The 61,606-nt window shown below is 38.3% G+C and overlaps 2 pseudogenes; one reads left to right on the top strand and one right to left on the bottom strand.

Annotated features, from left to right (window-relative positions):
• Positions 1–22,244: 22,244 nt before the first annotated feature.
• On the bottom strand, positions 22,245–22,727 carry LOC109263254 (ATP synthase subunit f, mitochondrial-like; annotated as a pseudogene).
• A 15,599-nt stretch (positions 22,728–38,326) lies between these two features.
• On the top strand, positions 38,327–38,617 carry LOC109263286 (60S ribosomal protein L37-like; annotated as a pseudogene).
• The last annotated feature ends 22,989 nt before the right edge of the window (positions 38,618–61,606 follow it).

Below are 61,606 nucleotides of genomic sequence, written 5' to 3'. Positions count from 1 at the left end.
TTGTATTTTTAAAAATTTTATTCAAAAAATTTTTATTTATTTTGAGAGAGAGAGAGAGACAGAGACAGACAGAGTGTGCATGTGCGAGTGGGGGAGTGGCTGAGGGAGAGAGAATTCCAAGCAGGCCCCATGCTCAGCATGGAGCTGGATGCAGGGCTTGATCTCATGACTATGAGATCATGACCTGAGCTGAAATCAAGAGTTGGACATCTAACAGTGAGCCAAGCAGGAGCCTCATAACACATTTTAAATCTTTGTTTATGAATCCATGAACTTTGCTAAAATATGAGCTCTACAAAGACTCTAATTACATATTGTTTTCTTTTTAATCTGCAGTGCCACTCATAGCAATAGGAAGACTGTAGGCAATTAATACATATTTTTTAATGAAATTAATGAATCAGTGTGTTGTTATTCTGGCAGAGTTTTTTCTATTGAGTGGTAACCCTTTTTGTTTTTGTTATTTCATTCATTTAACAATTATAGCAAATAGTGTGCCAGACACTGTTCTAAGCCCTTTATACATATTAACCACTTTGATCCTCATAATTATCCTATACATTAGGTAAGATTATTCTTTACTATAAGAAAACATAGCAAGCCATAAATTTGTATTTGTTTCCAATCTATATTTCTTTTCAACAAACACTTTTGAGTCCCTGCCTTTTTGCCAGGCAACATTTTAGGTGCTAGGGAGTATAGTGGTGAGCAAAGTCCCTCCTCTCACAGAGCTTACATTCTGGAGGCAGCAGACAAACAGGAACAAATTCATGAGTGACCATGATACCAGGGCCAAGTGCTGTGCAGGTAAAATTGAGTGCTGTGACAGGGAGGGACTGGGGAGCTCCTGTGGATCAGATTGTCAGAGGGGCCTTTCTAAGGAAGTGACATTTAAGATGAGGTCTGAATGACCAGAGGAACCAGGCACTGGCTATCAAAGGGAAGTCCTCCAGGGCACAGGACAAAGCTAATGCAAATGCCTTATGCCAGCAATGAGTCTGGTTTTCTCAAGAAAGGGGCCAGCGTGATGAGGGGAAGAGTGGAATGAGCCAAGGCACCTGAAGCAGGGAGAGGTGAGGTTAGTCATAGCTCTGCAAGTGAAGGTAGGGACAGTGATTTTAGTTCTAACTGCAGTAGGAAGCCAGTAGGTTTTAGGCTGGGCAGTGAGGTTTATACAAAGATTGTGTTGGCTATTGGGTGGGGAAGTTGTTGTGGAGTGGGGCAAAAGTGAAATCAGAAAAGCTATGTGGGAGGTGATGGGAGCATTTCAAGGGAGAGATGGTGGTGACTTGGACTCTAGTGTTACCAGTGAATGTGATGATGACAAGAGGTTGGATGCTGACATATGTTTTAGAGACAGGGCCTAAAGCACTTGCAGATGGATTTCATGCTGGAGGTTAAGGAAAGAGATGAATCGATGTTAACTTTTAGATTTTAGGTGTGCAAACTGGGGTGGCTGGTAGTACTTTGGCTGAATTGTGGAAGGTTTGGGGGAGGAGCATTTGGGGAAATAGGGAAGCAGGAGCTTTTCATGATTTTGATTTTCCCTGACGGGCTTAGCAACTGTACAAGTAAGAGAATGTGAGTGAGGGGTTATTCTAGTTCAAGAAGGAGTTTGAATAGGTTGTATACTTGGAGAGGAAGAAAGATTTGAGTGCCTCAGCATGATGCAGTCAAAGATTGCATGTACAGTCAGGTGGGACAGAGCTTGAAGGATGAGGGGATATTGGAGTTTGAGATTTTAGATGTGAAACTTTTCTGGGTGATGATAAGATCTAAAATGTGGTCATGGGTGTGGACAGCTGCATAATGGAAGTAAACTCTTTAGGGTTTAAAGAAGTGTGGTTTGAAAACTTTAAACATAAAGGATATTGAGGTTCCAAAGAAGGATGAAAGGATCTGAGACAGAGGGGGAAAAAAAGTAACCAGCTGCCATGATCATGGGAGGAGAGATCTGGAGATTGACAGATGACACTCATGAGGAGATTTAGAAGGTGGTACAGAAATATAGCATGGCTTTCAGAGACTTGTGTGGCCGTGGAGTTGTCTGGATGCAAGAGAAGGTGGGAGAATGCTGTTGTTGGATCCCTCAGAAAAGGGAAGGGATAGAGTTCTTCACTAGAACGAGCCCACAGGAGGGCTAGGTCTTGGGGTGGTGGGAAGTCTAGGTGCCAGTTAACTCTGGAGGTACAGGGGGGGACTCTTTGAAAGGCTTTTGAAAGGCTCAGGACTTGCTGATAAAGGAATGTGGGCTCAAAAGGAAAACTAGGAAAGACTGAGAGGTAGGAAGGCAGCAGAATAAGCTATGGGCCAAGGGTTGGAGAGGGGGAAGAGGACTGCAGGGAGGGGCTCAGAACAAGGCAGGAGAGGATACACTACCTGAGAGTCTGGCACTTGGGGCAGTAGAAGAGCCACACAGTATCTGCATAAAACTATAAAACTTTGGGGCAGATTTGTTTGTTACAACTTGGTAGTGTTAAAATCGTAATTCCACACCACAGATTACGTATTAGGTGTCTTTTCAATCTATCAGAGACATTGTAACCAATATAACCAATTTAGCATACCAGTAATGGGACAAACTGACTTGTGTCCCCTGATTAAATAAACTTAGAATGACTTAACAGCAACCACATGGTACTCCTGCCCAAAATGTTCAGTCTAAATCTGATCACGAGAAACAGGTCAATTTAAACTGAGGGGGTATTCTTCAAAATAATTGCCTTAGGTTCTTCCCAATGTCAATATTATGAAAGACTAAAAAGGACTAAAAAGCTGAAGACCTGTTTTAGATTAAAGGGCATTAAACAGGTAACAGTTAAAAGCAATGTGTGATCCTTGACTGGATCCTGGGTTGGAAACAAACACACATACCACAAAAATCCCCAAACCTACTTTGAAAGGACTAGGAGAATCTGAATATGGATTATTCATATAAAAAACCCCAATAGTGTTGGGTTATTGTTTAAGTGTGTTAATTGTATTAAGGTAATGAAGGAAGATGTCCTCTTCTTTAGGAGTTGCATGTTAAAGTGTTTAGGGGTGAAGTGTTGTAATGTATGCACTCGACTGTCACATGATTCAGCAACATCTATATACCTATAAAACCTATATCTTTTTATCACTCTATATTAATATTTCTCTATCTCTTTATATTTAGTGAGAGAGAAAGCAAATCTCTAAATTGACAGATAAAACAAATGCTTTAAATTTGCAGATTGGATTTTACGATGTGATCAAAGTGAAAAATATTCAACATTACATTAAACAAAAAGAATTATTAAATAGCATTTAAATAAAAGTTATTTTAAGAAATATATTAAAATCAGTCATACAGCAATATCAATTTATGATATTGGTAGTCTATTGCCAATCAATAACCAATCATCATGACCAACTTAATGCCTTATTTTACACACATGCCTTATTTTACATCCTGGAAGTCATCCAGATAGGCTCTGTTGGGCAGATAGAGAAGCATATATTTTATTATTTATTAAAATCAGTGCCAACTGTATATGGCAAAATACTGCCTTCACTGAAGAGGAAAAAGAGAAGTTCTTTACATGGATCTTTTTCATTTCTTTCATACATTTTTACCATTCATGGTATTTCTGGGGTGGGAGTCCACAGGCAATGTGGTGGGATTAAGGCCATAGAATGCATCATCCTGGCTCCTGACTTTCTGCCAGCCTTGCAAAGTGGGACAGCAACTAATTCACAAAATGTATGCTTGGTTTCTGCTCTTAACAAGAGGAGAGAGGGTTCTAGAGGCAGCTAGTGTAAATTGTGGCTAAGGGGAAAGAGGAGGTAGGGGTGGTATAAACAGATGTCTCAAAACCTTTCTCTTCCCTTTCACCATTTCTTGAAGGTGTGAGATGGTGCCATCTATGAACAAGGAAGTGGGTCCTTTCAAACACCAGATATGCTGGTGCCATAATCTAGGACTTGCCAGCCTCCAGAACTATCTGTGAAATAGGAGGATCTGAAATGTGGATGCATTTTATAAATTAATGAAACGATGAAGTTTTTTATTTTTTATTTTATTTTTTGGCTAGTAGAATCTTTTTTATTCAGAAAGAGAACGAACAGCAGCTCCCAAACAAAAAATTTTTCCAAGCACACACAGGTTGGGTATGGGTAAGGGGAGGTGTCTGTCCATCCAGCCCCAGCCCCCAGCCCATGTAGTTTTGGCAGCAATAAGAGGTATGAGGTAATGGCCCCTCAAGTGAAAATGTGGTATGTTGTGTCTGGGAAGAAGAGGGGTGCAAAAGCAGTGGGGAGTAGTGGGGGAAAGGGGCAGACAAGGTTAGTGCTGGGAACACTGCAGGTGGGTGGGTGGCCATTTCATAATATTTCTTGTTGATCACACCACCATGCCACCATGGACACCTTTGCCCATCATTGGGGCTAGCGTTTTGGCAGTCATGGTGACCGTGATGTTCAAAGTGGGAGCTCTGCCCGTGCTCTTGGTATGAAGATCCTTGGTAAATTCCTTGTCCTGCAACAGTGAGTCTGGGATAGCAGAACATTTCTGGCCCCCAAGTGTCAGCCCGTTCATAAAAACAAAAAGACTGGTCTTTGCCAACAAGGACACCAATGTTAGCTGGCATGATGTTGACAAAGGTTTCCCCAGAGGTAGTGGCCCAGATAGAGGGGGAGTCCTTATAGCCCAATGTCCTGAAAAGTCAGGTCTGCCCTCAGGTTGTGGATATAGTGGTTCCACCTGCCATGGCGCTGCTTGAGGTGCCTTCTAGGGCTGGTGGTTGTGGGGGAGGCTGAGAGCTCGGAGCATACCCTGCCCTCAAGACCAACAATGAAGCTTTTTAAAGAAACAAAAATTTAGGTTGAGTGAATAATCTGTAAAGGATTAGGAAAATAATTTCATTTACGATATCATCAAACCTTCTCCCCTCAATACTAAGAATTAAACCTAACCGAAGAAGTGAAAGACTTGTGCACTGAAGACTAGATAACATTGATGAAAAACATTAAAGAAGGCACAGATATTTGGAAAGACAGCTGAATTAATGGATTAGAGGACTTAATATTGTTAAGATGTCAATACTACCCAAAGCCATTTCAGTGCAATCCCTGTCAAAATCCCAATGACAGTTTTTGCAGAAATAGAAAAATGCATCCTAAAATTCATAAGGAACTTCAAGGGAACCCTGAATACTCAAAAAATCTTGAAAAAGAACAAAGTTGGAGGTATCAGACTTCCTGGTTTCAAAACATACTATAAAAAGTTACTATAGTTTTCAAAACAGTGTGGTACTGCCACACAGAGAGACAGACATATATACCAATGGAGAAGAATAGAGAGCCCAGAAATAAACCATTGCATATGTGATCAAATGATTTTCAACAAGGGTGCCAACCCTCTCAATGGTGAAAGGACTGTCTCTTTAACAGTGTTGAATGGTGTTGTCTTTCAACAGACAGTGTTTGGCCAATTGGGTATCCACATACAAAAGGAAGAAGTTGGATGCTTATGTTACATCATATACAAAAATTAACTCAAAATGTATTAAAAACCTAAATTTAAGGATACAAAACTATAAAGCTAGAGAAGAACATAGGTGAAAATTTCTTGACTTTGGATTTGGGAATGATTTCTTAGAGATGACACAGAAAGTATAGGCAATAAAAACAAATATAGATAAATCAGATTACATCAAACCTAAAAACTGCTGTGCATCAAAGGACACTATCAACACTGTTAAAAGATAACCTACAGAATGGGAGAAAATGTTTGCAAATCACATATCTGATGATATCACATTTCCTTTGATATCTAGAATATATGACGAACTCTTACAACATCAAAAACCAAATAAACTTATTAAGAAATGAGCGAAGGACTTGAATAGATATTTCTCTAAAGATGATGTACAAATAGCCAATAAACATCTGAAAGGATGTTCAACATTACTAATCTTTAGAGAAATGCAAATAAAAACCAACATGATCATCTTCTACACATTAAGATAGCTACCATCAAAAAGCTCAGAAAATAACAACCATTGGCGAGGATGTTCAGAAATTCAAACCCTGTTGCGATGTTGCTGGGATTATAAAATGGAACAACCCCTTATGGAACCATTTCTTCAAAAAATTGAAAAAGGAACTACCATATGACCTGGTAACTTAAATTCTATCTACAGAGCCAAAGTGACAGAAAGTAAAATCTCTAAGAGATATTTACAAACCCATGTTTATAGCAGCATTATTCACAACAGTAAAAAGGTGGAAGGAAGACAAGTGTTAATCTTCAGATGATTGCATAAATAAAATATGGTATATTTACACAATGGAATATTATTCAGCCTTTAAAGGAAAGGAAGTATTGTAGCATGTGATAACATGGCTGAATGTTCAGGATAATATGTTAAGTAAGATAATAAGCGAGGCACAAACGGGAAAACCCTTTATGATTCCACATATATGTGCTATGTAAAGTAGTCAAATTCATAGAAAAACAAAGTAAAGTGGTGGTTTCCAGTGACTGGGGTAGGGAAAATGGGGAGTCATTGTTTAAAGGGTATGGAGTTCTGCTTTACAAGATGGAAAGGTTCTGGAGGATCTATTGCATAACAATGAGAACATACATCACCCTCCTGAACAGTCCAGTAAAAACTGGTTATATAGTAAATTTCATTTAATGGGTTTTTTTTTTAAACAACAACAAAAAAAACCCCATGTTAAAACAACACTGAACAAACCCCTATCTCTTTCTGGGTAGTATGTTCTTGGGATCTGGACCCACCTTGTACTAGAGTACCTCCTTGAATACTATATTATCAATTGTAGTTCAGGGGACCACATGTAATTTTTCTTTTCTTTATTTTAAGAAAATCTTCTCTCCCTTTATTGATAAAAAAATATTCATCTGCTTTTGAGATAGAATATTTAAAAAGAAGGCCCAATTTTCTGTGGATTGTATGGAGGTGGAGGAAATTAAGAAATAATAGGAAGTCCAGTCTGGCTACAGATTTCTGGGTTAGCAGGTTAAAAAAAAAGCCAGTTTATAAAATATCAGTTGCCTATGACATCACGAAAAAAAAAGACAATATATGTGGACATAGATATTTTCATACTCTTAAAAACTTTGTAACACAATTTCTTATGCTTGTCCCTTAAAGCTGCTAAATAATATGCATATCTTCCAAAAATGAATTTTCTTGATTTACTTTATTGATTCAGTTGATGATTAAAGAGCTGTTTTTGTGCTATTCACTCCTCATATTTGATATAACCCGATCCAACATATCTTCAAAAAATGTTTTTAAAAAGCTTACTCTTTTAAATCAGAAAAGAAGTACTTATTGCAGAAATATCAGAAAGTTCAAATTGGTAAAAAGAAGACACATTAACAAATTTACTTACCTGATGAAAACAATGTCAGTGCTTTGGTCTATTATATCCCAGACTCTGCTCTGTCATGTATATGGACATATGTGGTTTTTATACAAGTGAAACTTTACCTTACATGATTTTGTAATCTACCTCTTTTTTTTTCACTTAACAAAATATCACTGATATTTTTGAGTCCTAGCAATTCTTTCAGCAAGAACTATAAGCTTTCTTTCCTAAGCAAGGGTAGATGGATCCTGTAGTTGTGACATTTGGACATCTTAAATTGATCTGTGACCATAATTCATTTATTACCAAAGACTTGTTTTTAGTGGTGTTTAATCTTACCAATTTCAAATGTTTCTGGCAGGAGTGAATAAGGTCCTTTTGGTCTCATAAGATTCAGTGTATTCCTTTCTTTTCTATGCCTAGAAAGCATTTTACAAATTTGGGCTCTGCTATGGATGTTTCTGAGAAGTTGTAGCAGTTTTACTGTTCCTTACAATCCCTATATCTCATCAGATCACACTACACAATCTTGTTAGGAGAAAGGATGGTGGGGAAGGACCAAAAGGGCCAGGCTGAAAGATAAAACCACCAAATAGCTTTACAGAGATGTCAGTTGAGCATACACATGGGAACGTCAGGCAATGGAAGTGACATTCCAAATGACATGTCTTTTTTCCCTCTCCACACACTAAAAATGCACGTATTAATTGACAGCAGATAAAAGGTGAAAGAATACAATGCATAGTAACTCATGTTAAAGCTTACAGGTAAAAGACTGAATTCTTGTGTGAAATAATGGCTTTCTACTTAATAAACTGGAGTTGTTCCAAGGACATCTTTTCATTTATGGAGCAGGTGCAGATGAAGTTTTGAGAAACTTATGCAGTATTTTTAAAAAATAAAACATTTAATTAACAAGCTTGAAAACAGTGGAGCACTTGAAGTGGGAATAAAACAATTGTTTTATATCAAACAGTACAAATCCAATTTGTGAATACAACTATATTGAAAAGCTTTAAAATATTAATAAATTGCTGTGGGCTTTAAAAAAGAAGTTTTAATTTTCTTTCAAGGTTTCCCCTTGAGACAAGTTCTAAACCAGAAAAGATGTTCAAATGAATGCAAAAAAGAGTATATTCTTTTCGAAGGTCCAAAAGCTTATTTAAAAGATGCAAGATAAAAAGGAGTTAGAATATTTATATGCATTAAAAAATAAATCGTATGCAAACACATCTCTATATGTGGATTTTGTTTGTTGAGGTTGTTTGGAATTGCATTTGCTTTCATGACTCTTTAATAACTTGTTAGGATTTAAACACAATGGATTGGAAAAAATAATGTAATATTAAAGATATATGCTGTTTTCTAAGGGACAAAAGCATAAGGAGATCTGTGAAAGTTATGTAAGAAAAAGAATCTGGAGAAAGGTACCATTTCTTTTTAAATTAAAAAAAAATTTTTTTAATGTTTATTTATTTCTGAGACAGAGAGGGACAGAGCATGAGTGGGGGAGGGTCAGAGAGAGAGGGAGACACAGAATCCGAAGCAGGCTCCAGGCTCTGAGCTGTCAGCACAGAGCCCGACGCGGGGCTCGAACTCACAGACTGTGAGATCATGACCTGAGCCGAAGTCGGTCACTCAACTGACTGAGCCACCCAGGTGCCCTGAAAGGTACCATTTCAAGAGAAGACTCTACATTAAATTATCCATAAAGTAATCCTTTCTGACTCCAGCCTTTGTGTCAATGTCTCTGGTAACAGGACAGACTGCTGGTCATATTTGATCTTGCTCCCTGGTGTTTGGTAGGCTCTCAGGTATTGGTTCTTTAGTGACTCTGGGTCAGATTAGGTGCCCTGGAAAGGAAGCTGGGTAAATCCTTGTGATGACAGCCAGACCTTTTGGTGAAGTGTCCAGAATTGACAGGCTACCAGTGCTCTTTCCCTTTGTGTTTCTTGTTTGGAAAAATACAGCAAATAAAAATCACTGAACAGGTTCTGGGAAAGTCTGTCTGCACAGTCCTGAAGCTACCAGAAGAAAATTAAAGGTATATAGGTTAATGTTTTCCAAGGCACTCACAGAGAAAGGGAGAACAGTGGTCAGCATTTATAGAATCCTGGATATTCTGTAGTCCACAAACCTTTTGAATAGTTGTTATCACTCCTCGTATTAACAAAATCGGTTAAAAGCAGATAATGGCTTAATAAGAGATGATCCTCTGATTTTCCTTTTAAGAAAACTAAGAATCAGATTCTATTTGCTTAATTTTCCATGAATTGAAATTATAATACTTGGACTTAGAGTGTATTAATTTGTTTTTATTTAGAAAAATAAAAAATCATCAAAGAGGAAAAAACAAGGCAATGGATGAAAAATGGAGAAACTAAGCTGTTGCACATAGTGTATTAAACATCGTGTGCTATTATGTTAGTTAACTCTTATGCTTAAAAAGTGCTCCATTTTCTCAAATGTATGTTCCTATTCTTCCTCTAAATGAGTGCCTTATTAAGCTGCTCAGTTTCTCTTCCCTTGTATTTCACACAAGGTTTAAATCTTTTGATCTTTCTGTAGCCTTTGCTTTTTGATCCCTTGATTTTCTTCATTCAACCTGTTTGCTTAATTATTTAACCTTCTTAATTCTCATCCTCTTTATTCTCAATCAACCTTTCATCTTTTTAGGTGTCCTAGCTCATCTTACTCTTCTCACTAAACTTTTATCTTGTGAAACATTTTTTTTCTTTTTTAGAGAGAGAAAGAGAGAGCGAGTGAGGGTGCAAGCTGGGAGTGGGGGAAGAGCAGAGGAAGCGAGTGAGAGAGAGACAGAGAGAGAGAGAGAGAGAGACAGAGACAGAGACAGAGAGAGAGAGAGAGAATCTTAAGCTCAGTGCGGAACCAGACATGGGACTCCATCCCACAATCTTAGGATCATGACCTGAGCCGAAATCAAGAGTCAGATGATGCTCAACTGACTGAGCCACCCAGGTGCCCCTTGTGAAACGTTTCACACATTGAAGAGGCCACAGAATTGAGGATAATTTCTACTTATCTAAAAAAAAAAGTTACAATATTTATATTTCCTTTTCATATATTATCATGGGAATGAAATAAAAATATTGTCATGTTTATGGTTTCATGTATTATTGTTAAGTCCTTGCTAGGATATTATTCACTGTATAGAAGAACCATAGAGAATTTTAGAAATTACAGTAACTCTTAACCAGAAATGAAGAAGATGACTTTATCAGCAAATCTCCTCATAAATCCTCCATCAGCAGGATTTTATTTGATAATGTTTGAAAAACTGATAGAGGTATACATGTGACATCTGGCAGAACTTTCATCCCCAGGGTTGATTTGGCTGAATTTTTCCAGGCCAAGGGCTCCATTGAAGAGGACAGTATTCAAAGATAGAGGAGAACAGCACTATATATGTGAAGCACACATATATGTGAATATTAGAAAATGATTTTGAGACAGAAAATAGAATACCCTAGTAAATATACATAACCTTGAGGAATTACTTAACCTCTCTCAACCCCAGTTTCCTTACCTACAAAATGGGAAAGGTGGTAATAGTATCTATTTCCTAAAGGTGTTGTGGGAAATTAATGAATTATTAAATATTGGTCAAATATGTAGACAAATGGAAGCTATTGTTAAATATAAAAATATTTATAAGATTATCATATCTTTTTAAATACAGTAGGCAGAAAGGATTTTTTTTCCTTTTTTATGGTTAAGAGTTATAATGTATAAATAATTGATACTCTTAGTCACTTCTTAAATAGGTAAGAATACATACTCATACTTTAAAAAAATTTAAATCTGTTAACATAGTGTAATAATAATTTCAGAAATAGAATTTAGTGATTCATCACTTACATATAACACCCAGTGCCCATCCCAACAAGTGTCCTCCTTAATGCCCCTCACTCCTTTAGCCCTCCCCCCACCCAACACCCCACCAGCAACCCTCAGTTTGTTCTCTGTATTTAAGAGTCTCTTATGGTTTGTCTCCCTCTCTGTTTTTATGTTAGTTTTGATTCCCTTTCCTTATGTTCATCTGTTTTGTACCTTAAATTCCACATATCAGTGAAATCATATATTTGTCTTTCTCTGACTTATTTTGCTTAGCATAATACACTCTAGTTCCATCCACATTGTTGCAAATGGCAAGATTTCATTCCTTTTGATTGCTGAGTAATACTCTATTGTTTGTATATACCACATCTTTAAAAAAAATTTTTTTTAACATTTATTTATTTTGGAGAGACAGAGAGAGACAGAGCATGAGCGGGGGAGGGGCAGAGAGAGAGAAGGAGACACAGAATCTGAAGCAGGCTGCAGGCTCTGAGCAAGCTGTCAGCACAGAGCCCGATGCAGGGCTCGAACCCACAAACTCTGAGATCATGACCTGAGCCGAAGTCGGATGCTCAACCGACTGAGCCACCCAGGCGCCCCTATACCACATCTTTTTAATCCATTCATCAGTTGATGGATATTTGGGCTCTTTCCATACTTTGGCTATTGTCGATACTGCTACTATAAACATTGGGGGTACATGCGCCCCTTTGAATCAGCACTCCTGTATCCTTTGGATAAATTCCTAGTAGTGCAATTGCTGAGTCATAGTGTAGTTCTATTTTTAATTTTTTGAGGAACCTCCATACTGTTTTCCAAAGTGGCTGGACCAGTTTGCATTCCAGCAGTGCAAAAGGGTTCCTCTTTGTCCACATTCTTGTCAACATCTGTTGTTGCCCGAGTTGTTAATGTTAGCCACTCTGACAAGTATGAAGTGGTATCTCATTGATTTTGATTTGTATTTCCCTGATGATGAGTGATGTTGAGCATTTTTTCATGTGTTAGTTGGCCATCTAGATGTCTTCTTTGGAGAAGTGTCTATTCATGTCTTTTGCCCATTTCTTCACTGGATTAATTGTTTTTTGGGTGTTGAGTTTGATAAGTTCTTAATAGATTTTGGATACTAACCCTTTATCTGATATGTCATTTACAAATATCTTCTGTCATTCTGCCGGTTTCCTTTTAGTTTTGCTGATTGTTTTCTTCACTATGCAGAAGGCTTTTACCTTGATGAGGTCCCAATAGTCATTTTTGCTTTTGTTTCCCTTGCCTTTGGAGACATAGCAGGTAAGAAGTTTCTGCAGCCGAGGTCAAAGAGGTTGTTGCCTGTTTTCTCCTCTAGATTTTGATGGCTTCCTGTTTTAAATTTAGGTCTTTCATCCATTTGGAGTTTATTTTTGTGTATGGTGAAAGAAAGTGGTCCAATTTTGTTCTTCTACATGTTGCTGTCCAGTTTTCCCAACACTATTTGCTGAAGAGACTGTCTTTATTTCATTGAATATTCTTTCCTGCTTTGTCAAAGATTAGTTGGCCAAGATCAAAGAGGTTTTTGGTTGCGTTCTCCTCAAGGATTTTGATGGCTTCCTGTTTTAAATTTAGGTCTTTCACCCATTTTGAGTTTATTTTTGTGTATGGTGTAAGAAAGTGGTCCAGCTTCATTCTTCTGCAGGTCGCTGTCCAGTTTTCCCAGCACCACTTGCTGAAGAGACTGTCTTTATTCCATTGGATATTCTTTCCTGCTTTGTAAAAGATTAGTTGGCCATACGTTTGTGGGTCCATTTCTGGGTTCTCTATTCTGTTCCATTGATCTATGTGTCTGTTCCTGTGCAAGCACCATACTGTCTTGATGATTATAGCTTTGCAATACAGCTTAAATTCTGGCATTGTGGTGCCTCCAGCTTTTTTGTTTTTTGTTTGTTTTTGTTTTTTTTCAGGATTGCTTTGGCTATTCAGGGTCTTTTGTGGTTCCATACAAATTTTAGGATAGTTTGTTCTAGCTCTGTGAAGAATGCTGTTGTTATTTTGATAAGGATTACATTGAATATGTAGATTGGTTTGGGTAGTATTGACATTTTAACAATATTTGTTCTTCCAATCCATGAGCATGGAATGTTTTTCCATTTTTTTGTGTATGTCTTCTTCAATTTCTTTCATAATTTTTTTATAGTTTTCAGGGTATAGATTTTTCACCTCTTTGGTTAGGTTTATTCCTAGGCATTTTATGGTTTTTGGTGCAATTGTAAATGACATAGATTCCTTGATTTCTCCTTCTGCTGCTTCATTATTGGTGTATAGAAATGCAACTGATTTTTTACATTGATTTTATATCCTGTGACTTTGCTGAATTCATGTATCAGTTCTAGCATTTTTTTGGTGGGGTCTTTGGGTTTTCCATGTAGAGTATCATGTTATCTGTGAAGAGTGAGAGTTTGATTTTTTACTTGCTAATTTGGATGCCTGTGTGTGTGTGTGTGTGTGTGTGTGTGTGTGTGTGTGTGTTGGCTGATTGCTGAGGTTAGGACTTCCAACACTATGTTGAATAACAGTGGTAAGAGTGGACATTCTTGTCATGTTCCTGACCTTAGGGAGAAAGCTCTCAGTTTTCCCCCATTGAGGATATTAGTGGTGGGTCTTTTGTACATGGCCTTTATGACCTTGAGGTATGATCCTTCTATCCCTACTTTCTTGAGGATTTTTATCAAGAAAGGATGCTGTATTTTGTCAGATGCTTTTTCAGCATATGTTGAGAGGATCATGTGATTCTTATCCTTTCTTTTATTAATGTGATGTATCACGTACATTTGATTGCCAATCAGTCAATGTTGATTGCTGATATTGAATCAGCCCTGCATCCCAGGAATAAACCCTAGTTGATGGTGGTGAATAATTCTTTTAATGTATTGTTGGATCCAGTTAGCTAGTATCTTGTTGAGGATATTTGCATCCATGTTCGTTAGGGAAATTGGTCTATGGTTCTTTTTACAAAGTCTTTGTCTGCTCTTGGAATTAAGGTAATGCTGACTTCATAGAATGAGTTTGGAAGTTTTCCTTCCATTTCTATTTTTTTGGAACAGCTTCAAAAGAATAGGTGTTAAGGCTTCTTTAAATGTTTGGTAGAATTCCCTTGGAAAGCCATCTGGCCCTGGACTCTTGTTTGTTGGGAGATTTTTGGTTACTGATTGAATTTCTTTACTGGTTATGGTCTACTCAAATTTTCTATTTCTTCCTGTTTCAGTTTTGATAGTTTATATGTTTCTAGGAATTCGTCCATTTCTTCCAGATTGCCCCATTTGTTGGCATATAATTGCTCATAATATTCTCTTATTGTTTGTATTTCTGCAGTTGGTTGTGATCTCTTCTCTTTCATTTGTGATTTTATTTATTTGGGTCCTTTCCTTTTGCTTTTTGATCAATCTGGCTAGGGGTTTATCGATTTTGTTAATTCTTTCGAAGAACCAGCTCTTGGTTTCATTGATATGTTCTACTGTTTTTTTTAATTATTATTTTGATATCATTGGTTTCTGCTCTAATCTTTACTATTTTCCTTCTTCTGCTGTTTTGGGGCTTTAGTTACTGTTCTTTTTCCAGCTCTTTTAGGTGTAAGGTTGGGTTGTATTATTTGAGACGTTTCTTCCTTCTTTGTGAAGACCTGGATTGCTATATTTCCCTCTTGTGACCACCTTTGCTACATCCCAGAGTATATACTTATACTTTAAATGGCTTTTTTGATTTTTTTTGTGTCCCTCTAGTTGTAGATTTTCTCTTGCTGCTTCCAATATGCTGCTATATGTTGCATATCATTCATTCACTCTAAATACCAGTCCTATTTGATAGTCAAATACGTAATTTAAAATTTTTTTCATAGTTGCATCAAGCAAAATGAAGAGTCTGGGGTAATGATCTTTAATTGTTTTTTATTTAACCCAATACAGTATATAAAAATATCACTTCAACATGTAATCAGCATACAAATATTATGATGTATTTTACACTCATTTTTTCCTTTTAATCTTTGAAATCTGTTGTATATTTTACTCTTACTGCACATCTCAATTCCAATGCTAAATTTTAGTAGATACTGGTTTTATTAGATACTTGTTCTTTACTTAAATTTCATAAAGTTTACAGTTGAAAATGTAGATTCACATATCCAAGTTGTTCCAAATATATTTAAAAGTTTCCCAGTAAACAGAGTATGCATTTTAAATGAAAATAAATTAAAATTAAATAAAATTAAAAACTCAATTTCTCAGTTGCACTAGCCACATTGCAAGTGCTCAGTAGCCACATGTGGTTGTGACCACCACTTTGGTCAACATTGCTAAAGATGCTTACTGAGTATCTATGATGTATATGAAGGCATTAGTCTAGAGACAGATTACAAGGCAATGTAATATCTCAAATGTAGGGGACTTGAAAGGAGTACAAAATATAGTGATGGTCTGAGAGTAGTTCTTTTCTTCTTCCTATAGAGTAATGTGACTTTGCTGCTGAAAAGACTTTTTATTTTTATTTATTTTTATTTTGTAAAGTTTATTGATTTATTTTGAGAGAGAGAGAGCCCAAGCAGGGGGAGACAGAGAGAGAGAGGGAGAGAGAGAATCCCTGCACAGACAGTGTGGAGCCCGACACAGGGCTCAAACCTATGAACCATGAGGTCATGACCTGAGTTGTGAAATCAATAGTCGGGTTCTTAACCGATTGAGCCACCCAGGCACCCCTGAAAGGACTTTTAAAAAATTCCTTTTGAGTTAGTATCCATGATCAAGATGGCTGAAATTCCTGACAGTCTGATTTCTCAATAGTGAGGCATTATTTTATATTTGTAAGTGTCACATATAAAAAGACTATGCATGAGTGTTATAATTGTATATGCTTTTATGATCCAGTAGAGTCCTTTCCATTTAAACTGTGGCTTTAAACAAATAGTCCAATATTTGCCAATGCACCATCAGATTTTCTAATGTCAAAATGTATGCATTTATCAATTATTTAAGCTGCCTATTCATATTGTTGTTAACTTCAGATTTCTATCTTATTTCATCCCTAGTTATTTCATTGAATAACTAGCTTATTCTCCTTATTTTCTGCTACTGAACCCAGTGTTGCACAGAAAAGTTGATTTGTTAATTAGTTTAATCGCCTCTTCTCATAATAGCGGGGTAAGATTGGCGGAGGAAGCTTGTTATCAATCTGTGCTACTGGTAAGCAGTAATTATAGATAATTATGCTTTTGTCTTGCTGCATTCTGAAGATTGTCTTGAAATCCTTCCCCCTGAATTAGCAAATGGTCTGTCATGTTGAATTCTCCTCTGGTTTCTTCCCATAACTCAGCCCCTACTCTCCCCCCAATGAAACAAAATTGCAGCTTGTTAGGTGGAAGCTTATTTGAAGTCTCAATTTTCTTGAGTATTCAGCCTCTTTGGGAAGTGCCAGGTGCTCCGTCATGGCCACAGCATTTGCCTTTGGCTTAAGGTTCCAACTCAACTGGCATCCTACAAGTCTTTGATTTTTTCTTTTTGCTTGAAGAGGCAGTGGTTGTCTTGACAGCAGAGCTAAAGCTCTGTCCTTGTACTTTGATACACATTGTGGTACAATCTAATAATCAAAGTCATTTGTCAAGAAACAGGGTGTTCACACTTTTCTCTGAAGAGATTGGAATAAACAGCAGATTTTAAGTGGATGTAAGCCAGAAATGGCAGCCACTACCACTTTAAAAATGTGCCTGGAATGCAGAGCCCAGAGTAGATTTTAACCAAGACTGTATCTTTATATTCGTGGGTATAAGGGACAAGGGACAGTTTTGACTCCCAGGGGATATTTGGCAACATCTGGGGATATTTGTCATTTTCATGATTGGAGATGGAGGGTGCTACTGGCATCTAGGAGGCAGAGGTCAGGGGTGCTGCTAACTACCCTACAATGCATAGGACAGTCCTCCACAATAAAGAATGGGCTGGCTCAAAATATCAATAGTACCAAGGTTGAGAAACCCTGCTTTGTATGATTATGAAGGGACCACTGTGGCATATTTGATCCTCTCCTTCCTTGATGATTTATATGGTTTGGGGAATAGTTCATTCAGTAGAAAAATTGAAATTGCAAAAAGAGTGAATTTCCCATGCCCTGTTATGGGGACTCCTTATGGACAAGAGATAAGGAATAAAAATGGAAAAAAAAAAACCCACTCTCATATAATTGAAGTAGAACACTGTTTATTTTCTATTTTTGCAGAAATGTAATGGAAGCAATATACTAAACTGACATGCTTCAGAGTCACCAACACATTCCCTAATAGAACCATATTCTTCCACCAGCAGGGAGAAATGTGATCCACAAATGCAATCAGATATATTTTGGTCAAAGGCTGCTTGTATTTTTCACTTCTTTTTTTAAACATTTTTTAATTTTTTTTTTTAATTTTTCACTTCTTGAGATTAGATTCCATTTTGGGAAAACCCTAATGTTGTAGTCTTGTATGACCCCATGTGCAGTCTAAGTCAGAGCAACTCAGAGAGAGGTTCAGGTATGAATTTATCTTATGAAAGTAAAGAGTTTGTTTGAAAAGACACAATTTCTAAGGGTATCTTGGACTGAGGTGGATGTCTGGAGTTGTGGATGGGGATCTCCTTGAGGCTGATAGTCACCAACCTTTCTCATATATTCTGCTGAGCAGTGCTACTTATTCACAGCCTGGCATGTGAAAATGGGATGACATATTTAAAAATATTTATATATCTCCATAGATCAATTTCAGCAAACAATGGTAACTTCATAAAGAGACATTTCTAACAATCTAAACTCTTTCCCTTGAGAGATGGGGAATTTTCTTTCCCTTACTGCATAGTTTCTGGCTATATGATCACATGTGGATACTATTATTGTACTGAGTTGAAAATTGTGTTAGATGATTTCTGAGATCCTTTGTAAGCCTGTGGTTCTCTGACTCAGTGATTCTGTGAATTTATCTTTAAGAATTTACAATTACACAGCCTCTCAATTGCCAACTCCCCACTCCTCTGTGTATACTTCTCCTTAATTTGGTCTCATTTATTGTTGTCTCCATAATCCTCCAAATGGAACCTCTGTGAATATCTTTCTGTCCCTTGCACATGCTGTGCTCTGTCAGTCTCCCACACCTGGAATGTCTTCTGTTCTTCCTTTAAGGCTTAGCTCACATATTACCTTTCATGAAGCTCTTTCCTATTGTTGTAGTCTAAATTAAAGGAAACTGTAGTTTCCTTTTCTTATTTCTCCTATAACTGTAATCTAGGTTACAGAATATGGGGAAACACATCCATGTTTTCATAGAACTAGATATACCAGTAGAAGATAGAGGAACTTCTACAGTAACTTCTGTGGTTCTGTGTTTACTTCTTATGTACGAGCTCTTCACTTCTTTGTAAGTTGTAATGAGGAGATTATTCAGTACTTGATTATAAATTGTCTCTCATAAATTTTTTGCATCTTTAAACTCTAAGTTTTCTGGAGCTTTGCATTTGCTTTGGTTCCCTTTTAGTGCCTCTTACAGTGCTAGGGTCATACTGGGTGGGCAATAAATGACTGCTAAATTAAATGAGAGACTGTGGAACCAGGTGACCTGGTAAGCATGGTGTGCCAGTGATTCTACAGAAGAAGGTTTTCTGCTAGAATAGTATACATCAGACTGCTTTTGAGATGTTCCATTCCCTTGTGTGAATGATTTGGGAGAAGGTTATGCTTTAGTTCTCTTCTTCATTGTCTTTTAAGAGCAGAATGAGCAGAATGGGAGCAATAGAGATGGAATAATAGAAATGGCTTAGAAAGAAAAGGAGGGAAAAAAGAGGGCTGCCAATCTTTTCTGAATCATGGCAACTTTTTTTCCCCATTTCTTTCTAAGAAATGGATGATAATCTCAAAATGTCAGCCTCTACCTAATTTTTCTTTTCTCTGCTTGGTATTTTCTTGAGCCAGAACCACTGATGCCACAAGCTGTATCTTAACCACTTAAACCTGTTTTTCTGGAGACAAGGAATGTATATCAACAAAGTTGGCTCTGCCATCTTGTGCAGCTTAAATCGAGCTATACCACCCTAGATTTTGGATTCGGTGTCCACTTTGTGAATCATCTTTACTACTTCCAAAGTTAGCTGATCTTGCCAAGAGCTTGGTATCCAGTGCTCAGTCTTTGAGTGCCAATTTTGCCTTTTGGATGAATTTCTGTCCTACTCAGTTTTGGTCATACTTTCCCATGAGTATCATGATTTCTTTTCTAGAATTGTAACTCAGCTCTAAAGGTTAGCCTGGTGGCAGGGACACTGTTGTTCTTTGTTTTGTCTTGTAGATACCAGTTGTCCTTCAGGCCTGGAGGCCCCCTTTTTATCCCGACCTAGTTATTGTTTTTTCTGTGTGCAAGGAGAATCAACTGAGGTATTAGATGCCCATTTCTCTTTTCATAAGTGTTACCTGAGGTCTAGATCTCTCGCCTCTAAGAATCAGACATGGTGTTTCACTGGCCTGTTCAGTGGCTATGTCGATTTCCATGAATATGAGTTTTGAGTTAGGTCTATAGTCTTTTTCTTGACTCTGGTGACTCAATCATCTGTACATGGAACCTGACTTGAATTGTGCTTTACACACTTAATTTGGTGGAGGTGAGGTGGTCTGAATGACTTTTGTCATTTACTAGAGAAGTGGGACTTGTTGAGCCTATATTGTCCAAGATTACATGGGATGTTAATAGATGTTATTTGAAAAGATGTTTCCATGGTCAAATGCTTTTGGGAAACACTGAATTAAACATAGTTAAATAGAGTGTTTAACTGAAATATGACTTTCTATGTGGAATGCTTGAATGAATGGCAGCATTTTCCAGTTTTTTTGACCACGGAACCATTTCTTTTGGGGACATCTCTTAATAGCTCAGGGAATACTAATGATCCTTGTAAAACCCATTTTAGTTTGGTCTGTTTTTTTAAAGAATAATTATAAATTTTGTGTAATAGCACTATGTGGTCATTAGGCTTTATAGGCAGAGAGTAAAGCTAGTTCTGTGTAAATGCAATGGCAATTAAGAATAAATCACAGTTAAGCTTGTTTTATGAAAATAATTTCCATGTTAAGCAAAATACATATTTATACTTTAATAATCTATACATAAGCTAGAGAGAATAAGAATTTATTTTATAGCAGAAATGTGACCAAAAAAATCTCTAAGCTAGCTTAATGCCTTGAAAAAGATCAGAGGTTCTTTCTTTTTTGATCTTTTTTGTTCTCTGATATAGAAATGAAAGTCTCAGATACTAAATATTTCTCTCTTAGAAGGTCCTAAAATGGGGCACCTGGCTGGTTTGGTTGGTAGAGCATGTGACTTTTGATCTTGGGGTGGTGAGTTCCAGCCCAATGCTGGGAGCAGAATTTACTTAAATTAAAAAAAAAAAAAAATGAAGGTCCTAGTCTACAAATCCAGAGATGTTATTCCTCTTAAAATACATACATGTGGGAAATGTGAATATCTTTCAAGGTACACAAAAATTAGAACTGCCAAACTTGGCAAATAAGAATACAGACACCTAGTTAAGCTTGAGATAAACAACAAATAATCTTTAGTATAAGTATGTTCCCTGCAATGTTCTATCTGGAAACACCAATATAAATCTACTTAAGAGGCCATTTATCCAGTGAGTTTTGTGGCAGAGAAGGAAAAACAAAACCCTCACATCTGGGTTTCCTCAAATCTATCACTCGTCCCCCAAAACAGGGATGGAGCTAAAACAGGAGTAAATCTATTCAGAAGCTTGTACTTAAAAAAAAATTTTTTTTTAATTTAATGTTTATTTATTTTTGAGAAAGAGAGTGTGAGTGGGGAGGGGCAGAGAGAGGGAGATGCAGAATCTGAAGTGTCAGCACAGAGCCCTGCATGGGCCCAGGCCTATGAACCATGAGATCATGAGCCAAAGTCTGGCACTTAACCAACTGAGCCACCCAGACACCCACAGAAGTTTGTACTTTTTTTTTTTATTAAAAAAAATTTTTTTTTTAACGTTTATTTATTTTTGAGACAGAGAGAGAGCATGAACAGGGGAGGGGCAGAGAGAGAGAGAGAGACAGAATCTGAAGCAGGCTTCAGGCTCTGAGCCATCAGCCCAGAACCTGACGTGGGGCTCGAACTCACGGACCGCGAGATTGTGACCTGAGTTGAAGTCGGACACTTAACCGACTGAGCCACCCAGGTGCCCCTAGAAGTTTGTACTTTTAAGGTCTAGAGAGGTTCAACCAGTTAATAATGTGTTTCCTTTCCCCAGTCACAGCATTATAAGCCTAAATGTCGCTCCTAAACAGCTATTGTACAGTCATTTGATACCCTGAAGTCCTCCAAAGACTGAATCTCCCAAATTCAGCCCCGCGATCCCCTCATGTAAACATGTTGGGCTGCTTGTCACCTCTTCCAAGCATCGGGGTTCCCTGGATAAAGGTCATAAATGAATTAAGAAGCATGTGAATTAACTTGTGTATAATAAATTGACACTCCAGGAGCACCTGGGTGGTTCAGTTGGTTAAACATCTGACTTTGACTCAGGTCATGATCTTGCGGTATGAGCCCTGAGTTAGGCTCTGTGCTGCCGGCTCTGAGCCTGGAGCCTGCTTTGGATTCTGTGTGTCCCCCTCTTTCTCTGCTTCTCCTCCACTCACATGTGCGCGTGCACGCGCGCTCTCTCTCTCTCTCTCTCAAAAATAAATAAACATTGAAAAAAAATGAAGGTCCTAAAGCTAATCAGGAATGCTTCCTATGGAAGTGGTTTTAGTGCCCTAAATATCCATCTTTAATCTTTCCATTTACATTTATTCAACACTTCTTTTTTAGAGATCTGCTCTATACCAGCTTTTCTAGCTTCTATTAGAGTTCTTGTAGGTTTTTCTTTCCCAAGTACCAGTCTTCTTTTATTGGATGTTAATTCTGAATTAGGATATGAAAGAAATCAAAGGTACTGGGCAAAGGTCATGCTCAAGAATGCCATATGTGCCTCCACACTGGGCACCCTTCAGGGGTACTTGCATAGCTGCTCACGTTTGAGTTCCTTATAAGAACAGTAGTTGAATAGCCCATAAGCTGCCAGCACCATAGAAATCCCAGCAATGCCCCCCTTTCTTCACATTGACATACTTTAAAAAATGTTTATTTACTTATTTTGAGAGAGAGAGAGCTCATACACACATGAGGGGGAGAGGCAGAGAGCGTGAGAGAGAATCCCAAGCAGATTCCGCACTGTAGGTGCAGAGGCCACTCTGGTTGGATCTCTTGATGGTGAGATCATGACCTGAGGTGAAATCGAGAGTCAGATGCTTAACCAACTGAGCCACCCAAGCGCTCTGGCATACAGGTACTTGTAATACCGATAGTAACCTCTTTGAATTTCTCCAGTGATGGCTTTAGGGGTGAAATCCCTCATCAGCATCCAGCTTGGCAGCTCTCCTAACTTCACATCCATGAGCTTCATCTCCTTCACTGGTAGAGATGACGCCATCTTGGAGTACTGGGTGTCCTCTATGCTGTGGCACCCAAGGATTATATTATAGGTTTGCTATTAATCTAGATTTTTTTCTTCTTTAGAAAGGGACCGTATATATAATTTTCTTTGTAAATCTTTACTACGTAGGTGAAAATTATAAAACATAACTAATATTTACTGTTAGTTTAAGCCAGTACTTTTCCATGGATAATGATTACTAGGGACAAGCATGTGTCAGAAAAGAATATTGGGAAAATTAAATTCAGTTAAATAAAATACTTATCATCTGTTCCAAACACTGTGCTTGATGGGTGGGACACAGAGATTAATAGAGACAAGAAAAGTAATTCCTTCTCCCCATCTTTTGAGGAAATCTGTAACCAAGTGAGAAGAACCCCCCTTCCCACTGAAGTAAAAGAGGGGAAATAAATCCCAAAGGCTGAAAAACAGTTCAAAATATATCATTTGATTGTAATATAAAATAGCTGTCTTTTGTGTCTTTATTTAACTTTTATGGCAAAAATACTGCACATAGAAGAGCTTGATGACAATGTGAGTATATTAAATGTTATATTTCAAAGATGGAAATCAGTGCCTGTGTATAATATATTCTGTGTGTTTATTTGAGGTCAGATTGTTAACAAATATGCAAAAGATTTTGCTTGGGTAAGGTAAATAGAATTTAAAAAGTAATAGCATGTTAAACTATTTTCACATTTATTGTAAAGTTTGAGACCTGGGGAAATACAAGAGAGCCCAGCATTAAGCCTTTCAAATCATGTGTCTCCCACCTCTAACAAGACATGGGAGAATGAAGAGTTTGAACTACCCTCTTTTTTTCTTAATTTTATTTTTTATTTTTTAAAAATTACATCCAAATTAGTTAGCATATAGTGAAACAATGATTTCAGGAGTAGATTCCTTAATGCCCCTTACCCATTTAGCCCATCCCCCCTTTCCAAGCCCCTCCAGTAACCCTCAGTTTGTTCTCCGTATTTATGAGTCTCTTCTGTTTTGTCCCCCTCCCTGTTTTTATATTATTTTTGTTTCCCTTCCCTTATGTTCATCTGTTTTGTCTCGTAAAGTCCTCAAATGATTTTTGTGAAGTCATATGATTTTTGTCTTTCTCTGACTAATTTCACTTAGCATAATACCCTCCAGTTCCATCCATGTAGTTGCAAATGGCAAGATTTCATTCTTTTTGATTGCCGAGTAATACTCCATTGTATATATATACCATATCTTCTTTATCCATTCATCCATCGATGGACATTTGGGCTCTTTCCATACTTTGGCTATTGTTGATAGTGCTGCTATAAACATTGGGGTGCATGTGTCCGTTTGAAACAGCACACCTGTATCTCATGGATAAATGCCTAGTAGTGCAATTGCTGGGTCGTAGGGTAGTTCTATTTTTAGTTTTTTGAGGAATCTCCATAGTGTTTTGCAGAGTGGCTGCACCAGCTTGCATTCCCACCAATAATGCAAAAGAGATCCTCTTTCTCTGCATCCTTGCCAACATCTGTTGCCTGCGTTGTTAATGTTAGCGATTCTGACAGGTGTGAGGTGGTATCTCATTGTGGTTTTGATTTGTATTTTCCTGATGATGAGTGATGTGGAGCATTTTTTTGAACTACACTCTTGAAGAAGTTTCCTGAAGCTCAGGAAGTTGCTCAGTTAGTGAAAGTTTGGACTGGAATTTCAGTGAGATCTTTATATTCTACTCTGTGAGAAAATACACACTTTTTATAACATAATTTTTCATAAATTTTTTGATGAGAATTTTTTTTAAGTATTAAACATTTTTTAAAGTGTTTATTTAGTTTTGAGAGCAGGAGCATGAGCCGGGGAGAGCAGAGACAGAGAGGGAGACACAGAATCTGAAGCAGGCTCCAGGCTCTGAGCTGACAGCACAGCCCCGACATGGGGCTTGAACTCATGAACCATGAGATCATGACCTGATCCGAAGTTGGACGCCTACCTGAGCCACCCATGTGCCCCTTGGTGAGCAATTCTAATGCCATGCATTTTGTTTGTTTGTTTCTCTTTGTTTAGAGAGTTTCTCATTGAGCCTTTGAGTTTTGTGTATAAGAGACTTTAGAACCAGCCAACATAAATTTTATTCCCAGATCCACTGCTTGCTGGCCATGGGAACTTGAGCAAGCCACTGAAGCTTCTCTGAGCCTCAGTTTCCTCATCTGTGGAACTGAGATAATAATACTTTCCCTACTTATTTCACAGGATTGTTGTAAGGATCAGTGATACAATATATATAAAAGTGTTTTATGAGCATGTTTGAAGTATTATTATTAATACAGAGTTTCTCTAATTTCTGTCCTAAATATCTCTTTCCTCTGTCCAGCCACTACTTTAGTCAAACTGTCTTTATTTCTACTCTGGATTGACTATTAAACTAACCTCTCAGCTTATGTTGTTTTAAACCTGGTTTCAGTCAAATCTATCCTTTAAGCTACCATCAGAATGATCTTTCTAAAATGCAAACCTCATCATCTATCGTAGTCCCTCAGTGGCTCACCAGTGCCTGAAGCATAAAGCTGAAATGTCTTAACCTGGTAGACCGAAGTCTTTGGGAATTTTTTAAAATTTTATTTCTAGTCACTGCCCCTATGGCTCTCCTCTGCTGCAGTCATATGTAACTTCTTGTAGCTGTGAGTAATTACCCAAACCTCTCTGTCTTTGCACATGCTGTCCCTCTGACAGGATGCAGTTCACACACCCTAGTCTAACTGTTGAGTTCTGACTTATCCTCCATGTCTCAGCTCAAGGTAAATCTTCTGGACATTCCCCTATCCTCTGTGCCCTCCAGGAAGAGCTGGGTGATGCCACACTCTACCTGTCACATCATGTAATAACATTGTGTTCATTGGAATAATAATAGTATCTTCCTCATATGGCGATTCTGCATTAATATTTATAAACCTGTCAGTAAATAGCCATTATCATTAAGAATCAGAGCTATCATTCTTTGGGAGAAGAATGATATGGATGTACCAGAATCCTGTTCAGAAAGCTCTTTCTTAGATTTGTTGCAACTGGAGCAGCGTTCTGGAATTTGGGTTTCATCAGATGTCCATGGTCAATATAGTGGAGCACACACACCACACCAAAGGAAATTAATGTTCAACTTAAATACTAATGTGTACTTAGTTATATCTATTTTTATATTTCCTATAACAATAATGGAAACACTTCCCCTCAGATTACTTTGTTTTTCTTTTCTTTTTCTTTTTCAAATGTCAGCATATAACTCTGTTTCAATTCTCCTTGGTCTCACTGAGGCTTATTTATTTCACCATCCACACCACTTGGGGGAATGTCAGGAGAGGAAAACAGAAAAGAGAGGGAAGCAGCAGGTTTTGTAGGTAATTACTACTTTTGTGATGCTGTGTGGCTGAGTGGCACATCTATTACTGTTTCCTCTAAACTCCCCCTGGATCCAAGGGGAGTTATTGTTGCAGGGAGCTACTAGGCTGACCACTTCTTAGTCCTTTCTTCTTTGGAAGATGTGAGAGGGCTGAGAATGATACTCAGATATAGATGTTTTCAGTATAATATGAATAAGGGACATCAATTATAATGAAAACAGATGTGCATACTTTTCAGTTTCTCTTTATGAGAAAATATAGGCAATACATCAAAAAACCAAATAGATTATATATTTTGAGTTGTTATTAATAGATAAGAAATGTTATTCCTTATTAAAATTCTGTTAACTCTTAGAATTTAAATATTAATCATAGAACTCTGACATATGAAATTTAAGATATTAAGTTTCGTACTAATGAATGAGGAACTTGTCAGGGAAAATACATTCCAATTTCCTCCCAAATTTTTACTTTTAATGAAGAGAGCACCAATGGTCACTTTACAGATGTTTCATTGTCAAATGCATTTGTTTGGAGAACATGGCTTTTATCTCTGTGATGTCTGTCTACTGAGCACCTACTGCCCTGTTGGACACAATGTGTTTATTGTGTCGATGATTGTAAACATTTTTTCCTAATGTTGATAAGTTTTCAAATGGTAATTTTTATTTTTTACCTCCTGTTCTTAACAGAGTAGAAGATGTCTCTCTTCGTTATAAGTTGGTGTATTAAAACTTGCCACAGCCTGTTCATGAAACAATTTTATTTATTCCATTGCTTTCAGTTACATAGACAAAAACAATCCAGCCATTTTCCTGAACTATGATGTACTTCTCTCCAAATATCACTTTTAGGCTTAACCAGAAATCTTGTCTTATTAGTTTTATTTAAAGCCATGTTATTTTGGTTCTTGGCCCAAAGATGTACTATATATTGGTAACATTAAATCATAAGCGTTTTCTTCAGTTGAATGACATAAGGGGAACCTGCTTGAAAAAATATTCAAAGGGTTTACAATAAATCTTTTGTGCTTGAATATTACTGCTGAATAACCTTCAAAATTGGTTTTGATTGTGGTGATTATTTTAAAATGTACACATATACCAAAACATCAAGTTGTATCCCTTAAATACCTGCAATTTTTATTAGTCAATTATACCTCAATAAGGATGGAAGAAACTCTAATTAAAAAAAAAAAAAGGATTACATATGCCACACTCACAGTATGTATATACATATAGAGGTAGGCTGGCAAAAAAAAAAAAGAGAAAACTCTTCTTTTTGAATTTAAACATATGCTGAGAACGGGCTGAAATTATGCTGAAATGTGGTTGGTATGTGCCAGTCTATATTAGTGGACACTAGAGAGCAGGTTGACTTTTTCAGAGACATGTGATTTTAAGCAGAGCTTCTTAGTGGATAGAATATGGTGATTTTTAGTTCCTTTCCATGTCACAGATTTGGACTTAAGATCATATTGCTTAGAAAAACTTAGAAAGTTTTTGGGAAAACTCCCCAAATCATTTTAAAACCTTTTAACAGGATAATATAGTTACATTATTCCCTCTTAGGTATCGGCTGGCAACTTATTTTATGGGAATAAGTGTATTTGGGAGCAGATTCTTGTTTTCATCAGACTATTGTCTTAACTTGAGGTTTAAAAAATCTTAAACTTTTTTTAACGTTTGTTTATTTTTGGGAGAGAGAGAGACAGAGACAGAGTATGAGTGGAGGAAGGACAGAGAGGGAGACACAAAATCTGAAGCAGCTCCAGGCTCTGAGCTATCAGCACAGAGCCCGATGCTGGGCTTGAAACCACGAACTGTCAGATCATGACTTGAACTGAAGTTGGATGCAACTGAGCCACCCAGGCGCCCCCAGATTTAAAAAAAAATCTTTAAAATGAGCATAACACTATAACAATGCTACATTTTGTTTGAAAAACTGAAAAATTATACAAATATAATTAAAAACTTTATCATAGAAAATCTCAAACATGTACAAAAAATAGACAAAATTATGTAATGAAGCCCCATGTATCCATCTCTTAGCTTCGACAATGATAATTTCATGGCCAATCTTATTCCATTTGTCTAAGTCATTTGGAAAAAAGTGTCTCTTTTCTGCTATCCTTTCTTTCTTCAGTTGTTCAACAGTCATGATTTAACTGATTAAAAAAAGTCATTGGTGAGACAATGTTAGAAAATATTTAGGAATTTTTCTGCCCTTCTTGTTCCCGTTTATTTTGAGTGACAGTTCAATTTAATGCTTTGTAAAAATATGGTTCAGCTGGATGGGTGTGGCTGAACCCATTCCTGAGGCTCTTCTGGTTGTCCTTTGCTTTGGTGATATCCAGTGGCTGATATCCAGCTGGTTTTCCAAGGGGCAGATTTAGGACTTAAGGTGGTGCTAAGACACAGCCTTATGAAAATCTTGGCTGTCCTTTCCCAAGCTGCCTGCTGCACGGAGAGTGAAGACTGGTAACCATGCAGCACATTTGACCCTCAGAAACAAATGTACTGACCTTCGAGGAGGAAGCATCAGAGCATTTTGCATCAAACCTCTTTTCATACTTTTTGATGAAAATAATGAACGATAGACGGCTTTGCTCTGAAGGAGACACTTCCTTCCTAAGTACAGTCCCTTTGTGTCTTTACTGTCTCTGTTGTGTGTGTACAATTGAAAGAATAGCTCAGGAGACCCTTTGCCCACATCTATTATGCTGTTATTCCATCTGTCTGTGGAAAACCAGAAAAAAACCGTGTTAGGTCTTGCCTTATGGCAAATTCTGAACCACAGTTGCTGTTTTCCCACACTTACTTAAGCTTCTTTGCACATCTACTGGCACAAAGGCCTGAGGGCTTCCTTCTGAATGGGAGATACTTTTATAGTCCCAGCCCTCTGGCCTTGCCTCAGGCAGATACAAACAAACAAACAAAAGGCTACTTGGAGCGGACTTCCAACAGTAGAAACTGGTTCATGGTCAGAAGAGGAGAAGGCATATTAGAACTGCAAGTGTGTGCTTTTACTAGGCTGAAGATTGGCAACATTTTGTAATTTTTTGAGTCATATAGGTATTTTTATGTAATCTTTTGAAATGAATTAGCATGAAAGAGCCTCACTGGAGAGAGTGACTGATTTTTTCATGCAGGCCTGTATCACAATGTAATGTGTTTGAAAATTGAGGAATGGTTCCAATAAATTTGGAGGAAGTATTTAAAAGGTGAATATTAGGCGGCATATTATCACGGTCCTTATAGATGTGAAAAAATACAGGTTGTCCTTGTTAGGGTCAGGCGTAAGGCAGGGTAAAGATAGGAGTCAGAGGCTAAAAGATTTTAGCAGTCAAAGGCTTTATTTGGGAACTAAGGTCTTGGGCGAGGTTCCGTGACTCGGAGAGAAAGAGAGGAGTCAGGGAAGTCGCACACATGTGTGGTGGGGTGGGGTTTTTAAGCTGCAGCGGTTCCGGGTTTAGGTCCGGGTGGGCCTTTTCCGCATCAGGTCGTGCTGTCGCTGGGTGATTGGTTGACCTCCAATTCGTTCTGGCAGCTGCTAGTGGCTTTTCGTTGGGTTGCGCTGGCAAGATGGCCGTCCCCTCTACTGTGGTTCCAAGGACATCCTAACAGTCTTTCAAACAATGTTTTATTTTAAGTTACACTGAATCAGGTTTTGGCTTCCACTGATGTGGTGTTATAACCATATCACCTCGTGTATCAATGACCAGATTGGGCCTGGAGAATAACTTCATGGACTATTGAAGTTTTAGGAAAAATGGAACACATGTACGGCTCTGGGTTATCCATGACTTCTATTTCTTTTGGCCATCTATCTTCTACCCAAACCTAGATGGGCAGAACAGCTATTTTCAAGCTTGATAAAGAATAGAAGATTGGAATCAATGGTTCAATCTAAAACTTTTGGGAAACTGAGTTTACAAATTTTATCTTGTTTTAGAATAAATAGGAAACTATATGATGCAAGGATGTCCCCTACCCCAATAGATGATAGTTTTAAAGATACCCCATATTAGGGAAAATGAGAAAACTGGGAATTTAGTTATGAAAACAGAATTAACTGCATTTTGCCAACATTTTGAATGGAGGAAATAAATAAATGTTATTGAGAATTTCCAGACTTTGAATTGAAATAGAATAGGATGGAATACAATAGAACAATTAGGTAAATCTCTGCATTCACACCTATATCCTTTCAGCTCAAGTAGCTTCTCTCAAAGTCAGAGGCATTTCCATAGGAAGGTGGGATTTCCCATCTGAAAGATTTTGGAAGCGAAGGAGAGGAGGCTTTCCCCTAGCCTCTTCACTGTGCCTGGCCTAGAGACAACCAGTTTTGGATTTAACTCCATACCAGTCCAGTAGCTGTCGCCTGTGTGTAGGTCACTTGCCCTACAGTATGGGGCAATTTATGTGCAGTCACCAGTGACTGCTTTTCTTACAAGGGGTGTCTTTGTGAGGCAGCACTTGGAAAATCACACAGTCCACTGCAATTCATCTCCCAGTTTTACCTCTGGGTCCCGGTGGCCAGCTTTCCAAACTTGCACTAAAATTTGGCTGTGATTTTTTCAGAGCTGCTGTTTTTCCTTCCTTCGTCTTTTCTTCCTAATGGAATTATATGCCCATAATTTTCAATTTTCCATAGGGCACTTTTGACCCATAATTTCAATTTAATCCCATTTAGAATAAAACTGGATGACTATTTAAAATTCTGGTACAGTCTTGCTTTCCTCTGATATTTCAATCTAGTCAAAAGATGGATGATGAGATAATAGATATTTGTTAAGATTTCCTTGGGGTTTTTTGACACGTTAGTGTGTTCAACTTGCATTACTTAATTTTCCATTCCTCCTGCACAAGGATGCAGGTTGCTGGACTACAGCTGATTCGTCTTGGCAACTGACACTTCTTTGTGGGGTTTCTGGGAAGCTGGGAGCAGACCTTGCCCAGGGTTGTCATGTACTGTATGGGGACAGAGAGCTGTGAAGCTAGCTTATAGTCTTAGGAACTAATATCTACTTCTTCTATCATGGACCAGTAGCTACTGATCAACTGGTTCAGGAATATCCAGTCAGCATTCAAGAGATTTATCATAGGCATCCCAAAGTAGGTGGCATGAAAAAGGGTTTTCAAATATGCTGGCAAAATGCTGCATAAGGCATTATTGTCTTCGAGATTTATAATGCATATTAATTTAAGACTCCGAGAAGTCCTGCAGTAAAGAAGCCTGTTTGTCTATATTTAATTCAGTGTTTCTGAAATTTATTTACAAGTTACCTTATTTATTAACATCTTCTGGAATTTCTAATTGAAGGAATACTTTTTTGGGAATTTTGGGTTAGGCTATTTCTTTTTAATACATTTTTTATTTTATTTTATTATTTTATTTTTAAATGTTTTTATTTATTTTTGAAGGAGAGAGAGAGACAGAGCATGAATGGAGGAGGAGCAGAGAGAGAGGGAGACATAGAATCTGAAACAGGCTCCAGGCTCTAAGCTGTCAGCACAGAGCCCGACATGGGGCTTGAACTCACGAACTGTGAGATCATGACCTGAGCTGAAGTTGGATGCTTAACCTACTGAGCCACCCAGGTGCCCCAATACATTTATTTTTTATATTAAAAAATTTTTTTAATGTATTTTTGAGAGAGAGACGGAGCGTGAACGGGGGAGGGGCAGAGAAAGAGGGGGACACAGAATTTGAACTGTCAGCACAGAGCCTGATGCAGGGTCAGAACCCATGAACTGTGAGATCTTGACCTGAGCCAAAGTCAGATGCTCAACAGACTGAGCCACCCAGGCACCCCTATTTTTTTTTTATTTTTAACTTAAAAAATTATTTATTTATTTATTTATTTATTTATTTATTTATTTATTTATTTGTTTATTTGTTTGTTTGTTTGTTTTTAGAAAGCAAGCAGGGGAGAGAGACAATGGGGGAGAGATATAGAATCTTTTAATGCAGATTTTAATGCAGAAGTAAGAATGTGACTATAGCAGTGAGTAAAGGTGGACAAACTGAAAATGGGGTACTATTTACCTCTCTTGATAGACCGACCAGATCTTCCAAATGGAAAGTCACCCAGTTAGTAACAAAAAGTGATAAAACCAGGAAAATGTGCCTTAAAATTCAGATGTCACAGGGTTTTATTGTAGTCCATCTAGCCCAGGGGTCTTCCTTGGTAAGAACATGTTCTTTTTGACAAGTTAGTTATGTAATCTGAGTCACCATTTTTTCCGATACTAGCCTCTTATTATTTATGAATTTTTCTGAATTGGTTACATTTCAGTCTGTTTAATTTCTTAATGTGCTGGACTGAACTCATATCTTCAATGGATAAAAGGATCAGGGCCGGCATGCTTGACTGGCTCGGTCGGTGGAGCATGAAACTCTTGATCTCAGGGTTGTGAGTTCAAACCCCATGCTGGGTGTGGAGCCTACTTAAAAGTAATTAATTAATTAATTAAAAAAAGAGTCAGGGCCATTGTCCTCTGTCCCTCTTCCTTGCTCCCTTCAGAATCTCATTGCCCATACGGGGCCTTCAGAACCTCTTTGGCCTTACCCTGATTTACCACAACTTCACTGTTTGTTACTCATGCCCAGCTGCTTCTCCAGGTGAGCATATTGTCCATGGATGTGCCCCTGCCTTACTATCTTTGCCTTTCCTAAGCAAGGGATATTGGTCTGATTGGTTCATTACACATTTATCAAGAGCTTACCCTTTGTCCAGCGTTGTGTTAGGAACTGAGGACATTAGAAGAATAAGACATTGTGTCCCTGCACTTTCAAAGTTAATAATCTAGGGGACTACAGGCAAATAAATGGATCATTTCAATGTAATGTGGTATGTGATGATAAAGGTAGCACAGTGTTCTATGAGAGGTATAAGTAGGGTTGCCATATCCAGCATAGGACAGTCAAAGAAGGCTTCCTGGAGGAAGTGACTTGTGACTTGAAGGACAAGAGTAAAGTAACAAATGAAGAGGGGCATGGTATTAAGGGTAGGTTTCCTAGGCAGAGGAAAGATTATGGATGAAGGCATGGAGGTATGAATTACAAGGACTTTGGTATTGCCAAATGTGAACTTTGAGGCCAAAAAAGGTCAGAGATGCATCTCTGTATTCAGTCTATGTATTCACACATAGACTCAACTCAGGCTGGATAACTTCCTAAAGGATGGCAAGAACAATTTATCTTTGCGAAGACCCAAAGGAAGCAAGGAGGAAAACATTTAAAAAGATCACAATACAGAAGGCTGAAGTGGCATGGGTGAGATTCTTTATTGCCTTGGGATTTTCCTGGTTTTAATTGCTTTCTCTCTCTCTCTCTGTCTCTCTCTCTCTCTCTCTCTCTCTCTCTCTCTCTCTGTGTGTGTGTGTGTGTGTGTGTGTGTGCATCTGTCTCTCTCTGTCTCTGTCTCTCTCTATATATAGTTGAAGAAGGTATAGTTTTTGGTGATGATTTGTTCTACTAGATTCTAAGCTAAGCAACACTGAGAATCATTGCCTTATAGCCAAATGCTGGACACAGGTGTCCTGATAATAAGCAATGAGGATTGAGGTTAATATGTCACTTACAGAGTGTAACTATTTATTCAGCAAATATCCTTTTTCATGGGCAGCCATAATCTTTGGGTCTGGGCATGTGTTGATAAGCAAAACAAGAGGTGATTCTTATCCCCTTCCTCAGAGTTTCTTATCCAGTTAGGAAGAAAAGAAATTGAAAAAGTAATGATAATTGTGTTATACACAATGGGGTTTTCTAACTAGTATATGAGTAAGAGTACGCTTAGCAATCTTATTTCCAAATATAAGTGGGGTCTGAGCACTCATACACACAGAAGATGTCTGCAAGGAGTGTTATCCTTATCACTGGAGTAAAAGCTAATAACTCCGTGGTTATGCTCATTAGTTTTGGGATTTCCTAGTAAAATTTGGCATTAAAAGACTATTGCTAAGCAAAATCAATCTTAGAAACGATCATGTTATGGGTTAAAGCAAATTGCTAATGTGAAAACCAAGCATAAGTCTTTTTACCAAAAGCCCAGGAATATTTTAACCAAGGGCTCCATCTGTCAGTAGGGGAACTGTGGTGTGGTGTGTAGGTGGTTAGGTAATGTCGCCAGAAGCTCACTGACTGCAGGTTGTGACAAATGGCTGACCCCTAGGGCCACCAACCCTGGCTGCCTGGTGCTCTGCTTGGCCCCTGCCGAGTGGCTCCTATTCTCTCACTTCTGACCAGACCACTCCTCTAGCCCGAGGCAGGTATTTTCATTATGATCCATAATAACATCGAATGGACTTTGTAATTGAATGAGCATCATACACTGGAGACTTTTGATGGGCTCAGCTCATCAGGATTTGAAGAGGGCTGTGTTGAGGGAGAGTGGGTGGTGGGGGGCTGGGTCTGAAATGGCAGCCAAGGGACACTTGCTGGCTTGTGCACTCTGCTTCTGCAGCCATTTGCTAAAGCAAATCAGAAACAAAGGGTCTTATCAGTTTACGATGGCATAATTATAAATAAGAATTTGTGTTTGTAGTAGTAATGATGAGTGAAAACAGGAAAAAATATCCTAGTTGGAAATATCAGCTTTCTGTGTACACAATTTATAACAATAAACTGTCTTTGGATCTCAGGATTCTTCCTCATGATATGTCATGGACACCAAGATTTATCAGGAATGTAGTCAGTCTCTGCCTGGGCAGGGAGTACATGGTGTGAAGAGGAAAGAGTGAACCTACACGTCCTTGGCCTCTTCCCCTAAGTTAATTATTGCTCACATTTTCTGCTGGTCAAATACTTACCTTATTCACCGATGGCTGATGAGACAATTTCTAGTGAGGTGGTTACAGGTAATATTGTGAACAATGAATATGGTTTAATGAGTTGTATAGTTGAGGGAGAGGGGAGAGAGAGATAGAGTGGTTGAGTGTATGTGTACATATTGGGTGAGGTGAAGGAATTAGTCATTGTTTGGATAAATGTAGTTATATTCTCTAATGGACAGAGGGCTATGGCCTGAATCATCCCAAATGGAGGAAGAAACTTTATTGAAAATTTTTTTTTGTAGTTCCATCAATACGTAATGTCAGGACAAATAGCCTTATATTCAGTATAGTAGGACCCTGTGTATTTGGCAACATAAGACATATATCAGTGGTGTAAGTGTCTAAGTCATTAAAAAAATACAAGGCAACTGTTTAGTGTTGCCTGTTCAAGAAGAGGAGGAAGAAACTTTAAAAATTATATCTGATATGTGATGTGGGTTGTAACGTGCATTTCAAATGTGCATATCTGGATTACCAGGAATTAACAACATTGTACTTGATTCATTCAGTGCTCTCTATACACATTTGTTAAATTACTTGAGTGCCAGCAGAAAATTCATTTTCTGCCTACAGTCTAGCATAGGGACCAAAATGCGTGTGCAACAATGAGGAAACAATTACATGGGAGATGGTATGAGTCAGGGTATGGAGATAGTTGGAGTAGGGATGAGGAACTTCCATGAAGAAGTGGAGGGTTGCTGGGGGAGTAATGCTTGCAGGAAATACCAGGTGTGGACTTGAGAATGATTGGCGGAAGGCTTTGAAGTTAGAAAGATCTTCAGGAAATGAGGCTCTTGGTTAATATAGAGTTTGAGGCACGGAGGAGCTGAACTCCATCAACAAGATGGGGACCAAGTTGGGCAGGTAGTAGCTTGTCCTTTCAACACTGATCCAGAGCCGCGATGGTGTGATCTGAACTGAAGTATGACTACAAAGTGAGACATCTTTCAGATGAAGGATTGGAAAAACATGACGAAGAAGATGTGAGGAGGATGGGAAAAATGTGAGTCAAAAATAACCCCCAGTTATAAATCAAGGGATCACAACTAGAATGGTTCAAAGACGTCCACAGAATAATAAAGCCCTGCATTTATGACTTGTGTTAGAAATTGCTAAGGGGGTTTCTCTGCAATTAATGAGAGGTTCAGATTATCATAAGAGAATGGAAGAAGCATGACTTGTGACATATGTTTTTAAGCCTGATTCTCCTTTCTACTTTGGATCTGTAATGGATGCCAGAAGAACTCTCCTTTTACTTAAAGGATTACTGCTTATACTGGTACTTTTTTTTTTTTTAAATCACTGAAAATTTTTGGGGCGCCTGGGTGGCGCAGTCGGTTAAGCGTCCGACTTCAGCCAGGTCACGATCTCGCGGTCAGTGAGTTCGAGCCCCGCGTCAGGCTCTGGGCTGATGGCTCGGAGCCTGGAGCCTGTTTCCGATTCTGTGTCTCCCTCTCTCTCTGCCCCTCCCCCGTTCATGCTCTGTCTCTCTCTGTCCCCAAAATAAATAAAAAACGTTGAAAAAAAAAAAATTAAAAAAAAAAAATCACTGAAAATTTTTTTCTCAAGAGACACTGAATTGTAGAAACAAACTTCTGAGATTTCTCAGAGTGGTGTTCGGAAATGACAAGTGAACAAGTTCAATATTTAACCAAATGGTATGTATTTAGTATTCATATGGGTGGTTGTCCTTTGGGAGTCCCTGGTTGTGCTTCCCAGCCTGTGGAACTACTGAGATTAATGCCAGGTATTCAAAAACAAACTGTGCAAAGGATCTACAAGAACCTGTTTAGGATCAATCCTTAAGGTATGGGTCAGTCTTGGTCTCCAGCTTGTATCACAAGAGATTTGAGCTTTCTCTTCTGGTTTATATGATTGCCATATTATTAATTTATTGTTGAGTATCTGGGAATTAATTCCATCATGCATGAATTCCATTAATTTTGTAACACTCTATAAAACACATCATGCTTTCATTGTCATTTGTCTGGGGTTGCAGACAGAATGCACGGCATGGCCATACAAATGGTTACAACACTCACTGCGTGCGTTTCAGTCTGGGTATTCCAGAACAGACAGAGAGCAGGTGGTGATTTTCTTATACAAAATTTAATAGTCAACTTTTGTACCTATTCTTACTGAAATGTCCACAATCATGGAACCCTTCTGATTCTCATTGCAATGTAAATTCATATATTGTAATATTTGTTTTCAAAATTTTATATGCTGGCTCACCATATGAACATGTTCTCATTGCCTCCACAGGCCTTTGAGCAATTTGCAGTCTTTTGTTAGCAAATAAAGGCCCTCCGAGCCTCCTATTTTGAGCCCCAAGTTTACCAGCTGCTATCCACTACTGGGCCTCATTAGAGGCCTGCCGTTCTGCTGAGAACCACACCACATGCTCTACCCTCTCTTGTCTACATATTAGCCTGTTGCTGCTCCTTAAATTACCTGGTACAAAAGCTTGCTCTGTTTCTCTGCAGAGAGCTACCACTCCTATCCAGTTTGAAGAGGGTCTATGTCATGATCTCTCAAACTAATTAAGGTTTGTGAGCAGGCCACAGGTTGCTATAGAGGAACTTTCCTGAAGGCTGATATCTATGAGGATTTTTGAGGTGGGGGGGGGGGGTTGGGCAAAAGATTACTGCAGCTGTAGCTTATATTCAGAAGCCTGTTTTAAAAACAAAACAAAAATGATTCTTGTTTTAATCTAGGTGACATAATTCATTTTATATTTCGAAAGTTATTTCCTAAGGGAGCTAGAACATAATATTAATTAAAAACACTTGAAATGAGAGATTTAAATTATTTTCAGGGGATGGGGCTAGTAAATACACTGGAAAAGTATTTCCACAAAGATTTATTGGAAATCATAGGTTGTCTACAGTATTTATGTTAATTGGACAGTATTTATATTTAAAACTTTTTTTCTAATGTTTATTTTTGAGAGAGAGGTGGGGAGGGCTAGGAGAGAGGGAGACACAGAAACTGAAGCAGGCTCCAGGCTGTGAACAGTCAGCAAAGAGCCCGACTTGGGGCTCAAACTCACGAGCCATGAGATCACGACCTGAGCCGAAGTCAGATGCTTAATCAACTGATCCACCCAGATGCCCCAATAGTATTTATATTTTTAAATGAAAATGTTACATCTTTCTAACTTTTAAGAGGATTTGTTTGCAATTTAGTGGTTTTAGAAATGGATTCGATAGTGTCAGTTTCCTTATGCTAAACAACCAGAGTAAGATTTCAATAAATTTTAGGATTTCTGGGAAAATAATTTTGAAATTTTGGCTCCAAATTCAGAAAGAATAGTAAAATTACAAGTGTCCCGCATTTCCAACAAAATGAATTGACGAGCTCTTTGGTCTCCAATGCAGAAAACAAGATGACAAAGGGGTTGTCATTTGGAAAGTGTTGCAGTAAGATGCACACGTTGTGCTGCCACTGTGGCCCTAAGACCTGCTACCTTCAGGAGTCGACCTGTGGTAAATGTGATAATCCTGCCAAATGAAAGAAAAAGTATAGCTGAAGTGCCGAGGCTAAATAATGAAATACCCCTGGGACCGGTCCAACGAGGCACCCAAGAATTTTGTACCTCAAATTCAGGCATGGATTCTATGAAGTAACAACACCTAAACCCAAGAAGGCAGTGGTTGCACCATCTAGTTCATCTTAAGGATTTCGATGATTAGTCACACAATACATGTTCTGGTTTTTAAAAAAAAAAAAAAAGAATTGATGAAAATCTGTGTCAGTGTAAAGATAAATTACTGAGTGATTCTTCATTTAAAAAAAAGTACATTTTACCAAAAGGATGACTTTAAGTGGTAAACCCCTCTCATACATTCAAAAATAATTCAATTGAATAGAAATTCTGCTTGCACATTGATTGTTTTCAGTGGGAAGGTCTGAATTAGGTAAGGAGACATGGCTTATCAACCTCCTATACCTGTTGATGTGTCTTTCACAGAATGTCTTTTTTTTTAAATTTATTTTTTAGTGTTCATTTATTTATTTTGAGAGAGAGAGAACTCAAACAGAGGAGAGACAGAGAGAGGGGGAGAGACAGAATCCCAAGCAGGCTCTGTGCTGCCAGTGCAGAGCCCGATGTGGGGCTTCAACTCTCAAACTGTGAAATCATGACCTGAGCCGAGATCAAGTGTTGGACATCTAACTGACTGAATCACCCAGGCTCCCCTCACAGAATTTCCTATCACTGCTTCTTCATTCTTTACTTCTTTCTCTTGTTTCTTCCCTTTGTCCTTTGTCTTTCCATATTTCTTGAGAGTCATATTTACTTTCTATAAATACCTCATATTTCCTCACCTGCTAATTTTTTAGGGTAATTTTATTCTTGACCTTTTTCATCAACCTCTTCTCTCAGACTTCACCTCATGCCACCATTTCTTCTCTGTAACACCTTCCTGGTCAACCAGACAAATCTTTCTGGCCACTCTCTTAGCCACTATACTGGAATGAGAATACCCCGGCTACCCTACTGAGAGCATTGCAGGTAATCGTTTGAATGAAATATGTGTACTTAAGTTGTGGGTATATATAGGAAGTAAATTTGTCTATGAAAACTTAATGAGGACACTAGCACTAAGCATTATGTTGTGACATGGGGGAGATTTCTGGTTACTGAATCTATAGCTGACTTATGAAGAGTTCCTGAATCTAGTTAATTTGCATGAGTAAATGAGCAGGAGATTTTATCTGCCTACTGTTTTTAAGGCCTCAGAGAGATAATAAATGCTTTCGGATGACAAGGAAAGTAAAACATATTTAGGTTAATCAAATCATGGAAGCATTTTTTATGGAAGCAAACACTTTTTAACAGTAACTGTTGGACAGGCACAGGGATCATGGCAGCTTCAACAGTGACACCACTGTACACAGTATTTTAACAAGTGTTTGTGGATCAGAAATCAACTCAAAGGGGCATGTTTACAAGGTCTGTTGTGTCTTATGGCATGGATGAGAAGAGAGGGCCAGCCTCTCCCTGGAAGATGGCCATAATTACTAACTAAACAAACATTTATTAAGTACTTAGCATGTGCCAGGCATTGTATCAGGTGCTGGGAGGACAAGAGCAAAAAGACAGACATGGTCCCTGTCCTCATGAAGCTCGTGGACTGGTGGGGGATAGAGACAAATAAACAGAAAACTGCTCAGTGTGTTAATTGGAGCTATGATGGCAGAGAGCAGAGTGTGCTGAGAGGGCAGATTGGTCCTGCAGGTAGTAGAAATCAGCCATGCGTGGGCTAGACTAGAGAAACAAGCCTGTGGTTTCTGGCCTTCACTCTCCTCCTGGGGATTTTGGGCCTGGAAACATCAACCTTCATCTGCAATTCTCCTAGAAACAACCATTGTGGTAGTATCTCAGGGGGCCACTGAGGGACTTTTGCTTTTTACCAAGCCCTAGGGTGATTTGATCTGTTCAGGGTGTGTGTGTGTGTGTGTGTGTGTGTGTGTGTGTGTGTGTACGTGTGTGTACACAACATGGATTTTGCTATACCATTTGAAAGTAAGTTGTAGATACTATTAGACTTTAATATGTATCTCCTAAGAATAAGGTTTATTTTCTACATAAATCATAATCTCATTATCTCTAAAAAATATTAACAGTAACTTAATAAAATTACACAGTATACAGTTCATATTAAAATTACCCAGTTATGCCAAGAATGACTTTTTTGGGGGGCTATTTTTCCCTCGAACAAGGATCCAAATAAAGTTTATGCATTGTAATTGTTATATCTTTCCAGTCTCATTCTATCCCAGATGTAACCATTATCTTATTTTTTTAACCCATCAACTCTATATTTTTATACTTCTGCTATATATGTTATATATTTAAAGTAAAATATATTACTTTGTGTTTCAAATTTTACTTAAGAGGGGGGTGCCTGAGTGGCTCAGTCGGCTGAGTGTCTGGCTCTTGATTTCAGCTCAGGTCATGATCCCAGGGTTCTGGGATTTAGCCCCACATCAGGCTCCGTGCTAAGCATGGAGCCTGCTTAAGATTCTCTCTCTCTCTCTCTCTCTCTCTCTCTCTCTCTCTGTCTCTCTGTCTCTCTGTCTCTGTCTCTCTCTCTTTGTCTCTGTCTCTCCCTCTCCCTTACCTCTCTCTCTTCCTCTGCCCCTCTCCCCTGCTCATGCTTTCCCTCTCTCTAAAATTAATTTTTTTTTACCTAAGAGGTATTGTACTGTATATATTATTCAACAATTTTCTTTTAATTCAGCATGTATCCATGTTCATACATGCAGATCTAATTCATTTATTTTTAACTGCTCTAAAGCACTGCAATTTATCCATTTTTCAAAATTGAAAAACATTTAGGTAGTTTCCATTTTTTTCATTAGCTATATTGCCTTTTATTTTAGCATTAAGTAGAGTGTTAATAAATTAGAAAGATGTTTTTGCAGATCGTTAACTTGTAAGTAAATCTTTCCTTTTGTTCAAGTCCTTCTGAGACTTCTGCTGTGAACTTCGTTCCAGTTTTAGAACCCATTTTATGGGCAGCCCCAGTGTCAGATGGCAGCACTTTTCTTTGCCTCCCAGGAACAACCATGATCACCTTGCTGCTGATATTGTAGACCAGGGGTTCTCAAATCTGCCAGCATACTAGAATTATCTTGGGAGATTAAAAATAGACTGATGCCTAGGTCTCACCCCCAGAGATTCTGATTTATTTGATCTGGAGTGTGTCCTGTGCAGCCATAGTTCAGAACTGTGGTTGATTATTGTGAGAATCACACAGGGTCCTTTTTTTAAAAAAAAATTTTTAATGCTTTATTTATTTTTGTGAGAAAGAGACAGCACGAGCAGGGGAGGGGCAGAGAGAGAGGGAGACACAGAATCCAAAGACAGACTCCAGACTCTGAGCTGGCAGCACCGAGCCCAATGCGGGGCTCAAACTCACGAACTGAGAGATCATGACCTGAGCCAAAGTCGGATGTGTAACCGACTGAGCCACCCAGGCGCCCCTCACACGGGGTCTTACTGCAAAAAATTGGACAGTTGGCTGTTATTTTGAGCTCCTTTGCATTATATTATTATCCTGATGGTGTTGACACTTAGAACCGAATGAAAGTTGCAAAAGATAAATGGCTGTATTTCCCCCAACCATTTCTTGTGATGAGAATTGTTAAGATCTACTCTCTTAGAAACTTTCAAAATACACATTACTTTAATACTAAGGAAAAGTTTGTCTTTCTGAGATGTTGACATCTCCTGTGATTGGAGAATGAAAGCGATGTCATGGCTGTGATTCCTTTTTGTCTTGGCTCTCAGGAATTTTTCTGGAAGGGAAAACATTCGTCTAGCCATATAACATGAGAGACACTTTACCTACAGTATGTTATTTAATCATCTAAATAACTTTTGGATAGCATTTCCCCATTTTACATATAAGAATATTGAGGTTCAGGGAGGTTAAGTAATTTGCTCAAATCTAGAAAGAGAGCATGTAGAAGAGTCTGGATTGGAAACCAAGCTTGCTTGACTAGTAAATGTGTAGCCTCTTTCTATGCTCCTGCTGACCCAGGAGGAAAGTTTGTAACAGTTTCTCACAGTGTCCTTTTCTCAAGCTGACACGTGCCCCACTCAGATCCCAGATTCCTGATTTCCAAGACTCTGGGCTCACAATCTGGACAGCACAAGGAGAAAAGCTGGGGAAGCTGGGGACAAGGACACCTGCTGCCACACTTCTGTTGGGGGTCCTCAGGCTCATCACCCCTAGAGATGCTGCAGAACCATTTTTCTGCTTCCTCTACCCATGCCACTGGGCTATGGCTCCCTCCAGTACTGCAGTCTTCAGGTCTTTTCCCTTCTGCCATGGCTCTATCCTTCTTCCAGTGCATATTGCATATTTGCATCCACATATAGGTTTTTCCAAGATATTACCTGGTGGGATTGTTTTGGACTAGGAGTTTGGGAGGACTTGGTGAATACAGAGTGATTGGGGGTTGTTGGCTGAAGGAATGCCAGTGGTCTTATGAAAGGGGAATATGTAACTTAGGTAATTTATTATGTAGTCCAAGGGACCAAGGACCCTTTTGTGTCAGTAAGTGATAATAGAGAGAAATCTAGAGATTAGTATATCTGAAAGCAGGGTGGTACAAGCTCTCACAAGTCTTGACATAAATGTATAAACTTGTGCAGAGCTGTTTTGGAAAAAAAATCTTTCTATATTTTAGCTGATGTGAGAAGGTAAAGCACAATGCAGGCGGGCCTGACAGACTTTGGTGGTTTGTTTAGAGCTGATGATGATGCCAGCTTAGCCAATATATTTGATTAGGTAAGACTTCGGAGGAAAGTAAGCTCTCATAAAGAACAAGGAAGGTGGGAGGCATGGAGTGTGTATGTCCCTGGAAATGTAACCTCATTTAAGGTGGCAAAACAATGCCCAATTAAGCCACCACAATTTTGTATCTCTTTGGCAAACTGATGGGGGAGGGAAAGAGAGGAAAGAGTGCTGTGATTTGTTCAGGTGCCTAGAATATTTGGAACAGGACAAACCAAACCACCTGTGAACAGAATGCCCTGCTTGTTCTGGCCAAACCCTTGAAAAAGATGTTGGCAGGGAATCCAGGTAGAGAGAACATGTGTGGGGGCCATTTGGGGGATTGTGGGGTGCCGGAGGGTAAGCTCTGTTGTTGTTCATGGCTGGAAGTTTCCTGTGTTTCTCCCTGTTAATGCAGATGGTACACAGAGGGGTTCGTGTTGTCTATTTGCAGCCTTGTATGCAGGCAAAGACATGTTTTCTCAGCACACATCCCTTCTCTGCATGGGATAAGGTGCCTCAAGCAAAGTCAGAAAGACATTGGTTATCCAAGCTTTGACAGGTTCATTGGGTTTGGACAGGAAACTGTATACCCTAATTTGTGAGGCTTTTCTTTGTAATCTTTCTCCATAGGAAAATCCTTATTTTCGAGGCACCTGGGTGGCTCAGTTGGTTAAGTGTTTGCCTTCGGCTCAGGTCATGATCTTATGGTTTGTGAGTTTGAACCCCATATTGCGTTCTGTGCTGACAGTGCAGATCCTGCCTGGGATTCTCTCTCTCCCTCTCTCTCTGACTTTCCCCTGCTTGCATGCATACTCTCTCAAAATAAATAAACTTAAAAAAAAAAAATCTTTATTTTTTTCTAAGAAGAATATCTTTTAGGGTTGGTTTGACTTCTTGGAGGGCTAGAACCTGTTAGGAGCCAATTGAAGTGAGGCATCCCACTAACCTTGACCTAATTCTTGGCTTTTCTTCAGGTCTAAGGAGGAAGCTTGACTTGTCAGACAAATTCCCAGAATGTTAGCTCATCATATAGGATTGCTAAGTATAGCAGCTCTTATGAGCTGAATTGTGTCCCCTTCAAATTCATATGTTGAAGTTTTAACTCCTAGTATTTCAGAAGGTGACAGTATTTGGAGATAAGGCCTTCAAGGAGGTGATTAAGTTAAAATTAGGGCATTAGGGCGAGCCGTAATCCAATCTGGCTGGTGTTCTTATAAGAAGAGGAAATTTGGATACACAGACACCAGGGATATACCATACGCAGAGGTAAGACCATGTGAAGACACAGCAAGAAGTCAGCCATCTGCAAACCAGGGAGAGAGGCCTAAGGGGAAACCAAACTGGCAAACCCTTTGATCTTGATCTTGCCTCTAGAATTTTAATGAAAGAAATTTCTCTTGTTTAAGCCATCCAGTCTATGGTACTTTGTTATGGCAGCCCTGACAAACGAATACAATAGCTTATGTTGATTTTTACCCATCTTTGAAAAGGAGTCATATCCTTATAGGCTGCTGGCCAAATTCCATTTAGTACCTTGTCTTACCCAGTCTTGTCTTGCTACTATTACCTTAGTGAACTAGAGCAGCTAAATTGTTTAGTTTACTAATATATTGAATTAGGAAAGAATTTAAAAAAATGTTTCATTGTAGAAAATGCCATATACAAAAATAGAATATTTGTATTGAAATGTTTTTAATGTTTATTTATGTTTGAGAGAGAAAGAGACAGAGAGAGAGACAGAGAGAGACAGAGAGATGAGGGGAGAGAGAGACACACACAGAACCCAAAACAGGCTCCAGGCTCTGAACTGTCAGCACAAAGCTCTACGCAGGGCTTGAACTCATGAACTGGAAGATCATGACCTGAGCTGAAGTCAGATGCTTAACTGACTAAGCCATCCAGGCGCCCAGGTAGATAGAATATTGTAATTAATTCCCATATACTTACTGCCCAGACCCAGTAACTTGCAAATCACAGCTAACTTGCTTTACCCACCCCAACATTCTTTCTTCTCAAATCTACCCTAAAGCAAATCCCAAACATGGTACCTCTTCTGGAGATACCTCAGTATGTATCTGCAGAAGACAAGCACTTAAAACAAACAAACAAACCAACCCAGATACCATTATCAACACCTAAAATTTTTTTAACGTTTATTCATTTTTGAGAAGAAGAGAGAGAGAGGGGGTTGCGGAGAGAGAGGGAAGGGGAGACAGAGATGGAGACACAGAGCTTGGAGCAGGCTCCATGCTGTCAGCACTCAGCACAGAGCTCAACATGGGGATCCTACTCATGAACTGTGAGATTATGACCGAGCTGAAGTTGGATGCTTAACTGACTGAGCCACCCAGGTGCCCCAACATCTAACATTTTAAAACAACAATTCCTTAATATTACAAACATCTCATTAGTATTTAAAATGCATTTCAAATGTCTTATAAATGTAACAATTTTTTTAAAAAAGTTTGTTTCTTTGAATCATGATACAAATAAGACCCATGCATTGCAATTAGTGGCTATGTCTCTTAAGCCATTTTTAATCTACATGTTTCCTTCCTGTAACGTATTGGGTAAAGTATCTGAGATGTTTGTCCTGCACAGTTTTCCATGGTCTATATTTTGCTGATTCTGTCTCTAAGGTGTAATAGGATCACTTTTCCCTCTGTATTTCTTGTAAATTTTGTAGTTAGAGCTAGTGCCCTGATTGGATTCCATTTCAATTTTTTTTTCCCTTTGACAACTTCATAGAGGTGGGCTTCTATTAGGGTGCACACGATGTTTGGTCATCTTTCTTTTTATAATGTTAATAACTGTGGATGATCATTAATCCATTACGGAGTGCAAAGTGGTGACACTTTGTGAATTATGAATTAATTCTGGAATGTTTTTTTGAAACTTTTGTGAATTAACTGGAATGTTTATAAAAAGAAGAACTTCCCCTTGTCTACTGTTTGGTACTCGGTGGTAAGGGAGTCAGTATAAGAGAGAAAGGATAAATGTTTGATTCTTTTCCAATCAGTTTTCACAATAATAAAGTGATATCCCAGTGTCCTCTACAGGTGACTGATTGAAAGTATCATTAGGGATTTGTGATTCTAAACACATTCGATACATTTTAATCCATTACAATTATTATTCTTATTGATGTTCAGATTGTCCCATCTTTAGCCCGTGAATCATTTTAGGTTGGGTCCTGAGTTCTCTTGACATGACCCTATTAGTCGTTAATAGTTTTTGTTCTATCTGGTAGGACAAGAGATTCCAGGCTTGTCTTATTTCCTGCCCTGGACCTAGAAGGAGTCCTGGATTCTTTGGGCTACTGTGTTGGTCATCACTTTTAGCACTCTAAGAGTGTTCAATATTTCATCTCCAAGACATCAGGAACAGTAGCTTGTGTTTGAACGCAGACGTTATGAGGGTCATGCAGTCCACATTCTGAAGTTCTAAAAGCCCTGCTCCTGGGGTAGCGCATGGTGATAGATGCTCTCTCTCTTTTGTCTGTTGTTCCAGACAAAATCCCATTGAAAGAGTGACTCTAGTTACCTGGGTGGTCATCAACACAATCAATTTGTACTTATGTTTAGTTTTTTTTCATTTCTTTTAGATAATTATTTGGTGATTTTGTATGCTGCCTAATCTAGTACAATATATATGTGACCATGTGGGAATAACTTCATCATCACATTTTATTTGTTTAATAGAGAAAGAGAGAGTGAGTGGGGGAGAGGGGCAAAGGGAGAGAGAGACTATTAAGCAGGCTGCATGCTCATGACCTTGGGATCATGACATGAGCCGAAATCAAAAGTTGGACACTCACCCGACGGAACCACCCAGATGCCCCTTATCATCACAGTTTAAATAGTTGGGTCTAATTATTTTTCAACCATGCTTCCATAGACATTTGAGATATGGTTGTTAAGATAAATGTTTCCAATTCCAGAAGTTTACTCTGTAATGGGGAAACAGATATTGATGACAATCACAATGCAAACTGGACACTTTCCTGTATAAAGGTACATAAAACTGTCAGATCACTAAGAAATGAACATCCAACACTGCCTAGGTCTGGGTCAAGGGAGGTTTGCTAAGGGAGTAACAGGTGTGCTGTGTCTTAAGGGATGATTAAGAGCTTTCCAGAAGGAAAATCAGGGAAAGGACATTACCAGCATGTGTGATAGATGCTGTTGTTGCCTGCTCAATAACCATTCCCCTTCCTCTGTTCCCCCATGAAAAAGGCTGGGAACATCAGGTAAGTACCTTCCCATATTTCCTTGCCGCTAAGAGTGACTACATGATCCAGTTCTGCCTGACGAGATGTAAGATCAAGTCTGCTGAGTTAGGGTGGGTGGTGCTTCTGGAAAAGAGATGGAGAAATGTCCAAGGTGGGGGTTCTTTCCTTTCCCTTATGCTTTGGAATATGCTATGTGAGTTCACAATCTGGACCTGAGGCAGCCATTCTGTGGCCATGAGGCTACAAGCCTGAGGACTGAAATACCTGCTGAGGATGTGGCACTGAGGAAGGAGTAAGCCACTTACAGCTTTTTGTGTGTGTGTGAAAAGTGAAATGAGTTTATTGTTAATCCACTGTTGGTCAGGGATTCAGTTACTAACACACAGAAGCAGCTTAAGTGATTCAGTGAGGAAACTATATTGTTGGTCACTGGATTTGTCAAATAAGTTGTATAATTTGAGGCATAAAGATAGAGACTGTTAAAATATATAAGGGCTATTTCATCTCAGGGTTTTGTTCTTGAAGAATATTTCTCTTCTATACTAAGTCAAGTGGTTTCATGTCAAATTTGTAGATATCTCAATCCTCCACTGTAGAAAATTTCATTTCCTGAAGCTGAAAACTTCCAACATGTCAAGATATTTCTGGGACAAACAGTTTTTGGAGTTTCTCAAGTAGAAAGGGGTAGGAATGTTGTCATCCTATATTGTATCACTTTGAAGGGTGAAAAAACTCTAAGGTTTAGAACTGACATAGGATTTTCAATGAATATTGCTAGAGCTTTGTAACTGTTTCCCAGAAAAAAAAAAAAAAAAAAAAAAAAGAAAACCTTTTCTTTTGCCTTACCCATAAGTGATAGGTAGTTTGTGTGGACTTGAACACTACTCCTTAGCTTTGCTAGTCACTGAGGATGTGGGTAGATTGCAAGTAAAAAATTTGAAAACCAAACAAAAGCAACTGGTAAGAGGGAAAATATGCAGCAATAAGTACAAACAATGCATATTGTTTATCTAATACAATATTTAATATATACAAGGTACTTGTTAAGCCATGTAATGCTCTGTGTATCATGACATATTTAAGAGAAAAGGATGGGAGAACTCAGCATTTAAGATATAGTCTATGGTTTTGTTTTCAGAAAAGATGTGGGGGAGACCTGTTTGTCTTGAACTCTCCAGGCCCTTGCATTTCGTTATGGCATTATTTTATTAATAACTGTCTTAACACTTGGTCTCTCTTTCTTGAGCTGTACAGTGGCACAGCTGTGTAAGAAGAGCAATTAGAGTTTAACAAAGAGATGCTAATTGTTTATAGATGCATCAGGAAGAAAGGATTTTCTAAGTTATTGTTGTGGTTGCTGAAGGCAGGCTGAGAGTGGTTGCATACATTGATAATACTTTTAGCTGATATCCCTAAGCTAAATGTACTGTCAATTACAATTGACTGCAAATTCTCTATACAATCCTGTTTTGCTACAATTTTCAGACATTTCTTTGCTGTATATACAGGATGATCAGCTTTTCATAGCTCAGACAGAGCAATGAAAATTTGGCCATTCTTAAGGGATGACAGGAAAATCTTACATCAGGCTTCCCTGTAGAAGTGAATTGTGTATGTACGTAGAGGGGTTTTTCTTTGTTAGCTAATGATTGGGATAACATAGATGATGTGGAAATTTCAAGATCAAATCAGTCATTTCTTATGCAGAATTGTTCTCTTCTACCTATATTTGTCAGAGATGTTCTGTATATTGAACAGAATGAAAGAATGGAGAAAAACTTGGGGTGTTTAATTCCTAAAAGGATGGTTATTCTGAGATGTAATTCTGAGAGATTTTGTTTTGTTTTGTTTTGTTTTTCCAAAGCGGCTAATGGTCATTAGGGCCACTTTTAACATTCACAGTTTTTCATGTGTGTTAAAAAAGGTGTAGGGACTCTTGGGTGGCTCAGTCGGTTGAGCTTCCGACTCTTGATTTCGGCTCATGTCATGGTCTCAGGATTGTGGGATGGAGCCCTGTAACGGGCTACGTGCTGACCATGGGGCAAGCTTAAGATTTTCTTTCCCTCTCCCCTCTCTCTCTCCAGCTCGCGTGTGCTCTCTCTCTTTCTGAGCTCATAAGTTACGGAAAGGTACCTATTTAGAAGGATCATTAGAAAAAAGGTGCCACTATCCCTTCAGCAATGACACAAGGCTTGCAACAGAGTAAGTGCTGGGCTTCAGAGTGCATCTGCACCCCTTGGGCTGCACACTTTTGTTGAAGATGCAGCGGCACATCCATGTGGGATGGCCTTGGTAACCCTGCAGACACGTCAATAAGATTATAAAGGGGTATGATTTTATTTACACTGACATAGCTATGTGATTTTACAGTAAGATAACATTACAGATACTACATATGTCTTCAAGAAAATGGGCAGTTTTTGGTACAGGCATATAATTTGTAACACTTTATTCTTTCATTAAATTTTTTTAAAATTTCTTAAAATTTAATTCCAGCATAGTTAACATACAATGTTATATTAGTGTCTGTTATGCAACATGGTGATTCAACAATTCTATACCTTACTCAGTGCTCATCATGATACCTTTCAATTCTTTCATTCGTCTCCCCACCCATCTTCCCTCTGGTAACTATCAGTTTTCTATAGTTAAGAATCTGTTTTCTTGGTTTGCCTCTCTTTTTTTCTTTCTTTCTTTATTTTTTTTTTCTTAAATTCCACGTATGACTGAAATAATATGGCATTTGTCTTCCTCTGACTTTTTTTTTTTTTTTTTACTTAGCATTATGCCCTCTAGGTCCATCCATGTTGTTGCAAATGGCAAGATTTTATTCCTTTTTATGGTTATTCTATATTCTAAATTATAATATAAAACTTCTTTATGCATTCATCTATGGATGGACAATGGACTGCTTCCATAATTAGCTATTGTAAGTAATGCTGAAATAAACATGGGGTGCATATATCTTTTTGAGTTAGTGTTGTCATATTTTTTGGGTGAGTACCCACTAGTGGAATTACTGGATCATATGGTAATATTTTTAATTTTTTGAGGAACCTCCATATTGTCTTCCACAGTAGTTGCACCAGCTTGCATTCCCACTTACAGTGCAAAGGGTTCCTTTTTGGAAACATCCTTGCAAACACTTGTTGTTTCTTGAGTTTTTAATTTTAGCCATTCTGACAGATTTGTGAAGTAATATTGCATTGTGGTTTTGATTTGCATTTACCTGATGAGTGATGTTGAGCGTCTTTTCCTGTGTCTGTTGGTCATCTGGATGTCTTCTTTGGAGAAATATCTATTAATATCTTCTGCCCATTTTAAAATTGGATTATTATTATTATTATTTACTTTTGTATGTGTGTTGAGTTGTATGAATTCTTCACATATTTTGGATACTAGCCCTTTATCGGATATGTCATTTGCAAAAATTTCTTCTCCCATTCAGTAGGTTGTCGTTTAGTTTTGTTGGCTGTTTCCTTTGCTAGGCAGAAGCTTTTAATTTTAATGTAGTTCCAATAGTTTATTTTTGCTTCTGTTTCCCTTGCCTTGGTAGACATATCTAGAAAAATGTTGCAGTGGCCAATGTCAGAGAAAATACTGCCTGTGCTGTCTTGTAGGATTTTATAGTTTGAGGCTTCAAATTTATGTCCTCAATCCATTTTGAGTTTATTTTTGTGTAAGGTGTAAGACAGTAGTCCAGTTTCATTCTTTTGCATGTAGCTTTCCATTTTTTCCCAACCCCGTTTGTTGAAGAGACTGTCTTTTTCCCATTATATAGTCTTGCCTCCTTTGTCAAAGATTAATTGACCATGTGATTGTGGGTTTATTTCTGGGTTTTCTATTCTGTTCTATTGATCTGTGTGTCTATTTTTGCGCCAGTACCATAGTGTTTTCTTGGTTTTGTTTTTGTTTTTGTTTTTTTGCTGGTATTTTTTTTTTTTAATATCAGTGTGGTAAACATGCAGTGTTCTATTAGTTTCAGGTGCACAGTACAGTGACTCAACAGTTCCATACATTACTCACTGCTCATTAAGATAAGTGTACTCTTTCTTAATCTCCTTCACCTGTTTCACCCATCCTCTGCCCACCTCCCTCTGGTAACCATCTGTTTGTTGTCTATAGTTAAGAGTCTGTTTTTTTTGGTTTATCTCTCTCTTTTCACTCCTTTGTTCACTGTTTTTTTTTTCTTAAATTGCACATATAAGTGAACTCATATGGTATTTATCTTTCTCTGGCTTATTTTGCTTAGCATTATACTCTCTAGCTCCATCCATGTTGTTGCAAATGGCAAGATTTCATTCTTTTTAATGGCTGAATAATATTCCATTGTGTGTGTGTGTGTGTGTGTGTGTATACATATATATATATATATATATATATATATATAGTGTGTATATATATACATATATACGTATATATATACATTATATATATATATACACACGTATATATGTATATATATATATACTAAGCCTTTTTTTGCTGTTTATCTATGGATGGACACTTGGGCTGCTTCCATAGTTTGGCTAGTATAAATAATGCTGCATTTATACAGTATCCTACTTTGTCTCTTGTTACAGTCCTTGTTTTATTTTATTTTTATTTTTTAAGGATGATTTATTTATTTTTTAAAATGTTTATTTATTTTGAGAGAGATGTGGGGGAAGGAGAGGCAGAGATAGAATCCCAAGCAAGTTCTGCACTGTCAGCACAGAGCCCGACATGAGGCTCAATCTCATGAACCGTGAGATCCTGACCTCAGCCAAAATCAAGAGTTGGATGCTCAACTGACTGAGCCACTCAGGTGTCCCTACCCTGACTTTCTTTTGATGTCCACTTGCATGATGAATGTTTCTCCATCCCCTCACTTTCAGTCTGTATGTGTGTTTAGGTCTGAAATGAATCTTCTGTAGGCAGCATATAGATGGGTCTTGTTTTTTTATCCATTCCATTACCCCATGTCTTTTGATTGGAGTGTTTAGTACATTTACTTTCAGAGTAATTATTGATAAGTATGTATTTATTGCCATTTTATTACTTGTTTTGTGGTTTTTGTAGTTCTCTGATTCTTCTCTTGCTCTCTTTCATGGTTTGCTGGTTTTCTTTATTGATATACTTAGATTCCTTTCTCTTTATTTTTGCATATTTATTACTGGTTTTTGATCTGTGGCTACCATTAGGTTTGTGTATAATATCTGCTGCATATAGCAGTCTATATTAAATCGATAGTCACACAAGTTTGAGCCCATTCTTTATTCCTCTCCCCTCTAGATTTCTGGTATATGGTGTGATACTTTACATCCTTTTATTTTGTGAATCCCTTGACTGGTTTTTACAGATATACTTATTTCTAATGCTTTTGTGCTTCATATTTTTAAAACTCTTACTTATGATCTTTCCTTTCTATTCAAAGAATCCCTTTAGGGATGTTTTAGTGGTCGTGAACTCCTTTAGCTTTTGTTTGTCTGGGGTACTCTATCTCTCCTTCTATTCTGAATGATAGCTTTGCTGGATAGAGTATTCTTGGCTGCAGATTTTTTCCTTTCAATACTTTGAATATATCATGCTACTCTCTTATGGCCTACAAAATTTCTGCTGAAAAATGCAGATAGTCTTATGGTATTTCCCTTTGTATCTAACTGTCTCCTTTTTCTTTTGCTGTTTTTAAAATTCTCTATTATTACTTTTGGCCATTTCAATTACTATGTGTCTTGGTGTGGACCTCCTTGGGTTGATTTTGGACCTGGATATTGGTTTCTGTCCCCAGATTAGGGAAGTTTTCAGCTAATATTTCTTTAAATAAATTTTCTTCCCCCTTTCTCTCTCTTCTTCTGGGATCCCTATACTGTGAATTTTATTATGTTTGATGATGTTGTTGAATTCCTTGTATATTTTCATTCATTCATTATTATTATTTCTCTCTCCTGTTCAGCTTGATTGCTTTCCATTACTCTGTCCTCTTGGTCACTGATCCATTCTTCTGCTTCTTCTAGCCTACTATTTGTTCCATCTAGTGTATTTTTAAATTTCAGTTATTGTGTTTTTCAGCTCTGATTGTTTTTATTTCTTTCTCTCTGTTTTTAAATTTATTTCTTTTATGAGAGAGAGCGAGAGCGGGTGTGCAGGAGTGGGGGAGGGGGACAGAGGGAGAGAGAGAGAAGGAGAGAGAGAGAGGGAGAATATTAAGCAGGCTCCATGCTCAGCGTGAAGCCAGACACAGGGCTTGATCCCATGACCCTGGGATCATGCCCTGAGCCGAAATCAAGAGTTGGATGCTCAACTGACAGTGCACCCAGGTGCACAAATTTCTTTGTTAAGTGTATCACTGAGGTCCTCCACTATTTTCTCTAGTCCAATGAGTATCTTCATAAACTTTAAATTCTCTATCAGGCATATTATCTCTGTTTTGCTTAGCTCTCTTGCTGTGGTTTTGTCCTGTCCTTTCATTTGGGACATATTCCTCTGTCTCCTCATTTTGTCTGACTGTCCATGTCTGTTTCTCTGTGTTAGGAAAGTCAAGTATGTCTCCTGCTCTTGCAAGTCGTGGCCTTATGAAGAAGAGGTCCTGTAGTGCCCTGCAGTGCAGTGTCCCCTGTTTACCAGATACTGGCCCTTTAAGGGTGTCTCCTGTGTGAGTTGCGTGCACCCTGCTGTTGTGGCTGAGCCATTTTTGGCTTTAGACCAGTTGTCTGCAATGGCTCTCTTTACCTTTGTGGGAAGTGTTTAGTCCCTGGACTGTTAGTGGACCAGTCTGGGGCTGCATTTGCCAGATATGCAGTAGCACCAAACTGCAGGATGATTTCCCTGTGTTGTCCCAAGAAGCTTTTGTTGGTGAGCGGGGCCTGTAGTCAGGCCCCAACCCCATTGCTGGTGCCTCAGTTGGACTGATGTGTGTGGTTATCTTCCTCTCTCTGCAGCGCTGCAGTCACTTTAGAGTGGTGCTGGCCACTGTCAGGGCTACGTGCACACTGCCAGACTTGGAGCACTGTTTCAGATTGGCCCTGGCCAAGGGTAAATTGGAGGTGGCAGGCCCACAGGAGAATGTAGGGGTAGGGAGCATGGGGCCAGTAAAACCCATACTGGTCCACTGTGGGAGAGGAACCTGCAGCTGCTGGGGACAGAGGCAGGCTGAATTGGAGGGCAAGGAAGTGCATGGGGGCAGGATGTGTGGTGTTAGCAAGATTTGTGTGGGCCTGCTTGTGAGAGGAGACCTGGAATGAAGGCCTGGCTGGAGGGGGCATATCGGAGAATGTGGGGGTGGGGGTACTGTTAGCAAGTTAGGTGGAGAGTGTTGGCACTGTGCTGGTTCCAGCAGGTGTCCCTGTGTCTAGGCTGGGGAGCAGGGGAGGGAATTGGTACCCACCAGTTTATTTGTTCCTGAAGAAGTATCCCAACCACACCTGCCCCTCTAGCACTGGCTGAGATTAGTAAACGAATCCCCACCTATATACCCCAGGCGTTTTTCCAACTGCCGTTTCTATGCTGTGTCTCTGTGGGTTGGTTTGTTATACCATCTCTTTAAGGTCAAGGACTCAGTTTCCTCTTACCCTCCAGCTCTCCCAGAGTCCAGCCCACTGATTCTTAAAATTCCGGGTGGTTAACCTCATTGATGGTAAGAATTCGTGAAATTTGGCCCCTCTGGTTTTCAAAGCCAAATGTTATGGGCATTTGTCTTTCCTGTGCAGGTCCCCCATGCATGGCTGCCTGGTGTGAGGGTCTGTTTATTTCCCCTCTTGGTGCTTGCTGGTCCCTCTCTCCCATGGACAGTCCTGTGCTCTGTTCAGCTCCTGACCACATCTCAGCCTTTTCCTATACTCTCTGATATGCCCTTCTCTACATTTAGTGGTGGCGAGTCTGTTCTGCCAGTTTTCAGGGTTATTTACACTAATGTGGGTGTTACCTAGTTGTATCCACAGGATGAGGTGAGCCTAGTGTCTTCTTACTTCACCATCTTCCCCTATAAGACTTTATTCTTTTTATTTATTCATTCATTCATTCATTTATTTTTTAATTTACATGCAAAGTAGTTAGCATATAGTACAACAATGATTTCAGGAGCAGATTCTTTAGTGCCCCTTACCCATTTAGCCCATCCCCCCTCCCACAACCCCTCCAGTAACCCTCTGTTTGTTCTCCATATTTAAGAGTCCCTTATGTTTTGTCCCCCTCCCTGTTTTTATATTATTTTTGCTTCCTTTCCCTTGTGTTCATCTGTCTTGTATCTTAAATTCCTCATATGAGAGAAGTCATATAATATTTGTCTTTCTCTGACTAATTTTGCTTAGCATAATACCCTCTAGTTCCTTCCATGTAGTTGCAAATGGCAAGATTCCATTCTTTTTGATTGTTGAGTAATATTCTAGTGTGTGTGTGTGTGTGTGTGTGTGTGTGTGTGTGTACCACATCTGTATCCATTTATCTGTCGATAAATTTGGGCTCTTTCCATACTTTGGCTATTGTTGATAGTGATGCTATAAATACTGGGGTGCATGTGCCCCTTGGAAACAGCACACCTGTATCCCTTGGATAAATACCTAGTAGTGCAATTGCTGGGTTGTAGGGTAGTTCTATTTTTAATTTTTTGAGGAACCTCCATACTATCTTCCAGAGGGGCTGCACTAGCTTGCATTCCCACCAAAAATGCAAAAGAGATCCTCTTTCTCTGCATCCTCGCCAACATCTGTTGTTGCCTGAGTTGTTAATGTTAGCCATTCTGCAGGCGTGAGGTGGTATCTCATGGTGGTTTTGATTTGTATTTCCCTGATGATGAGTGATATTGAACATTTTTTCATGTGTCGGTTGGCCATCTGCATGTTTTCTTTGGAGAAGTTGTAAGACTTTATTCTTAATTTATTATTATTTTTAAAGTTTATTTATTGTGTGTGTGTGTGTGTGTGTGTGTGGGTGGGTGAGAGAGAGAGAGAGAGAGAGAGAGAGAGGAAGAGAGAGAGAGACAATCTCAATCAGACTCTGATGTGGGGCTCGAGCCCACAAACCATGAGATCGTGACCTGAGCCAAAATCAGGAGTTGAACACTTAACTGACTAAGACACCCAGGCACCCCTTGGGCTTTATTCTTTAAAGCTGTATCGATATGGATACAGCTGTATAATTTCTCACATTTGCTTTAAGACTTGCCCCTTACAAATAAGCTTTATATTTTTAAGAAAAATGCAAGCAATCACCAAATAGCTCTTGTATATGGGTGTTGTACTAGGTGGAGAGTGTTAGGAGCATATAGGAATTAATTAATTTTGTATCATGATTTTCCTTAATTGTTACCCATAGCTCAAGATGCCTTGGTATCCAAATGATTCTTACAAAAATTTTAATACAGAGTGAGCTTGGAACCTCCTAGGATATTGTGAATTATTGTTAGTGGAACCTTATTAAAAATCATACAAAAATTATTGCTTGTGGAAAGAAGATATTGAAACTAAAATCTCAGTATAGCAAAAACTTTCTACTAGACTCTTCTTGCTCCATGAACCTTCAGTAGAACAAAATTTTCCTATATCACAAATTATATATGTATGTCATAACTGAGTAGTAAAATTCTTTCTATATTCTGGCACAATTCATTTATCAGAATGTGTTTTGTAAACATTTGCTCCCATCCTGTACCTCGTTTTTCATTGCAGTCTTTTTTAAAAAAATATAATTTATTGTTGAGGCACCTGGGTGGCTCAGTCAGTTCAGCGTCTGACTTCAGCCCAGATCATGATCTCCCTGCCCATGAGTTCAGGCCCCGCTTCGGGCTCTGTGTTGACAGCTCAGAGCCTGAAGCCTGTTTCAGGTTCTGTGTCTCACTCTCTCTCTGCCCGTCCCCTGCTCACGCTCTGTCTCTCTGTCTCTGAAAAATGAATAAACCTTAAAAAAAAAATAAAAAATAAATCTTTGTCAAGTTAGCTAACATACAGTGTATATAGTGTTCATTGCATTCTTTGATTTTACAGCCTAAATATATGGTTTATTGCAAATAGAATCTGAAGAGCATGATATTGGCATTTGTTTTTAAAATGTTTTATTATGGAAATGTAAAAATATACATGAATTTAGAGAGAATACAGTAACTTTGCCCTTAAATGTACAGTCTGATGTGTTTTGACAAATGTGTAATCATATAATACATTTAAGGTATGGAAAGTTTCCAGCATTTTCTTTGTGCTTTTTATAAGTCAGTCCTCCCCCACTCCCCGCACTAGAGCTCTGTCAACTGATTTCTATTCTGTGATTTTGCTTTTTCCACAATGTTATATAAATGGAATCGAACAGTATGTATCCTTGTAGTCTGGCTTCGTTCACTTGGCATAACACTTTTGAGAACCATTCATGTATCCAAAGTTTATTCCTTTTTATTATTGAGAAGTATTCCATTTCATGGATGTAGGACAATTTATTTATCCATTGCATAGTTGATAGATGTTTGGATTGTGTCTAGATTTTTGGCAATTATGAATAAAGCTTCTATAGAGATTTGCATAATGGTGTTTGTGTGGATATAAGTTTTCATTTTTGTTAGGTACATACCTTGGGTTCATATTACTGTTGGGTCATATGTTAAGTGTATGTTTAACTTTATTAGAAAATGTCAAATTGTTTTCTAAAGTGGCTGTACCATTTTGTATTTTCACCAATAATATATGAGAGTTCTGATCCCTCCACTCTGTTGCCGGTACTTGGTATTGTTAATTATTTCTAAAATTAAGTTTTAGCTCATGTAATAGGTATAAAGTGGTATCTTATGGTAGTTTTAATTTGTATTTCCCTAATTACTAATGACAGTGAGCATTTCTCCCAAATACTTATTTACCACCTGTATTTCTACTTTGGTGAAGTATATGTTTTTGTCCTCTCCCCTTTTTAAAAATTGGATTGTTTGATTTTTTAATAATTAAATTCTAAGAATTCTTTATACATTCTGAACACAGTTCTTTTATCAGACATGTGTTTTGCAATTATTTCTTCCACTCCATGGTTCATTTTTGCCTTGTCTTTATTTTTTTTTAAGTTTATGTATTTATTTATTTATTTAGAGAGAGAGAGAGAGGGAGAGAAGGAGGAAGAGAGAGAGAGAGAGAGAGAGAGAGAGAGAGAGAGAGAATTCCAAGCAGGCTCTTCACTGGCAGCGCAGAGCTCCATACTGGGCTCAACTCATGATCCGTGAGATTATGAGCTGAGATGAAATCAAGAGTTGGGGGCTTACCTGACTGAGCTACCTGGGTGGTGCCATTTTTGCCTTGTCTTATAAAGTATCTTTTGAGGAGCAGAAGTTTTCAATTATGACACAAGCCAATTTATCATTTATAAAAATGGATTGTACATTTGGTGTCATATCTAAGAAATCTTTTCCTAATCTAAGGTCACATTTTTCTCCTATGTTTCCTTCTGAAAGTTTTATAATTTTAGGCTTACATTTAGGTCTGTGATCTATTTTAAGTTTCCTTTTGTATATGGTGTGAAGTAAGGGTCAAGGTTTATTTATGTGTTTTTTTGCAAATGGAAAACCCAATTAATTGTTTCAGCATTTTTTGTTAAAAAATAATTTACCCATTAAACTGCCTTGGCACCTTTATTGAAAGTCAATTGACTATGTATTTGTGAGCCTGTTTCTGGACTCTATTGTGCTCCATTTTGCCAATGGCACACTGTCGTGATTACTGTGGCTTGATAGTTAAGTCTCGAGGTCAGATAGTTTGACTCTTGTAACTCAATTTTTATTAAAATTTTTTTTTCTAACGTTTATTTATTATTGAGAGACACAGAGAGACAGAGCATGAGCATGGGAGGGGCAGAGAGAGGAGGAGACACAGAATCCAAAGCCGGCTCCAGGCTCTGAGCTGTCAGCACAGAGCCTGACGCGGGGCTCGAACTCACAAACTGAGAGATCATGACCTAAGCCAAAGTTGGACGCTTAACCGACTGAGCCACCCATGCGCCCCGCTCAATTTTTATTTTTTAAAAAATTATTTTGGATGTTCCTGCCTTCTTTTATGATTCCATTTTATCTCCACTATTGTTTTACTAATTATCTCTTTTTAAAAATAGTGGTTTCCCATGGCACATGGGTGGCTTGGTCAGTTGAGCGTCTGACTTCAGCTCAGGTCATGATCTCGGGGTTCGTGGGTTCAAGCCCCACATTGGGCTCTCTGCTGTCAGTGGAGAGCCTGCTTGGGATCTTCTGTTCCCCTCTCTGCCCCTCCCCCACTTGCACTCTCTCAAAAATAAAGAAAACATTAAAAAATAGTGGTTTCCCTATGATTTACAATATGCATCTAACAGTCCATAAACTTATAAACAGTTAGTAAACTATCACCAAATAATTTAGTATAATTCAGTTAAAAGAAACTTTTAACAGTAAACTTTATTTCTTCTCTCCCCTACTGTGTGCTCTTAATGTAATACATTTTACTTCTACAATGTTATAAGAAAATTATGTTTCTGTTTTTTTTATTTTTTATTTTTAGCAGTTTGATTATTAAGAGGCTAGTTGTGGGTATATGTAGTATTATTCATCCTGCTTGAAGTTCTCTGGGTTTATTGTATGGGTCATTTGTTTTCCTTCATTATTTTTGGAAAAATTTTGGCCATTATCTTTTTATTATTATTTTTTAAATGTTTGTTTATTTTTGAGAGGGGGAGGGGCAGAGAGAAAGGGGGACAGAGGATCAGAAGTGGGCTCTGTGCTGACAGCTGTGAGCCCAATGTAGGGCTTGAACTCATGAACCATGAGATCATGACTTGAGCTGAAGTCTGATGCTCAATTGACTGAACCACCCAAGGCCCTTGGCCATTGTCTTTCAAAGAACTTTTAATTTTGAAATGATTTTAGATTCACAAGAAGTTGCAAAATGTAGTGTGTTTTCGTGTATCCTCCACACAACTTCCTCCAATGGTAATTGCATAATCATAGAATTTACAAAAATCTGGAAATGGACATTGGTATAATATTCTTAACTAAGCTACAGATATTATTTAGGCTCTTCCAATTTTATACTTTTTTTGGTGTATATTTTCTATGGCATTTTATGGCACGTATAGATTTGTGTAACTAACATGACAATCAGATTACAGAACTGTTTCACCAGCAGAAATAAGCTTCTTCATACTGTCCATTTAGTCATTACCTTTTCACATATTTTTTCCTTCCCTATCCTCTCTCTTTTTCCCTTTTGGGATTCTTAATAAATACATGTTAGAACATTTGATATTGTTCCATGGTTCTTGATTGCTGTGTTTCTCTCTCTCTCTCCCCAGTCTGAATAATTTCTATTGATCTATATTTAAGTTTACTGATTGCCTTTTCCCCCCCAGAACTTTTTGGTCTGCTGATTAATTTATTGAATATATTCTTTGTCTTGGATGCCATGTTTTCAATTTCTGTCCTTTCCATTTAACTTTTTCTTATGGTTTTTCATCTCTCTGCTGACATTTCTATCTATGCACATACTTTTTTTTTCTTTTTTTAACTAGGGCCTTTAACATGTTAATCATAATTGTTTGAAAGTATTTCAACATCTGAGTCATATCTGAGTCTGGTTCTATTAATTGCCCTATTTCTTGACAATAGGCTGTTTTTTTCTTGATTTTATGTTGGTTTTGGTGTTTTTGTATGATTATTGGATATTGTGTATAGGTATACATAGAAGACTCAAGTATATACCATTTTTGCAAGAAAAATGGGTGTGTGTCTTTTTCTCTCAAGCTGTTAGTATGGGGTTGAGTTATACTAGATGGGAGATGAGATAGGTTTAGATTTTGTTGTGGCTCTCATTACCTTCAGTGTACCATTATCTTAAATTCCTCCAGTGGTTGGAAGCTGTTTCTTTGTGCATAGAGTGGAGACTTGGTGGGTTGCAAACAAAAATCAGTGCTTCTTCTCCACCCTTAGCTTTCAGCCATTCTGCACCATCAAGGGGACTCTCTACAAGCCTTTGCTCCTTCCTTAATGGTAGACTGATGTTGCTTATTACTTAGAGTTATACTTGTTTTGGGGTCACTGGAGTGTTCTATGTTCTCCTAGCCTAGCCTTACTCAGCAGACTTTGTGTGTGTGGGACATAGGTTGGTGTTTTCTCATATTCCTGTCCTTCCTCCTATGGCAGCCAAGCTCTGCCTTGTATCTCTGGTTAGTCATGGCA

This window comes from Panthera pardus, unplaced genomic scaffold (genome assembly GCF_024362965.1).
Source record: "Panthera pardus isolate Hobbes unplaced genomic scaffold, ASM2436296v1 HiC_scaffold_17, whole genome shotgun sequence".
NCBI classification, from domain to species: Eukaryota; Metazoa; Chordata; class Mammalia; order Carnivora; family Felidae; genus Panthera; species Panthera pardus.
The sequence above is the reverse complement of the archived record's forward strand: the minus strand, read 5'-3'. Positions and strand labels throughout refer to the sequence as shown.